This window comes from Peromyscus eremicus, chromosome 19 (genome assembly GCF_949786415.1).
Source record: "Peromyscus eremicus chromosome 19, PerEre_H2_v1, whole genome shotgun sequence".
Lineage (NCBI taxonomy): Eukaryota > Metazoa > Chordata > Mammalia > Rodentia > Cricetidae > Peromyscus > Peromyscus eremicus.
The window spans coordinates 43,199,876-43,271,964 of record NC_081435.1 but is presented as its reverse complement, the minus strand read 5'-3'; the positions used below and the strand labels follow the sequence as shown (position 1 = coordinate 43,271,964).

Below are 72,089 nucleotides of genomic sequence, written 5' to 3'. Positions count from 1 at the left end.
ATTACCAGACCCAGTCAATAACACCTCTCCTCAAGTATAATTGCAAATCCAGTACAGCCATGACCAGAACTAAATTGCTTCAGAGCAATCAATAGGAATTTTCTGATTGTGTTCCCGGGTGTATGCATCAAATATAAAGAGGAAAAGTGTCCGTTCAAGCAAAAGGTCAATTTTATAAATAAAAAATACTATTTAAAAGTCATGTTATGGTTTATGGGCTTTCCAGATAGAAGGGACTTCTACACATACAGGTTAGTTGTCTGTGGGAAAGAAATGCGTAGTAGTGAATTTGTCAGCAGACAGCTAACAACCCAGGAAAAGCAAGACTATGCTGTGTGAACCTTACCTGTGGCTGAGGATAGGTTGGACAGTTCTGCAACGATATAGTTGCTGTTTTGAAACATAGCTTTGAACTTACAACCAAAACCATGCTTCTCTTTGGTAAGGGTTGGTCATTAAAGGCACCTTAGCGAATGAGCCCAATAAGGTGGCATTTCCATTAGAAAATAAGATCAGCGTTATTAATCTCCTATCAGAGCTGTGTGATCATATGGAGTCATTGTTCCCTCTGTGCATATCAGTGCTCCTTATAGCAGGGCTCAGAATTTCCATGGAAAAGCTTAGAGCCACAGAGCTAAGCAGAAAACAAAACCTGTTGTCTGGTGAGAATGAACTTGGGCAAATTCTTCAGCCAGGTAAGAGCATCTTCAGCTACACGGAAATTAGAATGGGGTTCCCAGCAGGTTGGTGATGACAATGTCAACATGAAGCTGTGGAAAGGGGCAGAGAGTAGCCAGTGGAAAAAGAGAAGAAAGATGTAGAGAAGGAGATGGGAAACTCAAGTGATTCTAGCATTCAGAAGAGATTTAAAGAACCAGTGGTTTAGAATGTATATGCTAATTACCGTAGCGTTGAAGGAAAATGTCCCCCATAGGCTCATATATTTGAATGCTTGATCCCTAGTTGGTGGAACTATTTGGGAAGGTTTAGGAGATGCAGCCTTGTTGGAGCTTTGTCACTGAGGGTAGGCTTTGAAAGGTTTGAAAAGCCGATGTCAAGTCGAATCTCCCCCCTAACCCCTGCCTCCAAATTGCAAATTAAAATGCCAGAAAAGTGGCTAACCTCATTCATCCAACACTTTTCTTCTCTTTTTCTATGTTTAATATACTTCTAGGATGAAAAATATGAGTTGATTGCATGAGCTCATGATATATTCATGTTCTTCATTACTAGGGTAAAGTTTTTAATGTCTCAACATCACCTTTCACCACACAACTGTATTTATCATGTGTCTCAGGCACCTGTAAGCCCCCAGAAACTCTTCATGGCATCCTAGACAACTCCACTGTCACCCCCTTCACTAGCTCTTGCTAAATTGGGGTGTTCTTCTTTATCCCCATGCACTGACATCATACTGGTTCCTCTGGTCCCAGGGCAATGTCAGAAGCCTCCCTTGAGTCCTCTCCTCACCAGTGATCCTGCAGCACTCAGATTATTGGATTCTTTTTCATGGCTTTGGTGTTGCTTTTGCCCCTGCACACCCTGATCAAGGTAACACACCCAGGTAAGAGCAGAGTTGTATCCACTTGTATATTGCAAGCTGGAACACTGTATATATGCCATTAACATTAACTCAACGCATTGGCTGAATAAATCTTGACTGTTTCGTACATTAGACACCATATTCCTCAAGGTTGAAACTCTCCACTCACAAATTACAGTATTTAGTTCAGTGCTTTCTGTTTCATGGTGGACTTTTTCACTGTGTATTGTATCTTATTTACTTTTCTATTGCTGTGTCAAGGCACCATGACTAAGGCAAATTACAAAGGAAGCATTCTCCTTGGGGGCTCCTGGTTCCGGGGTTAGAATTGATGACCATAGTGGCAGGGAGCATGGCAGAAGGCAAACAGACATAGCAATGGCAGGGTTGTAGGGAGTCCACCTCTTGGGACAACAACCACCATGAGGAGAGAGAAAGAAAGAGAGAGAGAGAGAGAGAGAGAGAGAGAGAGAGAGAGAGAGAGAGAGAGAGAGAGATAACTGGGATTGGTTGGGCTTTTGAGATTTCAAACTCTCCCCACACACACACACACACACACACACACATCTCCTCCAACAAGGTCACAACTCCTAATCCTTTTCAAATATTTCCCTCAATTGGGAGCCAACCATTCAAACATATGAGTCTGTGGGGTCCAGTCTCATTGAAACCACCACATATTCAATTAAAAATTGATTAGTCAAGAATTAGAAACAACCAACAATAAAAATATGTACTACAAAAAATTCATGTAAGAGTCATTTAAAATGTTGACCGTGTAATAAAGTTTTATACACACCCAATTCAGAATTAGCTAAGCCTATGGCTGCCCTTACCCTTCAGTGGGGGTTGTTACACATAGATTATGTATGTTATATATATATATGTATATATATATATGTGTGTGTGTGTGTGTGTGTGTGTGTGTGTAGTTTTAAGTTTTTAAGATGGAGAGAACTATTTTAGCACAAAAGCACTATTTTCTATCACCCTTTCAAAGGTTTTTGATATGTCATATATAATAAAACAAAATAAACCAAAACTGCGTTAAAAATGCTCATTAATCTGCATGAAAAATGGTTTCTTTCAAGGTAAAATATATTAGATTTGAGGTCCTTTCACAGAACCAAAACTTTCTCAAAGATGGGGAGAAGGTGGATTAGAGGCCTTAGCTATTCCTGAAAGCCAAAAGGGACCTGTGTCTTGTGAAGCAGGCCTTTCATAAATCACCCTGAGGGATGCTTTCTGACCACTCCATTCCCACCAGCAGACAGCCCTCTACCGAAGGCATTTAACAGAGTTCTACAGTAGGCATTTTTGCATGAAGGTATAAATGAAAATTTTGCAGTCAAAACAACCCAAAGGGCTGTTAAAGAGCTGATAATTTCATCAAACTGGAAAGGAATGTGACTCTGCTAGAAGTCTAATGCCATAAACATTTTCAATTACCTTGCTTAACCCTTATAAAGAAATGAACAGCGTGCGAAGGAAGAAACACTCCAGCAAGCAGAAGCTCCCGGACCCCCGGACCTCTCCCGACCTGCACACCGCCTGGTGGCCCATGAAAGAGGGCTGTGTGGACTGCTGCCCACATCAGTTTTAAATTCTTCAAGCAATTGTTTCCTGTAGATTAATTTGTAATTCTAAATTTCCAGGCACGTGAAATGTGAGCTTGGCCTTCCTTCGGGCCGTTCACAGGACTACAGCCTTCCTGCATGTAATCTGAGGCCCAGGCAGAGTGCTAACACGTCAAAATGGAAGGATGAAGCCTGGGCGAGGTAGGAAAGCTGGAGGCAGGACCGGCACAAGGCAGAGCAGGGTGAGGGGATTAGTGGGACAGTCCGACTCCTCCGGAGGGGGAAGAAAGAGCACAGAGAGTTGTCATGGCTTGGTGGGTAAAGGTGCTTGCCACCACGCCTGGCAATCCCCCAAATCCACATCGGTGGAAGGAGACGCTAAGCTGTCTTCTGACTTGCTCTTTGCGCACATGCACATGCGCATAAATAAATAAATACGTTTAAAAGGAAAGCAGAGAGAGAGCCGATGAGCTATGGAAGTGGGGTGGGAGCACATGGGTGCTTTCTTTCGCTACCTCACTGTCCCCTCAAAAACATTTCTCATATACTTTCACAATCAGCAGGAGTTTGGTTTGGGTTTGGGATTTTTATTGTTGTTGTTTTGTTTGAGACAGGGTCTCACTACGTAATCCTGACTGGCTTCGAACTCACAGAGATCCACCTACTGCCATCTCCCGAGGGCTGCAATTATGCTACCACGCCCGTCACAGTCAACAATTTGAAATAACGGTCTTAGCTTTGTGTCTTTGAAAAATAATAAAGAAGTTCATAAATCAATGCATATGAGCCAAAGCCTTTGCAGTGCTGAGGGACACCAGTCCATAACACCCCGAGATGGAGTGAATTGTAGTCACTGGTGGGGTAACAAACCAATTAGTCTTCTCTCTCCATTCTAGCCTTTAGACGTGTCTGCAGATTGCTTTGAGGCCAAATTACCTGTCAGACTGTAGAACAGTTTAGGTCCATGGGCGGAAATGTATCCCTCAGTCCCAAAGTGGAAGTAATTACTCCGGAGCCGTGAGATTCAGTCAGTCAACATTTGTTGAGCAGACATTTCTCATAGAAAACTATATGAAACTGTGTGCTTCCTTAAACAAAATATTCCTCCAGAGTCCACAATTTAATGCTGTCATGTTTTAACCTTTCTTGGAGACATAGATCCCTTGGGAAATCTGATTTTTTTTTTAAAGATTATATATTTCCTTCCCAGATGAACCTAACTTGCAAACTGTACATTATTGACTATACTTCCTTGTGTCAAAGCCCAAAAACCAAATTTTTCAAAATTGTTTTTATGTTGCTCTCTTTCATTTTGCATGTAAATAATCATGGCAACTCACTAAATTTAATTTAAAGAAGTCCAAAATGTACAAAGCCACTTCAATTTAAGTGATGTTGCCAAGTAAAACTCAGTGAGTGATTCCCTGACATTGGTCTTTAAGCAGACCTTGAATATGTGAAGTGGTCTCTGCTAAGGTAAGAATGCCCTTGCCATTTTCAGCCATTGATTTCAGCTCTTTGTTTGGCTGGCAAGATGTCTCAAAAGCAACTCACCATGAGTAGGTGCCATGAGGCAGCCACAGGGTTTCCATAGCGCCCTTTGTCAGGCAAAGGGACGGTGCAGCAAAGAATCCCTGTGTGCTGTATGTAGTATTACATTTCCCATCCGTTTAGTCAATACAGCCATTTTCTCCCAAGCCCTGAGTCACCAGTATGTCAGTGTGGCATGACTATTGTCACAGAAGGCCAAACCAAAGACACAGGAGATCAGACATGGTGGCTGGATCATTTTTACACTGAATCTCCTACTGCACCCACACAGGGAGCTGTGTTTCCCAAGGACTGGAGAAGTTACTTCTTCACCATAAGACTGACACCTAATACACAGACAAACCAGTTGTGCACACTGTGCTGAGACAGCTGGATTTTCTTCTAATTCAAGTTTTGCTTGATAAGACACTGACCGTAGTACCTGGGCTGCGTAGGCATTGAACTGAGACTTGCCAAACAATATTTTTCAAGTCCAGGACTTTTCTACTGGAACTATTCTTTTTTCATTTTTCATTCTTTCTCTCTCTCTTCCCTTTTCTGAAAGACAGACTCTCACTATACAGCCATGGCTAGGCCTTGAACTTGAAGCAATCCTTTTGCCCCCAGCTTCTAAACATTGGGATTACAGGCATGAACTACCATGCCCAGACAGGCCATAACTGTTAATACGCTTTTTTAATTTAAAATTTTAAGCAGTTTATTGGGCATTGAAATACCAAAAAGGTGAAAAGGAATGTCATACTTTGAAAGAGAAATGATCAACATTTTGGATATTCTGTGAACACAAATTGTAATTGACTGAGAAGTTGAGATAGGTAAAGCTTTGCAGGGCCATTAAAATGTCTTTATAGTTCTCAGGGCTCACAGGTCCTGTGAAATTTCCATTCAGCCTGGAAAATACAAATTGATCCCATATGCACATGGATTTACCAGAATCCTCCCTTCCCCCTCCATACCTCGTACACATGTCTTTTAAAATCATTAAAGCCCTCTCAGCTCAAAGTACTGCTTTCATTTCTTTTTGTCATACAGGGAAACTAGACAGAATGGAGGTAACATTATCCCCCAGCAAATGAACTGTGTTTCCTTCAAGATGTAGGTAGTTCCTGCATCTGACATGCAAGACCTTATAGTGACAGCTTTGAACAGACTTGCTTATGCTTGCATGTGCCAAGCTGGAAGAGCTACCTATGCCTGATCAGACCTGGCCAGGCTCGAGAAAATTTTTTAGAAATATTTCAATTATGTCAGGAAAAATTTGTCTGGAAACATGTACATATGATCATGAATTCCTTACTGGGAGTGGGGATCACAGAAAAAAAAATAGATTTATTGTCAGACCACTATTTAATTGGATGTCATGTTTGTCTTCTTCCATCTAGAAGTAGGGATCAATGTTTTTAGCTTCTGTGATTATGTAAAAATTTCCAAAAAGGAATGATCACAATAGATTACGGTGATCCAAGATTGAATATGGTTGGGAAGATCCAGGCCACTCTTGATTGACACAGAGTGGCGTCATAACCAAGTGCCTGTGTTGATGAGAATTCTGGTGTGGTAATGTAGGAGAGAAAGGAAGAAGAGGAGCCAACAGTGCAGGAAGCCCATGGAAGGAAGACTCACAACCACCAATGTCCACACACACTGCACAGGCAAGGACCTGGTCCCCGGGGAGCTACTCAACGCACAGCTCAGCTCACTCGTTAGCATATAAACAGCCAACCCAGGTTTAGGCATCATCTGCTCCCAACATCTTCAGCTGTGTCTCCTCTGCTGTCAGGTCTCTGGCATGACATTTTTTTTTTTCCACTTAAACATTTTGATGCTTCATTTTTTTTCTTAGGTATGTCTTATTTTCTGGGTTATTCTACTATGTTAATCTTCTCAAGATATGTCACCTTGGAAAGCCTAGGCCTGATGTGGTTAATTCTCGTTCACCAAAAAGACCCCTATTGGGCTGAATAGGATCAAAGTACATTGCACACATGTAAGAGCATGTTCTAATACAACCCATTATTCTGTGCAATTAATATGCAACATTAATAAGGAAGCCCTGTTGAGTGAGCAGTGTCCCTGTGCCAAGCATGCATGCTGCAATCAATTCCTCTCAGGAAAGGTGCTGGTCTCCTGACAAAAACAGAGAACCCAAACAACATCAAGCCAATCAGACTGTGGGTCCAGAGGTACCTGCTGCTCAACTGGACAGGCCTGGCCTTTAAAAGCTTCATCTCGCCAGAGTTCCCCCAGTATCATAAACACGATGTTCTTACTTTCATCTAAAAATATTGTTAAAAACATTTCCTTTTAATTAAGAAAGCATAGCAGATAACTTTTCACATGCCTTCAAAATTTAACAGGGTGAAATGCTGTTGGGCTTCTGGTAGAATGAGGAGACATCTTCCCATTCTCTCTATTTCATTTGTAACTGTCTACCGTGTTGGTGATTTGCATACAGCAGCCTCCTGGCACAAATTAAATGGAACACGGTCCCTCTGCAGCTAATAAACTCACTGTAACAAGTCCCTCAACTTTGCCTGGTCAGAGGGCTCAGCAGGATTGCCATATGTGGAACTGGAGGCAAGATAAAAATAACATTATTTTGTGCTCTCAAACCATACAACTCTGTATTGTCTCACTGGAAATGAAGTTTGCTTAATGGCTAGTGATTATCTCCTATCTGGCTTGCTATAATATCAGTATTGTTTTGTGGGTTTGGTTGGGTCTCTAATCACTAGTGTTATCTGTAGTATGGAAGAAAAGCTACAATTAAACAGACTTTGAACAGAGGAGGAAGGAACAGAGGGGTTCTTTTGGCTTCGGTTCACATAGCCTATCATTCCAAAACATTTCTGGATTTTTATTGGTGTCATCCACCAGTGTCGGCACAGCTGAGGTGACCACGCTAATTAACTGTCTTGGCCAACCAGCTGAGAGAGCTTGTGTAAATGCCATGGGAATATGCGCTGTTAAAAAGAAATTCGATCCCAGGGAGGGTGGGTTTCCATCCAAATATAGAATCAAAACACAGAACAGATGTCCTTAAGTGTCAGGTGACAGCATCATCAGTTACAAGGTGTTGGAGAGTCAGCAGTATCAAAAACTGGGCCGGAATGACAAGAGGAAAAAGAAAATTAACCCTGTGTAAAGAGTTTAAGGGCCTCTATTTACAACCAAGTATTTGAGACTACCCATCTTAACATCTTGTGAGGGATGTTAAGCATCAGCAAAGGCCCATTGTTAGGTATGTGTGAGGAAAGGGCCCACTGAAGCTGAGGATCAATAGCCAGAGGATTGCTTTAGCATATGTAAACTCTCACTTTGCAAATTGACAAGCAGTTGGTATTAGGCAAACTGGCCAATGAAAGTCAATGCCCCAACAGGCTGCGCTGAAATGGCGTGTGGGTGGGAAAGGTTTTGTTTTGATATAGGAACGAGAAACTATGAGGACCTGCAAGTGATGTTAAGGGATAGGATACAAAGCTTTAATAAAAGTTTCCGTGGGTTGTGTACCCCAACCATCACCAGTTTTAAAAATAAAGCAAGATATAAAATAAAAACCAAGTCTCTTGCTTGGGGTTGTACTCAAGACAATGCTTTAGACTTAGACAGACTTGGACAATTGAGTGGCAGGCTCGTAGGGCTTTGCCAGGAACTGTGAAGACCGAGATTTTTGTGTTGTCTGGAAGCTGAGACATTGGCCTAGCAGAACACATGAGACTCCTGGGGGTAGAGACAAAGGCCTTTCTTACTCAATCTAACAAGCAGCTTGAGCTCTTCATTCACATCTGTCCTGTTTGCCCCTCAAGGCCCTGTGGTTAACGCCAAGTTGCTCAGACAGTGAACATCACAGTTAGCATCACAGTTGAGGAAACCTACATGCTGTGAAGCCCCCTCTTTTGGAAGAAGATGTAATCCCTGGAGAAGACATTATCTCTGGGCCAGTTATACTGGCCAGTCAGCAAACCAGCTCTCTGCTCCTTGAGATAATCTTCCAAGGCTGTCTTTTGTAAAAAATACCCTTGAAAGATATTCAACACCTGTACTTACAAGATGTGTATAATCTTTTTGTTGCTGTTACTGTTTGTTTTTGGAGATAGGGTTTCTCTGTGTAGCTACAGAGCCTGTCATGGAACTCACTCTGTAGACCAGGCTGGCCTTGAACTCACAGAGATCCGCCTGCCTCTGCCTCCCCAGTGCTGAGATTAAAGGCGTGCGCCGCCGTCGCCACCACCACCAGGCTGATGTGTAGAATGTCAGGAGCTGCAGTGGTTTGAATGAAAATGTTCCCCATATGCTCACATGTTCAACTACTTGGTCCTCAGTCGGTTGCTCTCTTTGGGTAGGTTTAAAAGGTACAGCTTTGCTGGAGGAAGTATGTCACTTGGGCGAGGGCTTAGTAGTTTCAGAGCCCTGAACCCTTCCTGCGTGTGGTTCACTGTTCAAGATGAGAGCCGTCAGCATCCCATCCCAGCTCGCTGCTTGTTGCTGTGGTCCCCCACCATGTCAGACTCTTATCCTGCTGGAACTCTAAGCCCCAATAAAGCCTTCCTTCTGAGATTGCCTTGCTCATGGTGCTTTATCACAGTAATAGAAAAGTAAGAGAAGAAGCCCACAGAAGTGTCTCTTCAGAGTGTTACATATTAACGTAGACTGGGGACGGCCAGGAGGCAGCCAGTGGGTCTACTGTGTCTGTGTAAGTACCACTGCATACCTGAGGTAGATAGATCTAGGCCTTGGGAAGCACGTCCGCTCGGAAGTCACCTGTAGACATCAGGAATGCCATTCATTGGGGATGAAGATATACAAAGACAGTCAGGTTGTAACTGACACTACAGAAAATGTCTTTAAGTTGAGGCAAATGAAGAGACAGCTCACAAGTTCAACCTTTTTCCTTGTTTGTTATCTTGGCTTATCTTCCCATTCCTGAGATTTCCCAGTGAGACAGCGCTCGCCCACGTGGTCAGGCCTTTGAGACCGGAAGGTGTGTAGGCTCCCAAATAGCTCGTGATGGCTACCAGCTTTGCTAAACTGATTAGGATTGCAGCTGAAAAACAACAGCTTGGAGCTTCTGGTCCTCATCTAAATGATTTATGAAGTAAAAGTGTGTCCAGAGTCTCTAAACAAACCAGAACTCCTAAGCAACCACTCTGTTTGATTGATTTTTCAAAAGTAACCCTATTCCTTTTGCATGAGTGTTCCAATGTATCAGAGTATGGCCAAGAGTCCGGAGACTCAGCTCTGACATTCTCCCCAGCTGTGTGAGCAAGAACACACCAACAGACCTAGCCCAGGTCTCCATTTATTCATCTATAAAACGGGTACAAAAATACTACTACCTTGTTGAGTTGTCCTATAGATTCAATGAGGAAATATTTACATCACTGTGAACAGCACCTGCCTTTGTGAGTAACAGCTGTTATTATTGGGTCATCTTGTCATTCTTGGGAAACCGTAAAACATGTTGTGAGCGCCTGCCTCTCCTTAACTCGCTGCCTTCCCTGAGACCCATTGTCACACTTGCCAGTAAATCAAGAGACAATTCATCTCAGCATCTCAGAAACGCGTAGAGCTGTGTGATACTGGATTTAACTCCACTTTTTAGTTAGGAGACCCTGCCTTTATTCACTTGGATAATAGAGTTCAGAGGAAGGTGCCAATGGGCCTTGATGAGTTGCCAGACAAACAGGTCCACACAGATTAGTCACATGGGAATCACTCATGTAGAGTGCAGTGTGGAAGTCTTGTTAAAAAGCTAACAGAATTCCTATGATTCTCCCTATGCTGTGTGGTGGATAGTATTATGATGCTGCTTTAAATCAAAGCTCTCATATACAGCCGAGTTCTGAAAAGCTGAAAGTTTTGTAGGCTAGCATCAGAGTGATTAGCACTCAAGCCTATAATGTCACTGTCTTTACCCCTAATCTCTTTTATCAACAAAGCAGTTAAAACAAGCCCCTGGAAGATGAAGAAACTGGATGCTGAAAAGGAATGAAGCTGTCCAGCTCCCTTCCCATTCTGTTAATTATCTAGCCTCTGCAGCTGAGTCATTAACTGGCCAGGCAGATATTTACTGAGATTCTGCCATGAGCAAATTACTATCCTCGCCCCTCATGATCCACAGCAATTAAGGCCAGGTGACCATGACCCGGGAGCGTGGTGTGCAAAAGGAGAGTGTACAGCTTCTGCATTCCTCCAAGTACAGTGCAAGTGGTCTTGAATACTGTAAAGTGGGATTCCTTTGTTTTCCTACAGAAGGCAACTCACCTGCTTAAATATTTAGAGTGTCAGAGTAAAGAACAGCATAGTTGTGTTTCAGCCATGACAACCAGAAAACAGGTTCCTTGAGTAGTTCATGGTGAACATTTTAAACAGTATCCAGCAGAAAGTGAACACCAGGTTTTATCTATTGTTTTCACCTAACCGTCTCCTCCCCTAGATGCTCAGAGATACAGCAGATTACGTGTTAGGTAAATGAACGTGTGGTGAATGTTGTCTGGGAAGTGAGAGACAGAATTTCTAGATCAATTGATTTCATTTAGTTCTTGAATTTAAGAAGCAGATTGCAAGATTGAAAAGTAAAACAGCAAAGCTGCATATACATTGATTGATTATTAATTAATTAATTGTGATGTCCGGCCTTGAACCCATGGCCTTGCGTATGCACCACAAGCTCCCTGTCACTGAGCTACATAGTTAACTATGATTATTGGTTAAGGAAGAGGAATCCAACATAATGCAAGATGAGAAAGTTTGAAGGGCAGAGGGACTACTTCAGTCAATTCTGGTTTATCTGTACAATGGGTTAATAAGTAGGGGTGTGGGCTAGCACCATAACTCAGCTAGGAAGGCAACCTGCTGCTAGGCCTGGTGGCCTGAGTTGGATTCCCAGGCGCGCGCGCGCGCGCACACACACACACACACACACACTAAAAAAAATCAATAAATACCTCTCTGTAGTCAAACTTTCTTTGGACTGCCAGCTCCTGAATAATGGCACGGAGACATTTTATTTATTTATTTGCTTGTTTGTTTATTGTTGGTTTTTCGAGACAGGGTTTCTCTGTATAGCTTTGTTCCTTTCCTGGAACTCACTCTGTAGCCCAGGCTGACCTCAAACTCACAAAGATCCGCCTGCCTGTCTCCTGAGTGCTGGGATTAAAGGCATGCACCACCATCACCCAGCCAGAGACATTTTATTAATTATGAAAGCTTGCCCTTAGCTTAGGTTTGTTCCCAACTAGCTCTTAAAACTTAAATTAACTCATTCATATTAATCTACCATATAGCTCATTACCTCTCCTCCATACTGTATGTCCAATTACTTCACATCTCTCTGGTGAATCCCCACCTCCCAGATTCTTCCCAGAGTTCCTATCTATGACCAGAAATAGAGTTCCTATCTCTGCTCAGAAATCCCTCCTATCCTCTCCTGCCTAGCTATTGGCCAATCCGCTCTTTATTAAACCAATCAGAAGGTGCCTTTCACACAGTGTGATCAAATATCCCCAACACATGTCTTTTGAAAGGAAGTAGAAGCAATGTATTAAATGGCATATTTATGAATGAAACATCAAGGCTGCATACTGTTGAAAGTAGGTTCTCCCATAGTTTTCCATTCCTCCCCATTATTTGAGTAATTCAGAAGTTCATCATCTATTTTTAAGATAGGTAATAAAATACATTACAGAATCCGGAAGTATGAAGCTCTTATGAGGGCAAAGAGAATTATGAGCTTCCAAGTCAGCATTTACGTGATACCCCAGAGCTTAAGCCTCATGACCTATACTAGGCTGGGAGTTGAGTAAGTTCACTCATGAGCCAGTCTTGGCTTACCTCCTGTTTCCATAGATAATGTGCATTGGAACACAGCCGACCACAGCTCTCTTTACATGTCTGTGGATACTTTTGTACTGTGATGGTAGACTCTGATAACTATGAAAGAGACAATGTGGCCCACACGGCTTGTGATATTTACTACCAAAGCCATCTTTTAAGCCAGGGCTAGCCATGAGCTCACTGTATAGCTGAAATTATTGGCCTTGAACTTGTGATTCTCCTGCCTCTACCTCCAAAATGTGCCATCATACCTAGCTCAATATTAGCATCTTTAAGAAAAAGTTTATTGATTCCTGTTCTAGGTTTTTTTTTTTTTTTAAAAATCTCAACACAGGTGATATGAAGGAGAAGGGGAGCCATGGGGAGGGAGATTTAAATAGAGAGAGGGATGGGAAGGAAAGGCAGAGGAGAAAGTTGGAGGAAAATGTACTAACACTAAAGATGTTTGAAAAGCCACACAGAAATGTACTATTTTATAATCTCCATCTACCTATCTATTATCTATCTATCTATCTATCTATCTATCTATCTATCTATCTATCTATCTTCACTTAATACATGCATTTTCATATAAAAGTGTTACTCTACACAGTAAGTAATACCCCTCTCAAAAGCCATAAGATGCCAAATAAAACAATCAATGCCAGGCATGGAACACCACCCCTGGAGTCTGTACCAGAGATCCCCTAAAGCAGCAGAACTTTCTGGTAAGACTCTATTGCTAAAGATACCACACACTTTCTTCACGGGCTATGGAGAAATCAAGTTGATACTGATCAGGAAGCTTCCTTCCTGCTGGCTAACTTTCGTAGTACCAGAAGGAGTGATATAGGCTGTGGAAGGAAAAAGTAATCAACAGTTTTACCCAGCTGTGACCTCCATGAGGCACACTAATGACTAGCTTGGCAAGTCATGCCCCTGGGTGCAACAGTGGCCCAAATGCTTTATGGGTAACCAACCTCTTTTTTAAGAAACAGGATTTAAGGCTTGTTCCACAAGAAGAACCACATACCTGATACTGTAAATCTCATCAAGCATCCATTTTGGGTAAGCTCTTAGGCCCCAGGATTGAACCTAATATTATTATTTTGCTAAAGGGACATCATATCCAACTGATCTCTAAATTCGTATCTCTATACCCGTAGCTCAGTGCTACTCTCAGTCCTAATCACACAGTGTATGGCAGTTAATTCAGAATATCACAACTGACCAAAGTAGAGATTAAGTGCCTATGGAGTGCTCAGTCACATGTGACACCTGCATCACACCCCATTCACCCCAATGTTCAGGGACCATGGAGGAAGAGGGGCAGGAAGACTGTAAAAGCGTATGTTGTGGGGGACCAGAATGAAATAGTGTCTTCTGGACATGTCATGCAGGATCGCTGCACCCAAGAACTCACAGTAACTGTGGCTGCTGGCAGAACACCTGCACGAGATCAAGGCAGCCCACATTCGAGCATGGTGGCAGGAGGGGCTCATGGGTCCCCGCCCCTAGCTGACGACTTCTCATGGAGAGAGAATCAATTATCTTTACGGTGCGGCCCCTAATAGGTTGACCACAGTGTTTCAGTATGTAGCATCACAGCGATGAGTGTATGGGGAGCATAAACTAGAGCAGGTGAGTAATTAAAAACAACGAAAAGCTGGGAAGGGGTTAGAAGGAGAGGGTGGGCCTGAGAGAAGTTATACGGAGGAGTGCGAGGTGAATACACTCAAAATACATTGCATGCATATATAAAACTTTCAAAGAATTAATAAAAGTATTACCAAACAATTACATTTTCTCAACTAATTATGATTAATAAAAATGTAGGTGAAAAAACAAGGACTTTAAATAAAGAAGTGACATCAAATGTCTTTGTTGGCGGGACAACACCTACAGTACTGGGGAAATAAATGAACGTTAGTTATAGTCATTTAGACTGACTTTAGGCTATGCCTTGTATGAGTTCCTCAATAATCCATGAACCATATTATAAATAAGTACAGCTATGATTAGGATGATTATTTTTCATTATAAAGAAAGTAAAGGCAACCACATAGCTCTAAACTAACATCTCCCCTATTATAATATGATCTCTAGGAGGGAAAAGTCTGTTTTGATCAACATGGCGTTTCCAGGACTAAGTATAGTGTCTGCCATATTATTCTAAGAAATTTAACAAAGCAGTGATTTGTAGAATAAATGAGAAAAGGGAACTGGTGACTGAAGGAACCAGTGCGAAGGGGTGGGACAAGTATCTAGGGCTAAGAGGCAGCCTCTCAAAGCCATCTTGCAGCTGCCCAGCCAGGACTGCAGGCTATAATGTATAACATCTGGAGCACTAGAATACAGAGGTACCAACCCAGTTATCTAGAGATGCTCTCTTGGCCCAAGGCAATCGGACTTTTCCGTATCTACCTGAAGAAACATATTGCTTCGTTTGTCTGCCGATTAGTTCCTGCTTTTAGCATGACCTATTTTCTTCCAATTACTTACACCTGCCTAATCTCCTACTTCTTAACTCCAAGCAGTTTGGGGGAGTGCTTCCCGTTACTGAAGGACCTCACTCCCTCAGCAGGTTTCCTCTCCATCATCCTTCTGATGGGCAGGCTTGATTGTTGTCAAACATCACTGCTGTGGTACGAATTCTATCTAGTTCTTCAACTGATCTCTCAGCTGCACCAGCCCTTCAAGGCTGACAGGATGAATTGCTTACTTTCCAGGCTCTAATGTTTATCTCCCTTTAGATCCCACCATCTGCTGTGATTTGGCAACTCAGGTAAGCGTGATTTTTTTTTTTTTTGTTCTCTTCTCCTACTTCATACTTTCAGCCTCCTGCAGGAATTACCATGTCTCTGTCCTTCCTCTCTTCAGACAGCAGCCCCTTGGAAGTGTTGAGGTTTACATTGAAGTTGATGGATGTGCCTGGTGCTTTTTCCCTTCCATGCTGTCTATCATTCTATGCAATACACTGATCCAATCTGTCCACCGAGGCCTGTGAATTGAGACAAAAAAAAAAAACTGTAAAATCAGAATCAGCTGTGTCCTTTCTCAAGCCAATTATTATCTATCATGACATAACGGTATTTCATTAGTGTCTAAGCAGAAAGTGGAGGCACAGTGGTAGTGGTCAGACTTCTTTGGTTGATTCTGAAAATGACACAGAACTTGAAACCTTGATTGGAGTAGCAGAAACGTGTTTTTTGTTTGTTTGTTGTTGTTTTTTCCAAATTTGGAAAAAGCAACACATAGCATCCTGGGTCTCTTTTTGGCAAAGTTCGCTGAAGGAGCTTCTCACTAAAGTCTCTTCAGGTTGGTCATACTTTGTAACTCTTTGGATCCTCTGGCCATGTGATTGGCATAAAGCATTTCTATTCTTTGAGCATGGCCTTGAGAGCATTTGAGTCTTTCAAACTGATATGAAGTAACTGAGTACCACATGCATCAGTTGACTTTATAGGAAGAGCTTTGCAAGGCATGTAGCTTCTCTCTGTGTTAACTAGTTAGCCCTGACTGGGGAGCCATAGGAGCCAGAGGTAACATACAGCAGAATCAGGGAGTGTTTCAATAAACCTTTATTTGAAAAAGAAGCATGGAGACAGATTTGGCCCACATGTTCATCTCCTCCTCTGTGTTTTAAGCATCACATATGTGTTTTAGGTATCACATCTGACTCTGGAGCACCTATAGTGTATCCATTCATGAATGAACAATCAAGCCATACTAAATTATCACATCAACGGGTAAAAGCTACTTCCATTCTATTAAATGCATTTGTATTTGTGAACAAAAAAATTAAGATGTCATTTTATTAGCTGTAATTAAACAATTTTAAAGGGGCTTCGGCATACTTTTTAAACATGAGACTTATCTATGACCTCTATGAACTTTAATGAAATACTGTATATCCATTACTGAATCCTCACACATTGTTTACACAATGACTAACAGACTCTAATGAGACCAGGGCCTGTGTTATTCCCCAGTTCTAACACGGGTCCTTAGGGGGCTTCATTATCTGTTTCAAGCCACCATGGAGTCATTTAACATACTGTAACAGAAGACAATGTCACTTAGTACCCTCCCAGCAACCATGTCCCCAGAGAATGTCACGACACTGGGGACAAGTCTGGTATCTGTTTAATGTTCTTCATTTATTGCAGAGACCAACAACGTGAAAATATAGACAGGACGATGTCTCATGTAGACATCACCTGGTAACCTACTTTTTGTCAGACAGGACAGACACATGTACTTCTCAGAAAATCTCATCTTTCTGGGCCAGGGAGATGGCTCAGTGGTTAGTACACACACTACCCAACCTGAAATCTGAATTTGATTCCCAGAACCCACATGATGGAAGAAGAGAAGTGACCCTCGGAAGTTGTTCTCTGATCAAACACACATATGTTGGCATACAAGTATACACACACACAAACACATACATGTGGGGGGAGGGGAAATAAATAAATAAAATTTTAAAAATTAGAAATAGTAGCTTATTTTTCAGGTCAGACTTGAAGACCGTAAGTAGCTGGTCCAGGTTATGGAACAGCAGTGTCTTGGCCTCTAAACGTCATGCGTAATCACTACCTAATGGTCTCCTTGTGTTGTTTCCTCTCAGGTACACACTAAAAGAGAAGACATTTTGCTCAGCACTTGGTGTAAGTTGACAATCAGTAAATACTTTCTAAACCTCTTCCACTCAACATCTTCTCTCTTTCCAGGATTTCTGTCTGCCCTAAGCTTCAGTTCTGTTGCTGGAATAAAATATTCTGACCAAATAGCCTTGGGGGACGAAAGGCGTCATTTGACTCACAATGTCAGGTTACAGTCCATCATTTCAGGGAAGTCAAGGCAGGGACTTATGGTATCACAACCATAGTCAGAACCGAGAGAGGAAAAGCAGGCATCCTTGCCTGCTTGTTTGCTGTGGCTTATGCTCCACTAGCTTTCTGCACTCTTACACAGTTCAGGATCCCCTGCCTAGGGAATGATGCTACCCACAGTGGGCTGGGCCTTCCTCCATCAATTAACAGCCAAGGCACCCACAGACATGCCTGCAGGCCAACCTGGTCTAGATAATTTCTCCTTATGACTCTTCCCAGGTTGTGTCAATTGATAGCTAAAAGTAACCAGCCCTTTTCTTAGTTCAAAGGCATCACCATTCGCTCAAATATGCGAAGTAAAAGCCAGAGAACCATTTATTTTTGTATCTCTCATCCTTTGGCTCCACATCCACACATTCAAGGTAATGGTTAATTTTATATGCTGACTCCAATGGGCCACAGTGTCTAGATTCTGAGGAGGGTGCTTTTGGACAGTTATGTTCAAATTGGTAGACTTGGAGTAAAGCAGATGTGATCCATGACACTCTGTCTCATTCATCAGTAAACAAAGGCAGACTTGCCCCAGGGCAAGAAAGAATTCTGCCACCAGCCAACCTTCATATTTAAATGACAACATAGATTGTTCCCTGGGACACATCTGCAGCCTTCCTCCCTGTCCTGCAGATTTTGAATTTGCCCAGCTCCATAAGTGAATGAGCCATTTCCTTAGAATAAATGAACACACACACACACACACACACACACACACACACACACACACACCTTACTGAGTCTTTTCCTCTGGAGAACCCTGACTAATATAGTCATTAAGTTCTATAAAATTTTTCTCTGAAATATTCTCCATCATTCTCAATGCCCTAAATTGGCTCAGGTCCAATCTTTTGCATAGCCCATATAATTAGTCTCTCTGCTTTATGTTTCTCTAATTTCCAATCTGGAATTAGGTCAGTGGCTCCCAAATGCTCACACAATCAAATTCAGACTCCTTGACATGACATTCAAGACCCTGCACTAGATGAGGCTGGATTTCCTGCCCAGTCCTCATTCCACCTGATCACACCAGTCAGCGTGCGGTGAACGTGTCTGACTCACAGCCCCGAGTCTTGCTCTTCCAGTTGAGAATGGCCTGTAAATCTGAGCAAGTCAGTTAGTATCTGATCAAAGAGAAGATTTTTGACTTCAGCTTCTTAGTTGGCATTTGTCTGCTTTCATTGGTAACTTTGTGCCATCATCTAAAACCAGAAAAATGAGTTCAACCATCCCTAAGAATCATTTTCTGATCTCCATGGAGTTTGAAAGCCATGTATACCTATAGGTTGTGTGGACACAATGGAAGGCCAGCAAGTCAATGGCCAAACATCTACAGTCAAAATATACCAAGCCCCTACTCTTGTAATCACCCTGTTAGGAAAGGAGACACTCAGAAGAGATACCTGTACATCCCCTTCAGCTATCAGATTGTTGAAACAGCGGACCCCAATAATTAACGTTACCCCAGGAGCCTCATGATAGAGGAAGGGAAAAGCTGAAGCTTTGGTTTCAGCCAGAGAAGGAACTTGTTTCCTTGAAAGTCTTCATACAGGTGTGACAATTTATTCAACCACTTTGAGGAGAGATTGGAGCTGCTGAGACAGTGATGGATCAATAATGGGCAGGACCACTCCTTGACCATGACCATAGATAGATAGACAGATGTGTGTATAGATGTGTATGGTGTATGTTTATAAGTACATGCATAGATGATAGATAGATAGATAGATAGATAGATAGATAGATATACAGATAGATGTGTATGTTTATAAGTATATGCATAGATTGATAGATAAATAGTAGATAGATAGATAGATATTAATTCCTCTATTTAAACCTAAATCTCATGATGTCATGTCCCAAAGACACTTGGACCCACAGGTCCACTGGACCTCTTTGCTCACCTTTCCAAGTCTCCCCTAATCAGTCACACTGATTAATTTCTTTCTCTACTTTTCATTATCACTTATCTCTTTAACTGGCATATCAAGGGTTAATGGTAAGCCTACATTGTTAGAGCTACCATGTCCTCAACTCAAGTAACGTTCTGACTGCATTTGGATTTCCTGATGATAGTTTACTGACATATTCTAGTTATAGCTTCACTACATAGCTTCAACTTTCATCTAAGAAATAATATTAGACAGAGGTTCATAAAATTTCCAGGACCATTTGAAAAACCTTTTGTTTCATGTTGTATCGAGTCTCATCAAACTGATTTCTGATGGCCTGTCATGTGTGTGTCTCTTGTTCATTGGAATGTAAGATTAGAATTGCCTTCAAATTCCCTTTGGTGAATTGTTAAGAATTCTGAAATGTTATCAAAAGGTCACTGAAATACATGTTCCAGAAGCCTCCAAAAGGTAACAGATAGCATGGACAGTTCTACATCTGCAAAACAGCCAAGTCAAGAATCAGGTACGATACCACAGATTTTTATTCATTCAGCCAAGAATGGCTTCCTGCCCACTATGATAAGTCCGGAGATAGAAAAGTAAATAATATACCTGTTATCCTTGAGATTTAAGAAAGAAGCCAGACAGATTAACAGACTGTGGACTGTAGGGCAACACTTGCAGATCCAGAAGAATGTCTATGTTCAACTTTAGGGGGAAAAGGCACTAGCCAAAAGAGAAAGGAGAGCGATTGTGGAGGTTAGCCCAAGGCTTCCTTTGGAAGAGAACTTGGCTTGCTTTAAAGAAGTGATTCTCCACGTGTGGTCCCCATGCCAGCATCACTGGCATCGCAGGACAACTTGATAGACATGTAGTCCTGACTCGGATCCCCACCTCCCAAGGAAGACAGTATGTGTTTCTTCATCTGGTGAGAAACAGACACATTGTCCTACACTATAGGAGTATAAGTTGAGGAAGAAGAAAATAATGAATACTGTGGGCAGAGTGAGGGTGATAAAGGATCCAAGAAACTTGCATAAGAAGTTAGACATAGTGACACACGTTGAGTAATCTCAGCACGTGGAGCCTGAGGCTGGATGACCAAGCGGTAAAGGACAGCCTGGGCTACTGAGCAAGCTTTCTTCAAAACAGTAAAACAAAATCTTATACACAACATAATACAATTTTGTATTCTTTTTAAAAAAGTTTAATAGCGTGTGTGTGTGTGTGTGTGTGTGTGTGTGTGTGTGTGTTTGTACATGTGTGTGGTATGTGTGTAGTGTGGATGGGGGGATGTGGGATATGTTTAGGGGGTGAGTGTGTGTGTGTTGGGGGGCGGGGATCATATATACCGGGTACCTGTGTGGAGGTCACAGGACAACTTTCAGGAGGCCATTCTTTCCTTTTACCTTATTGGTCTCCGGGATCAAACCAAGGCCATCAGGCTTGGCAGCAAGCATTTTACCCACTAAACTATCTAGCAAGTGCAAAACTTTATTTTCTATGATCCTGAAGGAAAACATTAGTGTGGTCTCACTGAAGAACTATGATTGTTAGATTTGTGGTTTTCAAAAAATGAACTCTGTTAGTTTAGGAGATTAATTCCAAATATGCAAAGGTGGAGGTAACAGGAAACTATTGCTAAGTCCAAGCCAGGAGTGTTGGGGGTCTGCTAAATATCACATGAATGGAGTGGAAACGATAACTTGAAAGCCTTCGAAGAGATGGAGTTGTCATATGACTTTTGACTGACTAGATACGAGAAGGCAGGAAGAGAATCATGCTCTTAATGCACTGCTGCATTTCTTCACAAACTGGCTGTTCTGATCATTTTTCAATAAAGAAAAAAGTAAACTGCAATTTTGTGATAAGAGCAGGGATGCTGTCGTGAGACACAAGGTTAGCTGAGTGGCTTGAGAAGTCTGCCATCTATAACAGAAATCAGATAGAATACATTAATACAACACTAACTGAGGAAATCGTTACTTTCAAACTGATTTGAGTGTATAACATGCATGTATGAATATATCTTGTTATCCATTAATAAAAACAACTCATATTTTCAATATCTGTTTAAAGTAAGTTTGGTTATTTTAAAGGGGAATATATGAGTGACTCTAGGTTTTGTTTTGTTTAATCTTGACTTCTTAAGTACTTAATTAAAAAAGATAGTGTGTAAACTGTACAAATTTTAACTCACATTCAAAATTCTAGACAAGCATTTGGTTTTTTACATTTTCAGTCTCAGTTGATGGATATGTTGGGAGAAATATTACAATAAATCACAATTTGCCTCTCAAAGTTGCTAAAAATTTCACTCATCTGGGAATTGGGCCGCAGGAAGCTTACTGGCATAATTACTTGGTCCTTCTTTAAATATTTCTTGTGTCATCTCTGATTTTGAAGAGCTCTGAAAAGGTTTCCAGGGAGTTTACCAAAATTCCCAACTACAGTCAAAATGGGAGAACATTTCTTAGCCTGTGTTGAATACACTTAGCTCTGATGCAGAAGAAAATGTTCCTCTTTCATGTTTTCATCCTCCCCATGTGTCTGGTTCAACAAGCTAGATGGGGAAGAGGGAGTCAGCCACCCCAGCCACCTTAAATAGGTCCTTAGGGAAGCCCTTGTTGGCAGGTTGATTGAAATACCCGTGTCCTTCCTTGCCTTATCCAAGGGTCTGATTTCCTCTCTTCTCTTTCTGACTCCAGTAGTAAGCCACCGGGAGAAGGGGACAAAATCGAAGTCCCTAAAAGCTGAATCCCTGCTCTCAAAGCCCACACAATTTTAAGAGACCCAAAACTTCTTTGTCTCCCCAGAGGAGCTCTGGCCTAGGGGCTGCTTCCATTTTAAATCTGATGACTATCCTGCAGCCACATAGAAAAGGGACCTGTGCCCCGACTGCTACTGGGGCAGTCATTTCAGACTGCTAGGTAGAATTAGCATTAGCCTCCCCTCTATCTGCATAGCCTTGGGCAAGTTCCCCAGCCTCAGTTTTAATAAGAAACAAATTAGTTCAGAGCTGTGGGAAGGAGTGGAGCCAAAGCATTCCTAGCACTCCCTGTGTGTCCTCACTGGGTCACTCTTCTTAGGCTAGTCATTTTTGTCACACCCGATTTTGGGAGACATTGTGTTCAGATCGAAAACTTGCAGCTTGAATTCAAGAATGGATTCTAAAGGGCTTACAGAGACGTAATGAACTATAGTAACCTGTTATTTCAGCGTAGCCCTCGTTTATCATCTCTCCACAGGAATCCTGATTTGCTTAAATACTGTACTCCATGTCAACATGTGCATTATGTTTGCTACGATTCAACTCATTTCAAGAGTGTACTTAAAAATACACGATATTGCAGGATGGCAAATTGATAAGCAGGTATCCACTGAAAACACTAAAACCTGTCTAGTGTTCGGTATTCGTTAAATTTCCAGGTCTCTGGATAGGGTCTTTGAGTGTCTGTCATGAAATCCATAACTTGTCGTCTGTTTTCATACTCTGGGAGGAAAAGCATTCAAATTACTATGGACTGGAGAATGTGGCATTGACCCTGCTGAGGTTGGGGTCTGAAGGGTCCTGCCTGTGAACACAAATGGCCCAAGTTATTTAAAGCTTTGTTCATATTGTGTAGGCTTGTCCAAACCCCTGCCATGAGCCGTGGGCTGAGCAACCCTACCGCTCTGTGGAACCTGGGTTACTGTAGGATATCTGTGTCTCAGAGTCAAATATGAAGCTTTCCTTCTTTATTGTTCTCCTGCTGTGTTTGAAACTGTGCCTTCCTAAAATTGCTTGGATCATAATGATGATGTTGCCTTGAGCTGGACCTGTGGAGCAGGTCAGGAGGTCTCTGGGGTCTGTGGGGGAATCGAATTATTACACTGCCAGAGAGATTCCTGCAAAGCCAGTTCTCTCTCTTCTGTTTCCAGCTAACCCGGTTCCCCGTCAACAGCTGTAGGCTATCTATTTCCATCTCTTCCTTCTATGAGGTGTCTGTTTCTCCTGGAGGAGAAACCATTTTAATATGGCTGTTTAAAACGAAGCCTCGAACATATAACCCTATGGAATAGTGAGTTCTATTTGCTCCCTCCTGCATTTAAAGGGTGAATACCATTAAATCAAAGGCTTGAAAAGCTGTGTATTAAGCCACTTGCTTCTACTATAGGAGATATTCCTGTCTTATTTATTCTCTTGAATTTTAGGCTTCAGATATGATTTTATGGGAGGAATTCTTAAATAGAGCTTTGTTACCACTTAAAGATAGATGTGTTTTTCTGCTCTCATATGATCCATTTAAACTCACCATCAAAGTGAACCATGGACTCATTTTGTGAAGAAAATACATCCCATAGACCATAATTCCCCAAGACCTTTATTTATTTGATTTCTGTTCCCTGAGATCATGGCCCCATGACATGCAATTCTCAGTTCTGTGTGCCTCCCAGGAAACAGCATTCATAAAAATCATTTCACAGCCGACTTCAATGCCAAACCAACAATAAAATATTCCAGCACATTCTCACGAGGAAGGCAACCATGGACAGCCACTGTTCCATTCTTTGTACATTGAAAAGACACCTCTCAGTAAAAGCCATCAAAGCTGTCTCCAGAACAGACCACACAGTGACCTCCTTTTCATAGATATGTCCTTGGATGTCAGACTCCAAAATAAGCTAATTGAAGCCTCACCAATTCCAGCTCTTACAAATCTGAAGACATTATCAACATTCACATCTTAGCAATTCTTTTTATAATAATGAAGTAATTTTGAGTATAAAAAAAAAAATAGGAGGGAATTCATATGGAAGGACTACAAGAGGATCTCCAAAGCAATGGGAGTTCAGCATTCTCTCTTCCAAAGTCAGTCACGAAACTTCTCCTCCTGTTGGTGCCCGGCCTTTACAGACATTCTGTGCCTTACACCCTCCTTCTCCCACAAGCCTCCCTCCCAGTCCTGGAAGATCTGAGTGTATTCTATTTAATTGTCTACCCAATGCCATCATGTTGCACATTTATTAAAACAAGACAGGAAGGCTGTTCTGATGAGGGGTGGCTCTGTTACAACATGAAGTAGGTATTTGCAGACAGATCTCTTCTCTACATACTCCTGTGCTTTCTGATGTAAAGTGCAAGCAAACAACTGCCCCCCTCCATGGAGGGATGGTGGTGGGGGTGTCTTTCTGTCCTCACAATGCTGAGTGCCTCCTGATCATGATTTTTATGTCCTGCAAGACAGGCAAATGGCTGGATATTTAAGAGCACATGCATCCGAATGTTTGAACACATAGCCTGAGTTTACTAGATAACTTTCATCAAATCAATAGGTTATTCAACTTCTTATTTATTGTTTTTTTTTCAACACACACATGCACACACACACATACACACACACACACACACACACACACACACACACACACACACACATTGAATGTTTAGTCATGCTGGAAGGGATTGTTAGGAAAGCTAACCTGACAGATTCAGGCAAATAAGGGCTTTAGAAAAATGTGTGACTTGAGCTTGCACAAGGCAGTTTTGGCCCGGGGTGTGTGTGTGTGTGTGTGTGTGTGTGTGTGTGTGTGTGTGTGTACTGTGTTGTCATCCCCACGGTTACACAAATATTTGATGGCAAGTTTAGACATAGAACAAAGCAATCTAGGCAGTGATTTTCTTGTTTGGACACTGAACATTTCTGGAACCTTACAAACCCATATCTTGTTTGAAACAGAAAAATTAATTTATCATCATTTCTCTTAGTGTTTCTTTTACTTTTTTATAAAACTAATCCGGTTTCCATCCCTGGTCACTCTTCTATGACTCAGATCATAGAGTACTAATATTGCAAATCTAGACTGTATTGCAGAAGTTTGATTTTTATCTATTCCTGTACAGAATCTGGTGATTGAGTTTTAGGGCCTTTCATCTTCCTAAGTATATTTGCAAAAGAATGAGTCAATTTAACATACTTTCATTCAGCCATTTAATAACACTCATTGCGGGCCCTGGGAAGGTGCCAGCTAAGAAGGCTGGAAACTGACTCCTATGCTCTCAATGCTCTTGATAGGAGGAGAGAACTAACAAGGTGTCCTGTGACCTCTGCACACATGCCATGACACATACACACACACACACATACATACATACATACATACATACATACATTAAAAAAGCCCGACTCACAGAAGTCCTGTGACTTCTGCACACATGCCATGACACACACACACACATACATACATACATACATACATACATACATACATTAAAAGAAGCCCGACTCTCACAAGCTGCCCTATGACCTCTACACGCATGCCGTAGCACAAACACAAATAAATGAATAATTAAATGTAAAACAAAACTAGGAAGTGCACCCACGGGCTCCTACTTTCTTTTGCTTCTGTTTTTCTCCTGAATTATTTGACTCTGAGTTCATGAGTGCCACGCCGCTCCTCTTCAGTGTCTCAGCATCACCAAAGCAAGACTCTTCCCGGTGTAACCGCGACACTTGAAGGTGTCCTCTCATATGCAGACCACATTTTAGTTTGCCTCTAGACCCCAGATAACTTCACAGTTGTTTGGCTTTTCAGTGGGATGTAATCAAGGTTTGCCATCCTTACATGTTTGCTGTGTCTTTCCTGTAGAGGACAGAGGTCGCCAACTCTAGACCACCAGACAGTGATGTGCTGTTTCCTCTTTCTCAAGCTGAGAAGATTTTTCTAATTGTTAAAGAGTTGCAAAGCCAAACTACAACTAAACAACAACAACAAAAAGACCTAAAGAATATCATGCAACAAAGACCTTCTGCTAGCTACAGAGTGTGAAATAATTGCAGCTGTCCTTGACAGAAATGTTTGCTGACATCAGCTCTGAAACGCCACCCTCAGCTCCCTTTATTTTTTGAGAAAATCCAGCTCATGTATTCTTTATGGCTAGACTCGGGTTAAAACAATGTTTTCTATTAATATAAATCAATTCCTATCATGAGTATATCTTCTAAAGTATTCTTTCTTTAGTAACTCTAAATTTTCACATTGTGTAGGAATAATGAAATAATATTACATTATTACATACTATTACATTATGCAAACTCCACACACAAAATGTGTTCATATTCCATTCCATCATGCACTATGAGAGGACTTCCCAGTCTGGCTAATAATCTCAATATGTCAATATACACATGTGCATACCATTATCACCATTGCAGTCCTCTCTACAGGTTTACCACCAACCTACAAGAATGCTTGTGCGGAAGATTTTTGCAAAGTAAATACAAAATGCAAATAAAATACCCAAGAGATGGAAAGGAATCATAACAACATCAACTACAATCTTGAAAAATGCAATGCTTAATTATAGGTTGGACTAGAGAACAGCACACAAAATAATGAATTTTTCACATACATTTTCTTAATTTGTAGCATCAAACTCATCATTCACTGTATTTTATTTTAAATCTATGCCAGAATCTGTGTTTCTGTGAATACTTTAATGGGCATGAAAAAAAAAAAAGAATAGAGTCAGTTGAGATCATGTTTTATACACAGTTGTGTGTGTGTGTTTGTGTGTTGACAACGACAATAAATCACCAATATAATAAAACATGGGAATCAAATTAAAAAAACCTGCCAACACAAATTAGGTAGATATAAGTAGAGTATGAAGAATTGGAGAACAATAATAATTTCAAATTCATTGGAAATTTATGAATCTTATGTTTCCTTATAATATTTAGGTGATGTGTCTTAGGCAATGTGTTCTTCATTGTATAAATATATATAAAAAGACCTATAAAAGGGTAAATGATACCCTAATGGGAATACAGGCTATAGGAAAAGCAGGTTGTTGGTTTACCTTAAGTGAATATGATGTGAGCACTCATTACCTGCCCCTGATGCTCCTAAGGATGAGAGGTATAAATCTAATATAACACACTGCAGCCCTGAGGTGTTCAGACGGTGTGGTTAAAGGCATGATTCCCCCCAAAAGATGATGCAATGACCTCACTCTGTACAGGAGATACGATCTACAGGCCTGTGGAAGTGCAGGAATTAAAAAAAATAGTCCCAAATGAAAAAAGACACACTTTTGTCAGGGCTGACATCACTGGGAGTTTAAGCAGGAGATGTTGCCCATCAGATAACAAGGAACACAGGTGCTTGATCACTGGAGAGCCTTTCAAGGCAAAGGCTGTGGCATGCACAAAAGCAATAAGGCAGAGGAATATCAGACATCTTCTATAAGCAGCTGAAAGTTAAATGTGGTCAGGACCCAATTTCCCATGTGTAGAGAGGGAAGAGCGCAGGGTGTGTTAAGTCTGACTGGGAGGATAAGTCTGCCTATCTGTTTGCCAGGTGTGCACAAAACTCCTGAAAAGAAGCTATGTCTGGCTGTGAACAAATAATCCTGGCTTCCGTGTTTGCAGAGACTGATGGACTGATGGGAATTTCAAGACTGTGGCAAGATTGGAATTTTGTAGGTTCAGAAGCTAATTACTTTATCCTGAGCTAGTTTTAGCCTTTGGAACAACCATGCCTTCCCCCACTCAGTATCTGAACTAACATCTCGTGGTAATGACTAAAATCCACTTAGACACTATCAACTTAGCAGAACACTAGCCTCCACCAACCCAAGAACGTCATCAGATAACATCTTAGGCCTAGAAAAAGGTTTCCCCCACCTCAATGTACCTTCCTGTTTGGTGTACCCACCAATGTGTTTTAAAGTTGCTTTGATTCGTGACCTGTTTTTTAATCTGTAAACTATTTAAAAAAAACAAAAACAAAAACAAAACAGAACCACGAAACTGCTTCCACATTGAAACATGGATGTCGGGGTAACCTAACCTGTTTCCAGGCCATGATTACTCATAAGGGCTCCAGAATAAACTGTCTCTTATTCCCTTTAAGATGGGATCTGTGGTTTCCCATCTGACACTGGGGAAGAAAAATCAAGTTAGAGACCTTAAAAATTGGTTAGTATTTCCCTGAGTTAACAAAGAGCTTCTGGAAATCAGAGGGATTTGCAGTCCACTGGCTACTGTCTATTGCCTCGAGTGTGTGATTTTACAAGCAGTCACTTGCCGTATTCAGAAAATGTGATATTTTTCACAGCAGAGTCAGAACAGCCACAACAATTTTTTTTTTTTCCAGAGAAAACATTGCTAAGAATCTCTGAACTCCCTAAGGATGGGAATGCACACGGCCATCTCTTGGTGTTCAGCTGAAAGGATTTAATGAACTTTTGTGGTGGTGGCCAGGGACCAGGACTGGTTCAGACTCACCCACAGGCACCAGGAAACCAATTCAGCATTTGGGAGTCCAGCGGGTGCAGAAGCTGCTCTTGGGGTGGCTGCTGAATGCAAAACTCCTCGGGTAAATCCCTTTCTGATTCTCTGTGGGATGATGGAGGAGGCTCTTCTGCTCCCAACTGGTGTTGCTCCGGGCCCTCCCTCAATCTTCCATCCTCAGTTGCTCTCCTATAATGAACCTGGCCAACTGGCTGTCTCTCGAGCGTCCGTCTGCAGCTGCTTTCTGCCGCCGTTGGTTTTATCTTCATTCTCTCCCTCGTCATTTTGATGTGTTTATGTTCTGTCTTACAGCTGGACCATTAAGTCTCCTCACATCTTACTTCGGCCATTTTAACACATGGTGAACATTCAGAAAAGTCTCTCCGGTTTTCAACTTTTAATATATGGTTCTGAAATCCCTTAGGCAAACCTGAGGGGGGAAAAGGAGTCTAGGGAATTCAGAAAATTCTATCATAATCAAGGAGCTTCATTAGCTAGATTTGAGTTTCCTGCAAGCACATGGATTTTTTTTTTGTTTGGTTTTGTGTGTGTGTGTGTGTGTGTGTGTGTGTGTGTGTATGTGTGTGTGTATGTGTGTGTGTGTGTGTGTTATCGGATAGGAGACTATAAAATAAAATTGTGTTGGAAAATAGCCAGAGAAAAGTCGAGCAGTGAAGAGTTAGAAGAGGCTCCCTTTCTGAGCCATTGATGTCTATGAAGCTAAGAATCTAATTATTTGCTTTTGAGCCTGTTGGACTGCAACTTCCAAAACAATTTTCCTGGAAAACATATTTTATTACCAAGAAATTTTCATTGATTTTTTTTAAATGTTGTAGAAGTATTAAACGTGCCTTATAAACACTGTTAGCATATTTTAAATAAAATGTCACCTTGCCAAGCCACAAACTCCCTTCAGCCTTCTAGCACAGATCAGCACAGCTTGAGTTCTGGGAAGCCCCACCAAGATTGTGGTCACAGATTTCCATCACGGCTAACAGCAGGCCAGCTTGGAAATGAAGCAAATATCAGTTCACTCGGAGAGAAAACATGGCAGCTGAGAAAGAAAGAATTTGGCCCACATCCTGGACTTGGGTTTCATGCTGAGCTGCACAGCCCAGCATTCATGTGCCTGGGAGGGTAGGAGGTTACAGGAAGTATGGGATAAACGTTCCATGATGGGAGAAAACCCTCTCAAATCTAAAGGACATTGATGTTTCCTTAAGACCAATGCCTTCTGTTATACATTGAAGGAGTATGATGACTTTGTTTGTTTATAAGCATATGTGTGTGGGTTTGGCAGAAAGTAAATGATACAAAGTAAAGCATAGACTATACACAAATGCAAAAACAAGGACTGCTTTACTCTAATACCTTGCGCGTCTACTTAGAGACATTAAGTTGTTGCTTTGGCAGCAGGAAAAGTGGAGGGAAGATCTCCCCCAGAATTATCTTCCCCCATAACCAGATGTCTCCCAGCGGGGGTTCTCGCCATCTCTTAGGCGTAGATCTTGTGGGAAGAGGTTTGCATAAGATGGTCCTTAGCTTCCATGCCTAGCATGAGAATGATAGTAAGAAGATTCGTGAGGTGGGGCTCTCAGAATAAGGAGGAAGAGACTGAGAGAATGAAAGTGGCCTCAGTTGTTTGCTCTCAAGGTTTCTGTGTTCCGGCCACAGGAAGAAGCAGCAAGTCCAGGGAGAGGTGAATCAGAGAGAGAGCCCAGTACCAAAAGCACACAAGGAGAACTATCCAAAAAAATCTGTAAAGACAATAAAAGGGCAAGTAAACCTTTCCATGAACATCTTTCGTAAACATTTTCTCCCACAATATCCTGTTTATTTCCTTCACGGAATTTATCAGAAGTGGCAATTAGATTACCCGCTCTCTGGTTTACTTCATTATTTCCTGTTTCTCCATGAAAGCGTCGTCGACAAGAGTGACTGTCTTTCGCGAGGTCCCTTGAGTGTCTCGGTAATGGAATAAATGAGTATGTGTGCACAGCAGTGACTTTGATGCCAATAAGCTGGGGACATGTGGCTGGGGGAGGTTTGTAGCACTTAGGAGGATATGACAACTTAAAGGATCAGTTTGAGCCTGCTTGTGCAGGCCAAGGAGTTCTGAGATTGTCCTGAAAATTAGCCTTAGATGATCCACAGCAGAGAGTCATCACATCAGCCCTTCAAAGCCACAGGCCACTTCTGTCACTGGGCTGTCCCATCAGAGACTAGCCATGCTATTAACTCAGGAACTCAAACAGTGAGGTCTGTGTTGTAGAAGACATTTCCATTTAGAAAAGCCCTTTTCTTCTAGAAATATTGCTTTACAGCAATGGTTCCAATGACTGTTGGTGAAGGAGCATGTTCCACCCTGGTACAGACAGTCCCTGACTTATAATGTTATTATGATGTCATAATGGTGTATGAAAGCAATCAACATTCTATAGAAACCATTGTTTGGACTTGGAATTTTAACATTTTCCGAGAGATATGCAGGACATTACTTACTCTGGTGAGTCAGTGTGGCTGCAGAGAGCCATAGTTCTCCTGAGCCAGCTAGTCAGGAAGGTAAACAACCATGTAATGGAGTGGGTTACCTTATCAAGTCATGGCAACACATTGTCAGTATATTACATGCATTTTCAACTTCTGATGAATCAAGATGTAGCCCCATCATAAACCAGGAAATATGAGTGCTCCTAAACATGGATGAAGAACAAGATCCTAGGTCAGTCAGTCCTACTTCTTATTCTACTTCCTTAGCATGCTTTCTTCATCTTACCTACAAGAGACAGTTTCTGCCCCAACCCAGAAAAGTCAAAGTTCATTCATGGTCTATATCAACACTTTCCTGGAAAAACAAAATGTTTATATATTGCATCAATAATATGACTCAGAATCTATCTATAAAGCAGGTTCTGGCCACATAGAGAACATGGAGGCCAGATAACGCTTAGTAGACACAAAACATGCAGAGATGCAAGCACCCAGATTGGGGTTCTTGATTCAGGATGCTACTTCCTCCTAAGACAGGGTTGTTGAATCCTCCCCTTGAGTCTATGCCGTCCCAATACTTTTACCCCCAATTCCTCTGTTTTGTTTCAATTAGTATATAGTAAATCCTATCACTTATATCCAAGAGAACCTCGAGAAGGATCATTCCACTTCCTTTAAATTGCAAACTAAAACAAGGAAAAGCACCTCTCCTCCAAGTCTTGGACTGGGAGCTAAGAGTTAATTGTCAACTCCGAGACTGCCCTGAGAGTTAAAGTCTTCCTACCCTACACTTGCTCTTTCTATTTCCAGTCTAACTCAGCACAAAGGGCCAAAGCTCCAAAGAAGAGCAAGAGGAGTCAGGAGATAAATGACTGAAGACACAACCCTTCCACATCTGTATTTATTCATTTAGCTAACTGGCTCGAGGCAGCAGCAGAATTATGCTCTACTCATGGTAACCCTTCACCCATTGAGTTCCAGCGTTTTCTTCTGAGGAGGTAAGTCCCCACTGATAGCCCAAACACATGCTGTGTGTTTCTTCCACAGGGAAGATTCTGCAAATGAAATGAACAATCCAGGCTTTGTCCTTTCCTTCCCTGGTTTACATTTTTTCCCTTCTACTCCTAAGCACTTGCTGTTTCCCCTTTCACATGAATACAACAGTATATTCCACATTGTCCACTAAATTCAGGAAGAATTATATTGCAGTAAGATATGCTATTTTAAAATGCAAGGAATAATGAATGTGTGAACAGGCAACACTTTGAAACATTACAGCTGACTTCATAGGTCAAAAGACGATAGTAGAAACCTTGTAAATATATCAGAACATGAACTTTGAATAGCTACTGTCTGGCAAGCAGCTCTACCCTCCACCCGCTTGCTTCTCATCCAGCCTATCTCTACTCGCTGACAAAGCCCCTTGTTCAAGTATTGTACATGGAGGACCAGGATAATTATGATTAGCCTAAGCCAGTTGAGATGAGTGCTTGCCTTGGGAAATATTTACCTAGTCTAAGGATGATCCTGTGGCCCAACTTTATCCCAGATAAGACATGAGGGGAAGATTGCTCAGACCTTGAAAGAAGGATAAAAGTCAAGAGGCATGTATTGGGATGGGCGTGTGCCTCTGTCCCCTCTGTTCCTGCTCAGGTGCACATGGAGTTTGACATCTGGGAATGTGACTCACTCCAGCCCAGAAAGGCCTTTTGCATTTCGTGACATATAATACAAATGACCTCAAGGATGGAGGGGGAAAAATTTTGGACAAAGCCTAAGTCCTCTGGAACTCTTAGTAAGCAATTGTCAATGGCTGATGCCACTTTTAATGAGACTGCTAATTTCCTGCAGCTGAACATATCCTTGCTGATAAGAGATGAAATATAGATAACTTTCTACCTATTAGTCCTATTGTAACATTGTTACTTAAAGTGATAAGTAATAGTTAGTGCACATATAAACATGGGATATCTATGCTATTTTCAGTACAGTACCATAACTCTTGGTCCATAACTTCTGTTATAAGTCAACTCCATACAAATACAGAAGAGTAACTTGTAGGTAGAACAAAGTAAGAATTCAGTTTCACAAATGCTGAAGTATACTTGATCTAGATTCACTTTATGCACCATTTTTCTCATGTACAGCTTTAGCATTTACAGATATGATTAAAAACAGATTAACTGAACAGAATGTGTAATGGCCCTCAGCTGAGTATAGAAAATTAAAACAGATTTGAAAACTCCTCTGCAACACTCAGGATTTAAACCCACTGAATGTGTCAGCAATTTTGGACTCTCACAGTAAGAGATAAAAGACGCAAAGATAAAGGGATGCACAAAATGAGAAAGTCTTTGGGGATATTAAGGCAATTACGAGCAATATGGAAGTAATCAGAACTTGGTCGACAGACCAAATAAGACCTTATGAAATTAATATATGAGCCAACATTTGCAAAATGTTGCATGCCTTTAGATTACATGTGTCTACAAAAGAAATCAAGGGTTTCATTCAGTCCACAGACATGAAACATTAGCAATGGATGAAATGCGAAAGGCCTCCCTAGGCTGCCGCACAGACCAGCATGGTGAAATTTAAAGCCTTATGCAGACAAGAGCCAAATTTTAGGGGTTGAAGCAGTGCCTTTTAATCATTTCGTCGTGAGAGATGGAATAATGAAGGAGTCGAGAGCATGCAAACGGCAAAGAGGAACAGTCACGTTTATTGTAAGCAAGTCTGCTTCAAACATTTGATATTGAGAAAGTTGACTCGGGTTTTTATTTCGGCAAATGTTCGTTACTGAACCAATAGATGTTAAAGGGCATAACAAATGGGTCCAGTGTCCTATCCTGAACATATGGAACTGCCTGGATGTGGGCACCGTCTATTGATTAATAAGATCAAGACACCCACATTAGAGCATACTATGTTCCCCTGGAGGCTTCCTAAGAGAGGAATAAGAGCCATGGACTTAGATAACCGTGGCCTGAAGCTATCAGCCGGCACAAATCTCATAGACATGAGGATGCAGCCGACAGATGCGACCCAAAACACACCAGACAGCAAAATCACAGCGTCACAGCGAGGCAGATGAGAAGCTAGTCTGTGTCTGGCTTACACGTGATGGGTTGGAAGCTGACAAGTTACAGTCTCGATCTCGGGGCTGCAGCTGTCACCTCGCTTATCTACTTGGGTGTTTCTCTCCAGCTCCTGTGTTGGCCGTATCCTAAAAAGAGTAACTTAATCATATCAAAGACATTTGAACTTGAATAATGCCACAAAGGCAAGGCAGGGCTGGTATTTCTGTTGCTAATTTGTTTCACTGCCTCTTCCATTTGCCGCTTTTCCACATCCAGGAAAAGCTGGGTGAGTGCAGCAGACCTTGCCATTAAAGGGCAGCCTACCTGCTTCCTCTCTGCTATATCCACAATCATATCACAAGGGCACCTTTTTTCCTGGGCTGAAACTTTGCCAGATGCAGGCTGTGATGCTGGCAATTAGAAGTTCCTGCTTCAGGAGGCTTTTCCTTACAGTCCCCCTAACTGTGACAATCCCATTTGAAACCTGGTATTCGTACATCGCAAGAGGAACCACCAGATGGAGGAGCCACCAAGTAGCCGTGTTTAGAATCCGCTGGTGAGCTGTCAGACAAAATATCTGGAACTCTTGGGTCATGTGAGCAAATCACCTTTTCTTTTAGTGCTCACGATGGAAGGAAAACAATCACTAAGTTATGCAATGTGTCATGTCCAGGACATTTTCCACTATTGCTACGTGTTGGTCCAGAAACACATGAGCAACAAAGGCCTTCTTGGCTTTAAAGGATGCTGTTGGGAGGCAAGAGAGACAGATGCCTGTTGTTGTCTTTCCAGAGTGTGAGTAGTAGAGATGAGTGTAGGAGGCAAGCAAGATGCAGACTGCAAATAAAAGGTCCTCTTATGCAGTCATGGCAATGTAAAGAAAGGATGGGTTAAGCTTATGATAAAATGGTACCCAGGCTGACCTCTCAGGTTAAAGATGAAGTCCTCAGCATCTCCCCTAGATGGTAGCTATTAGATATTTCAGTGACAAAAGAAGTTGTCACTTAACCCTGGGTAAATGAATGCTGAGGACCAAAAACTATCACGTCTCCTAATGCTCGCCACTGTGAAGGGCACCATCTTCCTTTTTCCACATGTAGCCCTTACAGTTTAAGGTACACAGGATGGGGACAAGAAGTGGGATGGATGCTCACTTGTTTTAGAAAACACATGCATGAAATTTTAAGAAAAAGTAGAAATGGAGACCCATAGAGCAATGCAAAGGACTAGAAGTCATTGTGGGCATGTTGCTTTTGAAAAACACGGAAATATAACGTGATGTCTTTAGGGGTGGTTAATATTTTTTCATAAAAATATCCATATCTAGTCTATATCTATATCCATATAGTCTGTATCCATATCTAGTATAAAACCTGAATTCCAGAGAATGTGTTGCTGGAATCATAGCATACTGTTCAAAAGACTGGGTGGAACTGAGCTCCTGGGTCAGACCTAGAGCCAGAGTTCTGGAAAGAGCTGGCTAGAGTACAGACAGACAGACACACCTGAAATACAGCCAATATTGAGCAAATACATAGCCTTTCCTACATGCTGCTACTGATGCCTGATGTGACCCGTATGACTCATTCAGTCCTCTCCATGATCTTGTAAGCAAGTGTGACTATCACCTTACCTGTATGGATTCTGCACGTGGCCACACAACATATAGTGGTTATCTAATGTTGCGTGACAAATCTCCAAAACATTATGGTTTAAAACCAGCAACTCATTTCTAAATTTCAGTTTGACTAAGTAATTTCAAGTCACAGTCTCTCACCAGACATCCCATATTATTTAAAATCACAGTCATTTGAAGGTCTGACTTGGGCCTAAAGAGACTTCTTAGAAGATGCCTGGCTTATCTTCATAGCTAGCACTTCGTTGGTGGTGATTACCAGGATGCTTAAGTTCTATACGTGTGGGACTCTTCACAGGGATCACACTTGTGCCCGTGCCATCCCACTGGCTTCCCTAAAAGGAAAGGCTTCAGAACAGAAAAGCGGAAGTCATAATTCCCTGACCCAGCCTCAGGTGTCACACAGTCCCTTCTGTCATATTCGGCTGGTCACACAAACTTGCTCTCACTATGGGAGGGGACCACATAGAGGCACAAGTGCAAATATCTCTGAGTATAGTTCCAAGATGTCCACACGGGACTGATTCCAGGGTCCCCACCCTGCTCAGATAACCAAGTTCATAGACACTCAAGTCCCATGTACAAAACATGGCATGGTGTCTGCACACACCCTACATATTTTTTTCCGTGTTCTTTAAGTCACCCCAACATTATTTTATAGCCCCTAATTCAATGTAAATGCTTTATAGAGAGTTGTTCTGTACTGTATTGTTAGGGGAAAATGACAAGTACAGGTATTTCTTTTCCTAAAGCTTTTTCCATCCACAGTTGGTTGAATCCAAGAATGGAACATAGAGAAACAACTGCGTCATTTAGTGACAAGGGATAGGTGCCTTTCCAGACGTTGCCTAATGCTACATCATCAACAGTGATGCAGACAAAGTGTAATCCAGGTCCCTGCTTGTCATCTGCACCCTACAGAGTCACCTTTCAGCTGGAAACTGAGTTTCGTCACCAAGTATGACGACAAGGAGCCAGAGGAACTCAACCTTGGGAACACAGCTAACTCACTTTACAGCTTGTTCCTTGAACTCTTCAAAATCCAAATTAGAGTCAAAATCCTGTCTGATTCCTCTACCTAAAGTTGCTTTAGTTGCAGAAACATCAACCAAGTAGAAGAATCCCAGCTTTGAGTTCTGAGCGGCAAACAGCTGTGGACTGATGGGGATCCTGGATGGAGCTGCTACAGTAAATGGACTAGGTACCAGATGGATGGAGAAGCAGGGACCAGCCCTCATATGTCAATCAGCTCTTGACCACTCTCACAAACACCTGAAGGATGCAAGTATTGGGAGCAAAGCTTTGTTTTAAAGTCTTACTTTTTAATTAATTTTTTGCTGCCCTATGACACTGTCATACCTATATATTATTAAACTTAGATTATATCTGTCTTTCACTGTGCAATTCCCTTGCAATCCTTCCTCCTCTGACTGGTCCCTTTCCTCTCCTAAATAGTTAAGTATATAAGCAAATCTAGATTGGTGTTTGAAAGAAAAGGATGTTGTATTTTGGTTTTCCTACACCCTTTACATCTCTTCTTCCTCACCGCCTTCATATCCTTTTGTACCCCCCTTCTATATTCATGCCATATGTATTATATTTAGTAGGTGATATTACCTTGTGATAGTATATCTAGCATCTATCTGTATATGAGAAAAAGATGGCATTTTTCTTTTGTAGTTTGGTTCATTTTGCTTCTTGTAACGATTTGTATTTATATGCATTGCCTCAAAATGACATGATTTAATTCTTTATGCCTAAATGAAATTCCACTGTATTCATTGACTACATTTTCATTATCAATTCTGATGGGCATCTAGGCTGGATCCATGTCTTCTTGTCCTTTTCCATGGTATAAACATGCTCACAGTGTCTGCTTTCACACCACGAAAGTTGCATCACTGGGTGTGGGGTTAAGAAATGCACAGAAGTATGTTGTGTCTCATTCCTGTCAGGCGACATGGAGACATACATCACCCTAGGAGTGAAGTTGATAATAACAGCTAATATAATGATTAGGAAGTACTATGTTCTGCGTATAGATTCTATGTAAGTTGAATATAATGAAACTATTTTGTTGTTATTTTTGTTTGCTTTTGTGTTTTTTGTTGGTTGGTTTGTTTTTAAGACAGGTTTTCTCTGTGTAACATTCCTGGCTGTCCTGGGCCAGGCTAGCCTCAATCTCATTGGGATCCACTGGCCTGTGCCTCCTAAGTGCTGGGATTAAAGGCTTGAGCCACCACTGCCCAGTGAGTATAATTTAACTGTCAGCTCTGTAATTTCTGAAGATTGATTTTATGTTTATGTTCATGTATCTATTTCTCCCTCTGTGTGAGTGTGTATGTGCATGTGAGTGCAGGTGTCTCTGAAGGCCAAAAGAGGGAGCTGAATCCCCTCAAGCTGGAGTTACAGATGACTGTGATGAGGATTCTCTGAAAGAGCAGCAAAAACTCTTAATTACTGAGCCACCTCTCCAGCACTCATTTTATTTTTTAATGATGCTTGTAGATTTTCAAATTCCCAAGGATTTAATGACTGACTCCCACAAGCTGGCACTGCAACTTTATCACAGCATGGGATAATGTACCTTCAGCTTCAAGGACAGTCCCTCCTCGCTTGGGCCATTGGTCCTTCTATTCCTGTGGTTTCCACTTGTGAACGAAATAGTGATTCAATTTAGGACAGTGAAACCCAACTCCAAGTCAGCTGATGAACTTGGGGAGGAAGATAAGCTCCCTCTGAGAAGGCAGCACATGATTTGGCTTAAGGACATGAGTCCCTAGCACTGTCACAGCATGGGAGGCAAAACCATGGGGACAAAAAGGACGTGTTCCTGGGGCCAAAAGGGACAGGAGCATAGGGAAACTGTGAGAGATCCCAAGATGTTACAGGAACATGTCTAAGGGGTTCCTCTAGATGCTTTAATTATGTGAGAGTATATTCTCTTCCTTTAAAATGCCATTTCGAGTTGGGTTTTGTTATTGAAAGAGTTCCCAGAGATATGTGATGGACTTCGTTTCATTAATAAAATTCTCTGACAGATATCAGAGGGCAGCAGGTTGTGATTCTGTATGAAAATAAATGAGTCTTTAAGTAAACTCTAATTTTGTTGTTCTTGAATTCTCAAGGAGAAATCACAGTTAAAAGTATTTTCTAGAATTTTATTTTTTCCCTACATTATGTGTTATTACAGAATCTTAACTTTTTTATATTACAATAATTACAGATTCAGAGGCCACTGTAAGAGAGAAAACAGAAATCCCATAAAATGTTTTGTTTATGTTTGGCTTTTCGAGGTAAGAGTGGCTGCAGCCCAGGCTGATCTCGCACCTTGGCCTCCTGAGTGCTGTGGTCCCTCATGTGTTCCATCATGTCATAAACCCTGTGGAACACTTACCGGTTTCCATCACTGACAACACCGTGCATGATGATAGTGCAAAAATACAGCTAAAGTGTGACTGTTAGCAAGCCAACATAAAAAACAGTCCTAGTTGCTCACTCACAGTTCAACCACAGGAGCCGACACTGTCCGGTGCCTTCAGACAACGTGCAGCTTGTGAGATGACCCGCAGTGGCCTTTCCTGGACTGTCTCACCTAAGACATAGAAGCTCTAGGCTTGAGCCAAAGTTTTTTTTTTTCTTTTGTTCCCCATCATTTCTAGTCCTTTCACAATTTCTCCTGCCCAGAATATTCTTTCATCTTCTAGCCATTCTGTAGGAAGCATTTCCTGTCATCCTGGCCAGACTAGACAGCCCTAATGGTCACCTGCAGCTCGGCACTCCTACCCTCATGGATCTAGCCACACTCTTTTCATCTTTTAGTCCTCAGGCTTTCTTTCTAAAAGAGGCCCTTTGTTCCTTTCCCAGTGTCAGATTGACAACATCTAGGCCAGCACCTGACACCCTATGGACAATTGTCCCTAGATGTTTCCTGCAAGAATGAGTAAATGAATGAATGAAGACATGCATATATATTATATATGGTTATATATATTATAACTTATAAATTACATGCCAAGGGTAAAGAGCAGATTCCAAAGTACACAGGTAGGGATCTGACTCTGACACTATGGGACCCAGAAGTCCCCCATCTCCTCAGGACAAAGTATGTGATAAAGAATCCAAAGAGGTTTGCCCATGACACTAGAGAACTGACCTCCAGTGAGTCCCAAGACATCAGTGATGCTCACACAAAAAACTCATCCTTACCATATCCCTGTGTTACTAGAATAGAGATGAGAATGTTGCTAATCATAGCTTAGAAATTTTCCCAACCACATCAAGATATGAGAGGAGCAGAGCAGAGGTGTTATGTCAATACAAATGCAGATACACAGATAGAGGTGTCTGACATTATAAAAGAAGGAGTAAATAGAGAGGGCCTACCACACATGCTCTCCCTGAGTTGTTCACCAGGCCAAGAGGGAAGTGATATTTCCCTCTGTCCCCCATAGGAACAAGGAATTGGCTAAGAAGTTTGTAGAAGTAGGAACCAGAAAAATGTTTGGGTCAAGGAAGATCAAAAGTGAACTTCATAGACCAATAATTAAAAAAATACGTAGCCATAGCAGATCAACTTATTGGATCTGAAGGAATAAGAACAAAGAAATAGTTGCAGCAGGTATCATTTAGTGAAAGACTCATCACTGGTCAAAACTTCCAGAAAAAGTTACAGTGAAGTACTTGACTTTAAATGGGACATCTATATCACACACACACACACACACACACACACACACACACACACACACACACACCCTTCAAGACTCAAGAAACATTGTGGAAGACTGGGCAGAAAGCATGTAACAGCCAAAAGATGCAGAGATATTCAGAAAGAAATAAAAAGGCTTCTGGAGGGGACTATAGCACTCATGAACTCCCTGCAGCTGTGGCTACCTGGGAAAGAACGTCATAAGACTGGGGGAGGGGAAGGGCACTCATGAAGCCCCGTCTAGCTGAGGAGCCATGATCAGTTAAGAGTTGCTGGTAGGGGATAGCATCATTTTCTTCAGTGGTGTAGCCATTGATAAGTTACCATGCCCCAGGAAATAACCTCCCAGCCATGCTCATGCAGGTAGCCATATTTAAACCCAGTGGGTCACACATGAAAGAAGACATGAAAGTGGAGAGCGACTGGTCAGGGGGAGGAGCTTCCATGGGAGACAGAGGAGATGAGAGAGGAGGAGGTTGAAAATGACTAAAGCTAATTATGTGCACGCATGAAACTGTCAAAGAACAAAAATAAGTACAATGTTTAAAAAGATTAGAAATAGTATTTTAAAACACTGCTTTACATGCATTTGTTTAATTATTCTATCAGTATTTTTGCTTATTTATTTTCATTCACAACTAAAAACATTTAAAATGCTAACGCTCATCTTTGTGTTGTATCCTGTGATCTTTCTTTCTTCCTTTCTTTCTTTCTTTCTTTCTTCCTTTCTTTCTTTTTAAAGAGCAAATGAATACATTTATGAGTGGAACATTCTGAGGTTGGATGCCAATGACCAGAACTGTACAACGACTCTTCCCCAAGGAGACATAAGCCCGTGGCAGCTAAAAAGCAGGGAAGGAGAAGGCAATGAGAAGGCAATGATGAACTGATTAATATTTACACAAAGGAATTAGAATTTCTTGATTGCATATATGCTTGTTTGGTGTGTGTGTGTGTGTGTGTGTGTGTGTGTTTGTTGTGTGTGTGTGTGTGTGTGTGTATGTGTGTGTGTGTGTATGTGTGTGTGTGTGTGTGTGTGTGTGTGTATGTGTGTATTACTCAGGGCTGAAAACAGGACTTTGTGCATGCTTGGCAGAGGCTTAACCACTGAGCTGGATCCCTAGCCCCATTTTAACTTTTTGTTTTGAAATAACACATGATTTACCTTATTTATTCTGCAATATTATTAATTTGATTTTGTCAAGAGAGGATAGGGAACAAAAGTCCAACTTAAGGTTACTCAAAAAAAATTTTCTGCCACATATTTCTGCCTCAGTTATATCATGTATGAAAGGTGTCCCTGCCATGATAGTTGTGCTTTGATAGAGCACACAAGGAGTTTACATGTCACTTCTCCATGAAGCTAGCCTTTGTAGCTGCACAAATGTGAAGGATGTATACTTCCAGAGAGAAAAGGAATCGGTGCTCTATTTTCTGCTCCCCATCTGAACAGTTAACTTTTTACCTTAAACAGACATGCCCATATTTGTGTAAATAGAAGCGTCATGTGAAAAGAGTTTAAAGCATTACTTGAGTTGTCCTTCCCTCCGCTCAAAGTTATAAATATTAGAGATGTGCTAATTTTTGTTACAGCATCATGTAAAGAGCGTAACTGCCATGTAACTCCACAGTGGTAATGATTAATTCTATGTAAATCAGAGCATATAATTAGAATGATATTGGAACATCATCAAAGCACATGTGTGTTCATCATGTGACATACATGTCATTGTGTTCTGTAGCTTTTAGGGGATACGTGTGTGACATCATTGTTGAAGGCATAAAGCACCAATATGTTTCACATGGCATGTAATCAAATAGTTCCCAGCACTGAAACTTAGGATGGCTTTAGAGATGGTCCAGCCCAACAATATCATTATACAAATGAGGGGACTGAGGCCCACAGAAGTTAAATGATTCACCCAACCACATTGTCCATGAATGCTGTGCTAAAATGAGACCCCAGGGTAGTAACACTCTGATCATTTTAATTAATTCCATGAATATGCTTTAAAGTTGGTATGTCAGTTAAGATACCTTTAACAGCAAGTAGATGGAAACAGAATTGAAAATGGTTTATGAGAGGGCCAGGCAAATATCATAACAGGCCCCTAATAACTCAGTTGAGAACTAGGCCTTGGCCAAACCCTTCACCTGATGGTTGATAACCAAATAAGGACAAGGCCTGGGGCTTGTCCAGGCCTGCCCCAAAATGGAAAAGCTATAGTCTTAGCCAGCCCTTGCTAGCCTTAGCCAATTAGGAATGTACTAACATAATTGTCACTTGATTAAGCCAATTGTAGGTAAAATGCCCAAATGATCTAACTGCCCTAGGAACTCCCCTTAGCTGTCCTTGAAAGGAGCTTACACATGTCTCTCAGGGTCATTGCCATTATGTGCAGGTGAGAGACCCCACATGCATGCGGTATAATAAACGCTCTTGTTGATTGCATCACGGCGGATGGTCTTTTGAGGACTTCTCATGAACCCTAACAGTTTACAGAATATGGAAAATGTATTACAGGGTATCCATATACAAATAGGAGCCATGAAAGAAATTCTAGGCACACTTAATTCAACGTTTAAATTTTATAATCAATGACATATTTCCTCCTACCTTTTTGTTCCTTCACCCCCAGCCTGTCCTCAGGCTGGCTACCCTTACAGTAAGGAGACACAACAACATTCCTAGACAACCATAACCAGCAGCCAAAGAAGGCTAATTCTCTCTAAATGTCATTTTGTGTGCACGAAGACCTTTTGGCTCACAGTTCCCACTGACCTTCAAAATTGCATCCTGTGCTCAAGAACTAAGATGAATGTGAGGTGCTGAGCTAGCCTGCATCCTTTAGGATGTGACTGTTTAAGCATTAAGGAAATTAAGCATCAAGGAAAAGGAGGAGAAACAAGGAGAAGGCTTATATCTGAGCATGCTTTTGGTTATGAATCAAAGTTGGTCCTAGGAGAGCAGCATGGAAGATTCTCGTGGCTTAATTAAAATTCCTTGTTAAGAAGTGCTTTGTGGTAATCAAGAACCAGTCTGATATATGCCTGCAATACCTCACTTTTCAGTGACCTGTTTTCTGTCTTAGTCACTTTTTTTGCTGCTGGGATCAATACCTGACAAGAAACAAGTTGAGGCAGGAAGGGTTTGTTTGGGCTTACAGTGTGAGGGGATACAGTCCATGATGGGAAAGAAGACATGGGAGCAGGAAGGTGAGGTTACTGGTCACATTGCAGCCACAGAGAGAGATGGCATACTAGTACTCTGCCCCCTTTCAACCTTTTATCCAATCAGGACCCCAATCCATGGAATGATGCTGCCCACGTTCAAGGGGAATCTTCCATTCCCAATCAAAACTTTCTGGGAACACTATCATAGACACATCCATAGTACAAACCCAAGTTATTACAAATAGGATTTATCAGAAATAACTCAAATGCAGGTTGTATTTAGGAATACAAACACACAAGTGTGTATGTGTATGTGTGTGTGTGTGTGTGTTTGTGTGCACGCGCGCATATGTGTATATGTGTGTATGCATATGAGTGTGTATATGTGTGTGTATTAAATAATAAAAAAAAAGAGGCCTTGAATTTTGAAGAGAGCAAGGAGAGATACATGGGAGGGTTTGGAGGGAAGAAAGGCAAAGGGGCAGAATGTAATTATATTATAATCTCAAAAAATAAAACAATGTTTAAAAACTCTTAGAAACAGTTCAAATGAAAAGGCACAATGTGTTCAACTGCTTATAACTTCATCAACAAGGGGTGGTATGGTTTGTTTTCTCTAAACAACAATTTGCTTAGGCACAAACAGCCTCATTCCATGGGAGCCACTGTTGTTCATTCAGATGAGTAAATGGAGAACCATAGAAATCCACCTAAAGTGTGGTCTTTAGACCACTGTTCACACTCCTTGGAACATTTAAAATGCGCAGTTCTAGGCTTTGTCTCGGCTCCACTTACTCAGAATCTCTGGGAATGGGGTCCAGTCACCATAAATATCAGGAAGATGAGGAAGAGGAAGCCATTTAACCACACGCAGTGATCTGGTTCCTCTGGCATGGACATGAAATGAGACATTTGGTACTGGGATTTGAAAGGTATGGAAGATCAGAATCTGCATGTAAACAAGGCCCTTGATTTCAGTTGACAAAACAAGTTCTCTGTAAACTTTTATATTCAAATGATCTAGTGCAGAATTAGATGCGGGCAATGAATCCTGAGATAGCTGAGAGCCACTTGAATGGATATGTTTGTAATGATCAGAGGCACACACAGCGCCACATACTTGAAATTGTATTGCTTTGTGTTACAAGGAGCTTATTCTTCCCATAATGGCATCTCAATAGAGTGTGGGTGGGCTGGATAGCTCCCAGGGCATTAAAACGGCAAAGACATAAAATCATTGTTTTATTTTCTGTAGCTCCTCTGGATAGCTTGAGGGAAATTATGTGCCTACTCTACAATTGATGCTAACTGCAAATTCCTCAGAAATGAGTCGAGGAACGGTATGACATCATAAAATAAGAAGGGACAAGGTTTACATCCATTTCATGCCGTCAGGAACCTGCGATCCTGTTTTTGTCTTTAACGTTTTGCAGATGTCTCCTCTGTGAGTTACGTGGTTACTTTTGATCGAGGTTTTATGCCCCTTCCTTCTTTTCCATCCTTTCCATTTTCTTACTAAAACTACAAGGAAACCTCTTTTCAATAGTTAAGGCCATATGGAACAATGGCACATTAAGAGTTTAGATATGAGCACCAGGAAACCATTTAGGATTTCACTCCCTCATGTAGTCATCCGCTTATAGAAATACCAATATGATGTCTATTCAGGGGGATCAGCCACAGACTGGTCTCAGCTTCTCCATATTTACTATTAGGGACCCTGAGTCGATTGTACAATATGTCTTAACCTCCGTGTAACCCAGGATTGGATGCTAGACAGCACACTGTGTAGGTGTGTTACTAGTGTGGGCTAGGCAGGTACGTTCCTAAGATCTGCAGCTCTTGCAAAATTCTCAGAATACTTCTAACAAAAATGTTAAGTGTTAGAGCAAACTCTGTATATTATTCACAATTGTCCGAGAACTAGAATAAGCTGAAGTTGATTTTATAAGTATGTGTGTGTGTGTGTGTGTGTGTGTGTGTGTGTGTGTGTGTGTGTGAATGTTTTTCCTGCATGTATGTCTGTGTACCACGAACATGACTGGTGCCCTTGGAGGCCAGAAAAACATATCAAATTCCCTGAAATGGAAGTTACAGATGGCTGTAAATCATCGTGTGGGTGCTGGGAAAGAAACCCGGTGCTCCAGAAGATCAGCCAGTGCTCTTAACCACTGAGCCATCTCAGTAGCCCCAACAACTGAAGTTAAATAAATATGTTGAACAACCAAATTAGCTTATCTGAAATGACTTGTTTTTGAGAAGACATACTAGATTCATCCTTTTATATGCCTTAATTAAATAAAAGCAGAGTCACAGATGTTCTTTGCAGTTATAAGTATAGATGCATTTCTTTATGCCAAATGTTTTCTAAACATGGTATATTAATTGCTTCTAGAAATTGTAGCAGTTGTAACATATTTCATTTCGTGAAGACCCAAACTGGAAAAGATTACCAAAATAACACTAATTGAAAGTGTATTTGTGGGGCTGGAGAGACGACAGCTCAGAGATTAAGAGAGTTTATTGCTTTCTCAGGGGACCTCAATTTGGTCCCCAGGACCCACAATAGTTGGCTTTCAACCACCTATACCTCCAACACCAAAGGGAATCCAATGCCTTTGTAGTCTCTGGGCATCTGCGTTCGAAGTTTTACACACACACACACACACACACTTAAAATAAAATAAATCTTTTAAGTGCATTTGTATCTTTAACACTGGCTGGCACTGGGTGAACTTTTGCAGCTCGGATCTACGTGGCTGTTGGGTTAGAGTACTCTGAGACTGTAGGCTCTACCTCATTTCTGGCGTATTTCCCTGCCCAACATGGCAAACTTAGCTTGTCTATCCCCTGGGAAGAAAAAAGGATGAGGAGGTCCGATGGCTCCATGGCTACAGCTGAAATGCCAGCTCTTAAGAGTTGACCTTAGAACTTTTACAGTCACTCAGGAATCTGAGTTTGTAGATTTAGGGGCAGGATATGTTAGAGACAAAACCGGGGTGTTTACTTTTCACAATGACTAGAGGGTTATTGTAAATGCTTAACAATGGTCACCATGAGTTCTCAAGAAACGCGCCTCAGGGAGAGATGAGGTCAGCATCATTACAAGACAATGGTGGACACTAATAACCTCTATTCAGAGTAGAAACTATGCCAGGCATGGCGTCACACACTGATCCCAACACTCCGGTAATGGAAGCAGGGGGTCCAAGAGTCTGAATCCAGTCTGTGCTATATACCGCATTCCAGACTAGCCTGAAAAGTGAGACCTTGTCTTAAACAAAACAAAACCAACAAAAATTACTATGACCTTGCCTTTTGGACTTAAGCTATTTAAATACATTCCTTAATCTTCACTTTTTTTTTTTTTTTCTGCTTTTTGAGACAAGGTTTCTCTGTGTAACAGTCTTGGCTGTCCTGGAACTCGAAGACCAGGCTGACCTCAAACTCAAGATCTAACGATCATCAAATGTAGCTTGGGAAACACAATCTAGTTTCATGTTTAAAAGCACAGGGAGGTATGTGTACTCCAGTAAAAAGCTACCTTTGAGATTCCAGATGGTTCCCCCCAGGGTTCTCTGATAAAATTCCACAGAAGCTATGCACATTGTGTCCCATGGGTAGGCAACTGACCTCCGTCCCCAAACTTCCTGCCTTCCATTTACTCATACATTTCAAATCTCCTATCTATAAATAGATGCATTCATTCTCAAGTTTCTACCAGCCAACTATAACATCTGCCTAGTTCCAGGGATGCTTCATGATCATGTTATGTCTGTATGACAGCCATGATTTTATCTTTTTCTTAAGAAGCCCGTCTTTTCATAGAATTTACTCAGCTACAAGCATTCTAAGTGATGCTGAAAAAATGCTCAGAGTTCCTTTCTGAATTCCAAAGGTAAACGAACTGCTTGACGGAGAGGCATGGGCATATGTTTAACCTTGCTGGCTTAACGACTTTTCCTATTTCATGGTCTCTCATGGTTGGGTGAAATCCATCAGAATATCTTCCACGTATTACCTGCAGAATTCAGAGAAGTCACACATTGGATTTCCCACTTCAAACACTTCACACATTCTTTCTTATTTGATGCACATTCCACACTTCATGTCATTGTATATTGATTACACTTCGTGTCAGGAATTCAATCTCAGATTCCATCAGCCTGTTCCCCTTACTATGAATAGGATTTCCTTACTCTCTGAGGTTTTCTCCTAATGAGACTCACTACAGTCCTGGTAAGCTAGTTTGGGTTATCCTTCTCATGCTGAATTCTTCTCCATAGCTGCCTCTACACAGGACTTAGCACACAGGACTTAGCACACACACAGTCATCACTCAAGACTTACGACCAGACTGATAAATGTTAACTTCATGCTATGTCTGAAATGTGTCTCTTCCAAGGTGCCGTTCTAGAAACAGCCTAGTATCTCACTAAACACCAAACTCTCCACCACCTTGAACTTCCAGCCTGCAGAACTAGAGAAAAATATCCTTCTATTTTCTATAAATTGCCGAGTCTATGACATGACATGATAGCGGAACAGAAGACTAAAATACACTGCTTGCTCCCAGTCTATTTTTATGCAACCTCAGTTATTACATATGAGCGGCTGGGATCATTTCAAGAATGCAGCAGCTGAGGTCTCGAGTTTACAAATAAATTCGAGGACTCTTATTTAGTGTAGGAAACAAAAACTAAAACATGTAAAACGAATCAAAATATTGTTCGTGGTGAATCTTATTTGCCACAACTACTTTAAATTGAGTATGTAAGAATTATTAAATCTGTGAAATGCTTATATTTTGATATAAAGAAATATAGACCTGTGGGGCCACCCTCCAACAATAGTTTAAGAGGAGAAAGGAGATAAGCAAGACTCTGATGGTTCACTTTTCCAAGAGTCACGCCTTCTAGAGTCCAAGTTCCAAGGCAGCATGCCCGTGAGACCTAGCTAGACACCTGGCAGCTCGCACCTCCCTGGCAGGATACCAGTGAGTGAACCGGAGTGCCTCGGTCATTCTTATGCTTCTGTTTATAGAAAGTGTATGTAAGTCAGAGGACCATAGGTGTGGTTCTCAACCTGTCGCGACCCCTTTATGATAGCGTACCAGATATCCTGCATATCAAATATTTACATTACGATTCGTAACAGTTGCAAAATTGTGGTTACGAAGTAGCGATGAAATAATTTTATGGTTGGAGGGGGCGGTCACCAGAACATGAGGAACTGTATTAAAGGGTGGGAGCAGTAGGATGGTAAACAGGAAAAAAAAAATCTACCGTATCGACAGAAAAGTCAGACTATTCTGGATCTTTCTTCACTCACATCGTGATTTTCAACATGGTTGCCTTTTGCAGACACAGGACCTGTAGAAAACATGCGGCTAGTCTTTAGTTAGTTGCTCAGCACAGATGAGAAAGCTGATAAATTAAACAGATCTTTCCTCTGATCCGGAGAAGTAGTAAATGTTAGCAAATGGAACAGATACATCCAAAGCATTATTCAGCCTGTCTCAGCCACGTGTGGGAGAGAGGATGGTGTACAAATTCAAGTTCACGAGGAGGAACCTGCCACAAGTGCGGTCCCTGAGCAGAGATCAGTGGCCTCCCAAAAAGCCAGTTCACACAGTCTTCAGCCGCAATCACCAGTTTCAGTGGGTCAGAGTCTTCCAGAACAGCTGGGGCCATTTCCGAAGTAGGATGGATCCCATCCCCCTCTGTATTACTGATGGCTAAAATTGTCTCAGCTTCACAGACCTGCACAAAACAAGGCAGCAGAGCAACTTTGGGGGCCTGACTTGAGAGCTAGGTCCTTATAAAGCTGGAAGAGGGCAAGCGTCCTAAGACAATTCTCCGTCCAAACAGCAGTGGACCGTCTGTTCTCTTTGTTCTAATGTGCAAATCTGTGTAAATACAAAGTGGGAGGTCCCACCTCTGCATCCTGCCTCTCACTAAAACACACCACTATTTTTTTTTCAACTGAAAACGGAAGTTTAACACTCATTTGTAAGCTCCTTGGCTGTGCTTAAGTTAGATGGGGGCTGGCAAGTTGGCTCAGCAGGTGAGGGTCCTTGCCACAAGGCCTGGTGACCTGAGTTTGATACTCAGGATGGACATGACAGAAGGAGAGAGCTGACTGTTGGCAGGAGAGTAAAGTCCTCCAGAGAGGACAAGCTGGAAATAAGAGCAACCCTGACCAAAGGAGGAGAAGGTAAGGACATCAGCACAGAAAACCAGTCCCAAACCAGGTTTGAAAAGAGTAGAAAAAGGATTCCAATCTGCCAGAGCTAGCAAGGATGTCTTCAGATACACAAAGTAGAAAGAGAAGGTGCATGATGTCCCCCCAAACATCTATCTCAATAGGGAAAGAAACCCCATCCGGCACCATTAGACCTAGCAAGCCAGGTGGCTCTCTGAGAGATTTAATGACAGAAAATAAGAAATATAAATGAGAAAAGTCAGCACCCAGAGGGGTGGGCACCTGACACTCACATTCAGGGAAGCAACATAACAATTAAACAAGCTGTGCAATGTGCATGACTAGCTGCCTTCTCACTGGCCCAGGGGGAGACCCAGGAAACTCGCCAAGACTTGAAATTTTGTTTCTATGAGCTTGACTTGGGCAAGATCGGTGGTGTCAAATGCTGAGGAATGAATACCTGAAGATGAGTACAGAAACCTGAAGAGAATCCATTCCCAGTTAAGATTCCAAACAGGGGTCACGCAGAGGGGCATTGAGGTCTCAGTCCTGTGTGCTGGTTTGCAGAGGAATCTTGCAATCGCTGTCTCTCCAGCGGCTTTCCCATCTGTGTGCTGTGTTAGCTATACTGCTGGGCTCACATCTGAGGTAACCCAACGTTTGCAACACCACTTTCAAAATGTGTTGACAACTCTTAAGAAAAGTCCCAGTTGCTCACGTACAGATTGGAGCTCTGTCTGCAAGGTACTTTTCTTCACAAAGGCCATAATCAAAACTTGGCAAATCCCAGCACTCCACAAATACTGCCATTCTAGGAAGAATCCCCAAAGCATGCTTTCAAGCCGTATGCAATGTCAAAGACTCAACTGCAATGAAAGGGTTTGGGACATTTCGTTGACTAGAGTCCAACAAAGTACACATACCCATGTCCAGGCATGTAGGAAAGTGAGGAACTCATCAAACAATCCATTCTTGAAGTGATGACTCTTCAAAATGAACTTTCCTGTTAAAAATGTCAAAAATATACAGAATCAAAATCCTAAGACCATAAATCCCGACAGCCCCAGATCCAACAAGTATTCAAGACTGTTATACTTATTTTGTTTATTCTTTTTTTTTCCTCCTTTGCTGAAGCTGGTGACATGTTTTTGACACTGAATCCAAAGTCAACATCTGTCAATATTTAGAACTGGTTCATGTTCCTATGAATGGTCCTTTCAAGAACCCACTTGGGTGTTTTGATTGGTTCACGTACCTGGAGTCCCTGGCAGCAGGAGTTGAGTGTCTGCCTTGGGAAAGGCTCAGGGTACTTGAAATTCTTCTGCCTTCAGCTCTTAAAAGTGTCAGAACAATCCAGGAAAAGTCAAACAGACGTTCTTCTAGATTCCTTTTATCTTCGCGTAGACACAGCTTGCCTGTGGCAGGCACACAGAGTGAGTGCAGTCTAGCCAAGTGTGTAGATAATAATATACCAGCATATTGGTACTTAATTTTTTTCTGCTTAACAGCATTTGCCCTCTGCCACTTTCTTCCGAGGCAATATTGTGTCGTTTTAATAATGTTAAATTAGAACAGTAAAAGTTATTGCTCATTATTTTTTATTTTGTTTACATATCATTAGAACCATGCCCTGTGCCCAAAGAAAAAAGAAAGGCGGGTTAAAAAAAAAAAAATCAGTTAGAAACCACAGATGTCACCACAGTGTGAAACACGATATTCCTCTGCTCCTTCTGAAGGTCAGGACCTCCAGCAGCACACGCAGTCACTGTCTCCGGAGGCTTCCTCCATCCTCCTTAGTACCTACTGGTACCGCTGAAGAGGGGGGCTGTCATCAGCTCTAGTCTGCCTTCCTTAGTCATGGCTTTAGCTCAGCTTTCAAACTTGCCCTGAGTCAGAGCTTAACATGGAGTTTGAACCTGGGGACCATTAATGTGCCTTCGCACGTGGGCCAGGATCAAGTGGATTTATGTATTTTCCCCCCTCTTCGTAATAACAATGTCATTAACACTCGAGTCTTACTTGTGCCGATCACAGAATTTATGCAATGTCTCTTCTTTAGAGAGGAAACTTCTAAGAGCAGAAAATTAGAGACCTTAGAAAATAAATTACAGAGGGAAAGAGGGCAAGAGGTTGTTGGGGGAGGGAGAGGGGGGCCAGGCTTTGAGAACTTGTAAGCAACTCTGTCTCCATCTATTTCCCTATGTCTGTTGACCATAAGAGCCCTTTGAAATTTGGTATAAGGACATTAAATAACCACAATTGAGACAAACACTCTATAAGGCACTATTATGGGCTGCCTCTAATGTGGTAATAGATGTCATTTTTAAAATGCGTCCACACAGTCAGGATGAAAGACGGTGACTCCTGGCGCATTGGTCGCAGACCATTGAATATTACAACTCTTTCTCCTCCCGACGCCTCCCGTCCCTGTGGTGTTGGCATCGGATTCCTGCAGGATCAAAGAAAGCTCCCATTCAGAAAACTTCTGTTTAGGATGGAAGCAGCAATAAATCTACATCACTAAAGATGTGCTTACCTCCAGTGTGGGGAAGAAAAAAAAAAAAAGAACTTTCAAACACATTTGCCTGAAATCTGAATTTAAGTTCACGTGTGCTCAACTTCTACAGTCAACGGTCTCTTTTGGTCAAATGAGGATCTTATTACCCCCCCAGTTATAAAAGGCAAATGTTTTCATGTGAAGACAGGGCCGGAATCAGTGCACAGCACACTGAAAGTGCTTACTAAATGTCAATTTCAGCTGTTCAAGAGTATTAAACATTCACTTTAGCTTTTCATTTCATTGTAAGTTGTCTCTTATCTATTTAGAGATATTGCCTCCACTTCCTGGTCCCGAAACATATCGGACTTTTTTTGTTTGTTTGTTTATTTGGTTGGCTGTTTTAGTGTGTGTGTGTGTGTGTGTTTGGTTGTTTGTTTAGTTAGTTGGGTTTTTTGTTTGGTTGGTTAGATGTCTGTTTGGTTGTTTCTTTGTCTTGGTTTAGTTTGATTTGGTTTGTGTTGTATGCTTTTCTTTTCTTTTCTTTTCTTTTCTTTTCTTTTCTTTTCTTTTCTTTTCTTTTCTTTTGAGACAAGGTCTTGCTATACAGCTCAGATAGGCCTTGAACTTCTGGCTCTGCAGATTCAGCCTCCTGAGCACAGGGGTAACAGGCATATACCATCATGCCTAACAAGGTAAAGTTTCTAAATATGTTCTATGTGGGGAGTGTGGAGGAGATGAAGCCTCAGCAAGGTACTATCCATAACCTTTCACCTTGTACAACAACCGTGAAGAATACTGGAACACTGTTTTCCATGCACACTATCAGAGACAACTCAAGTCCCTCTTTAAACTAAGTCCCTTTTTAAAAAAATCATTTCATCTTTGTAAATTGCCTTATCAAAGTTTGAGTTTCCACAGACTCTGAAAGATGTTTAGTCTCTGCCTTCTCAGGATTAGCTGACACTTGAAAGTGATCGATCCACTGGCAATGGAGTTTTCCTAACACATGCTTTATGTCAGCTGCCATTACAATAGCCTTTGAGTCCATCCCTCAGTCACGTCCGTGTTTTTGCTTTGGCTGCATTTGAAGACAGGTTTTCATATGAAGCACAGCTGACTGTCCACCCATAAACGAAGACTTAGAAGGCTGCCTCTAGTGAAGGCAGATTAACAATCCTCGGGGAAAGACTGAGCATTACTCACACCCTGATTTATGTCTTGCTACTTCCTTGAGCCCTCCAGCTCTTCTTCCCCATTCCTAAGCACTCTCTTGAAGTTAAGTCATCTGCATCATCACCTCTCAGAGATCCGGCCATGCATTTTCAGATGCTGTGATAAAAACGCAGGCCAGGCGATGCTCTCATGCGCATGGCATCAAATAAACGAGGGTGTCTGTAATACCACTAAGTCTAGCATCCTTGCACTGAGAAGTTCCCAGGCACTGTGAGAAGGGAGTGTTGAGCCAGCCAAAGTAAGCTTGAGGTTGCCAAGGAGAAAGCACAGTGGAAGAAAAGGGAGGACAGACAGATATGTGCAGCATAGAAAAAGATGCATGCAACTCAATTGATTCTTTACTTCCTGCTCACTGTATCATAAAACTGTAACTCATTCTTGTTGACTTCAACTCTTACATTGTATCCTTAACTGTTTAGGGGGCTTAAATGTTAACACAGGGGTTGGAGAGATGCTCGGTAGTTAAGAGCACTGGCAACATTCCCAGAGGACCTGAGCTCCATTCCCAGCACCTACATGGTAACTTATGACATATATAACTCCAGTTCCAAGGGATCTGATGCCCTCTTCTGGCCTCTCTGGGTACTGCATGCATGTGGTACACATACATGCAGGCAAAATGCTCGAACACATAAAACAAAGCTAAACAAATGTAAAAATAATGTTAATACAGCCTTTACACGTCAAAAAATAATGAAAGGTAAGCTAGTATACTCACAGAATCTACAACTCTGCTTCCTGCAACCCCACTGTGCAGTTTGGACAGCCATCTACCTGGTTGTTTAGTATTTCATAGAAAGCATTTAACATTTTCAATACAGAAGTTCTAAATATTTCTTAGTGTATTGATTGCTAAAAGGTTTATGATTTTTCATTTCACCATTTGAAATTCTTTTTGCTCACTCCATTTTCAAGTTGCACGTTAGTGTATAATTTCCTAGATCTTTAGGTGGTACCTAGTAGTCATGCCTTAGTTGAATCGTTGAATTATGAAGGTCTTTCAGCTGGTTATTTTGACATTCCTAAGTAATAATATTGTCTTGTGATAGTTGTACTTTTCCTTATGTTTCATGTCTTATTAGTGTAGGTCAAAATTTCTAAAATACTAACAAGCAATACCGATGAAATTAGCAGCCATTCTTTACAATAGCTGAAACTGATTTTCTAATTAATAAGTTGACAGCAGTCAGAACTAAATTTTGAGGCCAGATGGAAAGTCTACCCTCTATTGCTAAATTTACACTCAAAAATAATCACCACATAAAGCAAGGTGTCCCTGAAATATCTTACTGGCTGTGCCTACTGGCTGCTTTGAAAGGAAAATGGCCCTTGCCATCTCCCAAGGGAAGACTCTCCCTGTTCCTGAGGAAGAAAGGAGTTCTCGCCGGGCGGTGGTGGCGCATGCCTTTAATCCCAGCACTTGGGAGGCAGAGCCAGGTGGATCTCTGTGAGTTCAAGGGCAGCCTGGGCTACCAAGTGAGTTCCAGGAAAAGGCGCAAAGCTACACAAAGAAACCCTGTCTCGAAAAAAAAAAAAAAGAAAGAAAGGAGTTCTCAGTCTTTTTAAAGGAAGTGTGGTTGGACTTCAACTAAAGGACTGAGAGGAACTTCACAGTCCACAGTTCCATAGTCCACAGTCCACAGTTCCACAGTCTCACAGCCCCACACTCCACAATCCACAGTCCCACAGTCCCACAGTCCACAGTCCCACAGTCCCACAGTCCCAGAGTTCCACAGCTCCACAGCCCCACAGTCCCATAACTCCACAGTCTACAGTCCCAAGTCCCACAATCCACAGTCCCACAGTCTCACAGCTCCACAGTCCCACAGTCCCACAGTCCCACAGTCCCATAGTTCTACAGTCGACAGTCCCACAGCTCCACAGTCCCATAGATCCACAGACTGAAGTCCCACCATGCCTTATTTCATTTCCAAGCTCCAGGACTTTTTGTGCTGAATCACCAGGCGTGGTACCCTGTTCAAGCAGAGCCCTAGCTAGCCTTCTTTTAATTTTTTTCTTTTTATTTTATGAGAATAAGTATTTTGTTTGCATGTATGTCTGTGCACCAAGTTGGTTCAGTACCCTAAGAGGCCAGAAGAGAGTATAGGATCTCTTGGGGCTAGAGTTACAGACAGTTGTATGCTTGCATGTGGGTGATGAGAATCGAACTCTGGTCCTCTGGAAGGGCAGCTGGCACTCTTAACATCTTTCCAGCCCAATAGTCTATTCATCTGATGAAGGAGAGTACCAGGGCCTGGAAATGCAGATGGTACATTCAGGGTGATGCCTGTCTAGATGCTGCATTTAGCCTCTATAGCTAAAGAAACGTCCACTTTGCTTACTATAGATGACATTTCAGGGGAAATGTCTGCTTTTAGCATGAGAAACACTGAAGAATTTCTTCGAAAACAGTATGGGACTATCTGGAATGCCCTCCAGCTCCCAGACCCTGCCAACCCTTGTGTCTCTCTCTCCTTATTATGCACCATCTCCTAACATGCCACAAAGCTGACCAGGTGTCAGTGATCTCTCTCCTATCTAGAATGTGGTTGCTGCCAGAGTAAGGAAATCGTTTTTTCTCATTTTTGTTCACTAATTGATCCTTAGGATCTAGAAGAGTGATTGACATTGTCATTCCATAATGACTTTTTTTTAAAAAATGAGTAAAAAAACAGTTGATATTTTAGTAAAAACAAAAGACAAATACAAAAACAAATATTTTCAGATGTAGAAGCAAAAATGAATAGCAGTTTTCAAATCATTTATTTTTCCAACATTAAAAGGCAGATGTTCGTCTTTTCAGACACCCTTATGCTATTTTGTAAGGTATGGTAGGTTTTTGATCAAATATACAAAACTAGGAAAGTTATGTTTAGAAGGATGTAGGTAAGAAGACAGAGCTATCAAAAGTATCCACCGAGTATGATGACTGACCAAAGCATCCACCATGTATGAGGCAGAGAATGACAGAGAGTTACAATGTCAGAAATAGATTGAATGCTTCGTAAATATTCGCTGAATAAGAAAACAAATACACTAATAAATTGCATTCTAACGACACAGAAACTTCAAATGAGAGAGTGTCCATGAAAAACCTGGAAAGTCGGTGTCCGCCCCAAGAAATGACCCTCTTAAAGGCAGTTCAGGAGTAGAGGTTGGGGAAGGACAGTAGTCAATGGAGTCATATTTACAAATCCAATGACCCTGTATAGGTGTTAATTATCTACTGATCCTGAATCCCTGAGTATGCCAGATTTCCATCATTTCAACGAAAATAACTACGATACCTGACTTATCAACAGAAAGATTTCATTTGACTCGGTTTTTGACATTCCCATGTGGGTTCTTTGAAAGCCAAACTTTCTCAGCTCTTGGTGAATGGGGGGGGGGGGACCTAGATCTGTGGGCCATCAATGGTCACCAAGCCATTCTAAGACAATGGCTTCTAGATGTATTGTCTTGTATTCAAGAACACAGGGAATATTAAATACAAGGGATTTTTTTTCATTGAACACTATAAAATTTGTATTTATGACAAGGAATTCAAATCTTTTCATCTTTTCCACCTTGTAAAATCTTTATAAAAATGGTTTAATTCCCTCCAATACCTGGCCCAAACTTTGTTGACACAACCCTTGCTATATTCTTAGATTAAAATGGTTGACAACAGAAAGGTAAACTCTGGATATCTTCATCTTTCGGGTTAAAAACCAGTAAAATGTTGAAACAAGGTCCAATTTCCTCATGCTTGTGACATGGCTCCAGTTTTTTAAAAAAAAAAATGTTTTAATGAGAATGATACACTTAAAAGTAGAAGTCTGAGGTTCTTTCAAAGTGTATATTTAAAAGTCCCTAAAATGTGTCAAGGTTATTCTTTTTCTACAAAATAGCAGCAGCAATTAGGGTAAAATGTGCTACAAAAACCATTAGGACAGCATTTCTGAAAAGCAGCTTTCCTCATCTCCACTGATGCCCTAAAAAAGAGCGTCGCTCAAAAAGACAATATAGCACAGGACAAAGGTTTTTTGTTTTTTTTTTTTTTTTTTTTTTTGGTTTTTCGAGACAGGGTTTCTCTGTGTAGCTTTGCGCCTTTCCTGGAACTCACTTGGTAGCCCAGGCTGGCCTCGAACTCACAGAGATCCGCCTGGCTCTGCCTCCCGAGTGCTGGGATTAAAGGCGTGCGCCACCACCGCCCGGCAGGACAAAGGTTTTTAAATCTCCAGGAGATCCAAGTTTTTCACCATAGCATTCCCCTGCCATATCATACATGGGATGATGAGAAAAGGGGGGATGTGTGCTTCTAGCCCTGGCCTCTCATGAGGAATTAGGGGATCATACTTATCTAAGGGCCTGTGGAGGGAGTGCCCATCACTTCCCAAAAGCTTACAGTGCTTCACAAGATCACCATTCTGGACCCAGGCCTTTAACGCAGTGATGTTTGGAGAGCCTTTACGATCCAATTCACAGCAATCATAGCGATGTGAAAGATGAAGACAAGCCAAGAGTTTAACAACCATCAAACACACCGGCCATTTTCCCGCCTCGATTTCCTCCCATCTTGCAACTAGACAGTCTTGAATTTTAATGTGGAGCGTGTGAATTAGACAAAAGAAACAAGTTTTCAGAGCTGCTGCAATGTCTTGTTGATATGCAAGAACCCGGGATCCTGCAGACAAAGAACCCGATCCCTCTTCTCTATGACCATCGACTCCCCATGCATTAGGGAGCCGAATGAAAGCCACTTTGCAACAGTGAATCAGCATCCCTGACATTAACTGCCTGCCTAATTATAGCTTCCAATTAGTCTCTTCTGATAAGGAAATAGTTTCTTCTTCGATGATGTGATCTTCAACAGCCCACATACTGGTGTCCAGAAGCAGATTTCCGCACCAGGCTGCATGCACGCCATGTTTTCTTAAACTGAATCCAAAATTCAGAAGGGAATTTTCGATCTGGTTCACTTAGTTTTGCTTCAGTCCCACTTTGCAAGTTACCGTGAGTCAGTGCTTGTCGGGCAAGGAAGATGACTCTTGCATGGCGTGTCTGCTTTTACCAAGACTACCCAGCAAATGCTTTTGCTATTTCACAAGTCTACATATTTCATCAGATGGAGTCTTTGCTCATCCGACATCTATAGACAACACAATTTTTACAGCTCTTTTAGCAAGCAATTTCAAGAGCATTTTGAGAGGATCTTTGTCAATGGGATGAGGTACCATTGTCTCACAGAAATGACTAACCATGAAAGGTTCACAACGCATGGGACTCCAGCATCGGCACATCAGTGGATGGGGCCAGGTTAGTGCTTTCACAGATCTAAGAGTTTCTTAGGCAAGCCCAAGTTTAAAGATCAAATGTTCGAGGCAGATCAAATGTTTGAGGCAGGTGGATCTCTGTGAGTTCGAGGCCAGCCTGGTCTACCAAGCAAGTTGTAGGACAGCTGGGGCTGTAACACAGAGAAACCCTGTCTTGAAATATATATATAGTATTAAACACTATAAATATAATTTGTATTAAAACCATGAGAATTTCAAACATGCATACTATGCAGTTGGAACATATCCACTCACCCATTTCCCCCATATCCTCCCAAATCTACCTTCCCCCACCCATATCCCAACTTCCATGTCCTGTTCTAAACAGTAACTGGCTGTGTTGACTCTGTGCTGTGCTGCCCATACACACACACAAGTGTGGGACCATCCACTGGAGTGTGGTCAACCTAGCAGGAGCCACACCCTTAAAGAAAACCACCAGTTCCCCAGCAACCATCAATTGTCAACAGTGCTTCGGCTAAGCATCCCCCGACATCCAGGCTGGCTTGATCTTGTGCGGGTCTTACACAGGCAGCCATAACCGCTGGGGACTTCATGAGTGCAGCTGCCCTGCCATGTCCAGAGGACACTGTTTCACCCAGTACTTCCTTTACCTCTGGCTCTTTAATCTCCCACCTTCACTTCAGAGATGATTCCTGAGTCTGGAGAGAGGGCCGGGCCACCTCCAATTTTTCGCCATGCAGTTCATTTCAGAAACAGATGTTTAATTCTAAGAAAAAGAGACAAAGCAGTAAAGGATTTTTAGGTAAGGAAGTAGCAGCACTGCCCCCAATTCTATCACTAACTTGCCAGGAAAACAAGCAGGTAACTTATTAGGAAGTTACCAAGTTTAGCTCATTCCTAGAATCAGTGAACCGTGTCAACTTCGTTTCACAAATTCGCATTCACTCACCCGTGTGCAGAACCCCAAAATCTGATGGTGTTGAGGAGACAAAGGTGAATTCCTCGGCATTCCTAAAGAAAGACACCATACAAACCCCTCCAGTACAGAAAGAGGGGCTGCTGATGGGAAAAGGGTGAACAGGAGATGATGGCTCCAGTCCCTGCGGTCCAAAGGATTCCTGTCTGGCCTGGAACCTGGACTTGATCGTACCAAGTCATCCTCTCTCCTTCTGTGTTTACACTTCCCCCTCCAAGTCCTAGTGGTCTTGATTTGAAACTTCTCAAAAAACATGGATTGGTTTTCTCTTCCCCATAGCTTAGGTCCTTCCTAGTCTTTGCAACCTTCTAGTTTCTGTGGTGACCCCTCAGACATACTGAGCCTGTGAGCTCCCTGATATGCTTTAAACTTTCTGTCCCAAATCTGTTGCTACGTTTTGGTTCCTGTCTACAGTAATGCACCTGGCATCTGGGCACCTCCTGAGATGGTTCTCTCTTCCATCATAGCTCAGTGTTTCTCCCCTAAATGACTCATGGGAGGTGCAAGAAACCCTCCCGCTTCACTCACAGCCTGCCCATGAAAGCCAGGAGCCCTCCTATGATTCTCCCAGTCCCCGAAAAGATTCAGCCTTCTTCACTCATCCACACTCGGGGCATTATTCGAGATCCCCTCTGCAGACCTTCCCTCTCTATTCAGTGTTTTCTCTTCCTCTGGGCTTTCACCTCCTGCATCAAATGTTCGTCACAGTCTTCTTTTTGATTGTGCTGAGCACACAGATCTGTCGCCTTTTACTTTTGTATTCTCCCTTCCTGCTGTGTCCATGTCCCTTCCTGGTCACACACTCTGTCCCTAATTCATCCACAGTTAGTGCAGGGAATGGAGGAGAAACTCAGGGAAAGTTCAATGCTTGAGTGGAATGAGGTGCTGACATCTACTGTTTCCCCTCTTGCCAGGCTGGCAAGTGTTCCTACTTCTCAATTCTCAATTCTCTCTCTCTCTCTCTCTCTCTCTCTCTCTCTCTCTCTCTCTCTCTCTTCTTCAGGGATGCCGAGAAATGTACTGCAGTCCGGGATAACTCGGAACCGTCTCTCCAAGTGAGACCTGGCCATACACCAATGGACCTCAATGGCTGGCCTCGAACTTGCGGAGACCTATAAGCCTCTGTCTCCTGAGTACTGGCATTCAGGGTATGTGTCACCACACTGGACAAAATAATAAAAATAAACTTCTAAGCGGGGGATATGATTTAGGATCTTCTCGTATCGCACCAAACGTAAACACCTTTGTACGAAACTAGCTGGAACTATACACAGGCCCACTAGAGATCATAAGGCGTGGCTTGATTAGCAAGATTGGAATTCCTCCTATGTTTATTGTTGCAATTACTTTTACGACTGAGCTCTGTTTGTAATTTTTAAATGTGATTGCTTCACACATATGGCCATGAAAGATAATTGGACATGTAAGGACTAGGATTTAGGCTTTAATTTCTTAAAATAAGATGATTTTCCCCCCAGGAAAAATAAAGTTTTAATAAAACATCTTTAATCCATGTTCAGTGAACTATCATTGCAGGGTTTCAGTTCTCTTTATGAAAATGCCTTGCTCACCCAGTAAGTCCTGCGGTGGCCTCGTGAAAACTATGCCTACCTAGGAAAGTCCATTGTCACAGGTTCAGTTAACTTAGAGGCTCAGAGCGACCTCACCGGCCCTTGTTAAAGGAGTAGCCTGTCTCCTTTGTGACTGACACGGACAGAGAATCTGGGGTAGCCCCAACTCCATAGGGCAGGAGAGTCTGGTGCTTGTACCTAAACTTGTGTGAGAAAATAGAAAGAAGAAAAACTGAGGGTGCAGAAGGGCAGTAGGGAAAGAATGAGGAGGAGAAGAGAGCCAAGGCAAGGCGTCTTGCTGTGACAGGAGAGCGGGAGCTGGGCCTCATGGGACTTCCCTTCCCTAGGGTGCGCTTTCACCCCGGGTCATCTGTAGTCCTTACTGTAGACATTCACAGGAGAGCAACGCACAGTGCAGTTACAAAGCCTCTGAAAGGCTGTGCTGTTACACAGTTTACATCCACAAGCCCGAGGCTGCCCTAAAATTAAATTTCCTCACTTTGGAAGAGAAAAACAGCCCGATGACTATGAGACAGAGTTGTATGAGAACATCTCAAACATCACGTGACTGCCAAACGCTTTTCAAAAACATTTGGATTTCTTCACTGCCAGGCTGGGAGGAGATCGCAGAAATTTTTCCGCGTCATGACTAAGCCCTGATGGTGTGATACAATATTAAAAGAAGCCTTAAAAAAAGTTTACTGGAAACTGGTGACTGAAGAGGCAAAGGTAATCAAAGAAAGGGATATTAATCCTCGGCGTTACTCTAAGTTCCTGATGTGAGTGTCACTCAGCAGTGTTGAATGAGCAGATTTTAGACACACTGGCTGAGAATGTGAAGGGATGCAAGAGTGGTTATCAATCTGTCAGATCCCTGAAGACTGACTAGCACCATGCTCTAGAACAGGGAAACAAGAGAAGCACACTGGTGTTACCGCCCCCTGCGAGATACACAGTTCACATTAGCAGCAAATGCACTTGGCCTGGGAAGCCAAGGACTGAGAATTCGCTCTCCATGATTTCCAGTCACCAAGGGTTACAAGTTCCTATCCCAAAGCAAAGGTTATAATGGCAGTCATAGAATTAGCTGGGGAGATTTGCTTAAAATGTACTGGATTTTGCATGTGTCAGAAGCCATGCAGATGTAGAGGAAATCAAAAGGTTTGCTTTTCCTGGGGTACTTCACATGCACAGAAAGTAAACTTGCAAGCAGTCTACAGAGTGAGATCCAGGAAAGGCGCAAAGCTACACAGAGAAACCCTGTCTCGAAAAACAAAACAAAAAAGCGTGATTCAAGAGTTGCCATAAAACTGACGTCTGGCCCACATGTCAGTAAGTTGCTGCCTGAGACTCTGGGGAATCGTACTGTACTGGAAACCACCTACTTAGGCAAATTACACCTTGGAAGCTGAACCCTCTGCAGTCTCAAGGTTGACATCTCGACAATGGGGGTGGGACTTGAAACACACACACCCTCCCCAAAATGCGTGGACATCTGAGGATTTTCTAAATCCTGTGCTGACACTATGACTGATCATCACCCTTTCTTCCTTTCCAAGCAATAAACCAACTAAGGCTGGAATGTTGACAGTCAGAGAGAAAGTAGGGTTAGACAGGTTGAGGAGAACAGTGTTTTTGGTTTAGATATGAATACTTCCTTACATCAGGCAATCAGTGTCAACAGCATACCATGTAAAATATTTGAAATGTCCCTCTATCTTTTTTATAGATGGTGTTTCACTGTGTAGCCTACAATCCGCCTGCATTGGCTTCTAGAGTGCTCAGACTCCGGGTACCAAGCATTATAATCTTCTTTGAACATGAAGATCATGTAAAGAAGCATCATTTATTATCAAATGATTAACAGGTATTAAAAGATAATGTGTAAAGAAAATGAAAACCGCACTGTGTATTATGGTCTCTACCTGCGGCACCCCTCACATTTTACATTGCATGAACGGTCGCTGACAGTGACAGCAAAGGTATATCCCAGAGAGTATTGTCATTCAAGAACGAACTAGAACTCCACTGTCAAACAGTCATAACTCTGTGAGGCTAGTTTTGCTTTTCGTTTGTTTATTTCATTTTAACTTTAGGACTGAATCTATAGCATTTAAAATTTAGCCCCTAACTTCATCATACCTACTCCACTAAATTTTTTTTTCCTACATTATTTTGTGGTTTTCCTTCTCTTTATCTACTAATAGGCTGATAAGGCAAAAATGACTCAATTTTCTTTCTATTTTCACCCATAAGGATGCTAATAATGTAGCTTCTTGAATGTTGTGTGAGTAGAAGCTCACATCTGTTTGCAGAGGAGGGATTCTCTTGAGGTGTCCTTAGGCTCACTAGACTAGACTCTGGCTATAACAAGTCCAGCACAGGCACAAAGAGCTTTATCAGCAGTACGTGGAAGACCGAAGTTAAGAGAACTTAACAAAGTGATTCAATCCATCTTCCATCAGGAACAGGGAGACACTCTTGTTTAGTTTCCTGCTACATTTAGGTTGATTTAGCAAAGCATCAGAATCTATTATTATCCTATCTTAACTCTCAAGACACCAAGTGGCACGGTGGCTCTCCATTGCCACATTGATGAGACAGAGGAGATACTTCAGAGGTTAGTAGAGCTTACTTGAGCCATGATGATGTGCCTCGCCACAAACCCAGAAACAGTGGAGATAGCCAGTTGTGGACTGTAACCTTTGAAACTGTGAGCCAAAAATGTATCTGTCCAACTTCTAAATTACTTCTTTCAAATGACTGAAAAATTACTTGACCTGAGACTGTTATACCAAGTATTTGGCAAATAATTTACAGATCCAAGCACATCATTTTAGCTTTTTCCCCCCATTTTCAAGTGTAATTTGTCTTTTTATTATGGACAGTACTCTCATTGACTTCCATTGCTAATTGTATTTGCTGCTGTGTCTGAAATATACAATAGTATTTGGATGTGATCTCAAAGAACAAGAATAAAGGCTGGTAGCCGGGTGGAGGTGGCGCATGTCTTTAATCCCAGCACTCAGGAGGCAGAGGCAGGTGGATCTCTGTGAGTTCAAGGTGAGCCTGGTCTACAAAGTGAGATCCAGGACAGGCTCCAAAACTACACAGAGAAACCCTGTCTCGAAAAACCAAAATAAAATAAAATAAAATAAAGGCTGAAGAAATGGCTCACTGGTTGAGAGTACTTGATGATTTCTCAGATACCAAGGCTGCAGGTGCACCCATAATGCCTGCAACTCCAACTCCAGAAGATTGATACTCCCTTCTGACCTCCACAGTCATCCCAACATGTGTGAGCACGCATGTATACAGTCACACATACACACTACTCATAAATAAAAACAAAATAAATCTAAAACAAAAAAAGAATAAGAATAAACACACAGCTACACTAATTAAGCACAGCATTCATTTTCAAAGTATGTAGTAAAAACAAATGCATGCACGCAAACACACACCACTGCACACAAAGAGTTCACAGACAGGTTTAAGAAATAGAAACATTGTCTCAATTTAAACCATACCTAGCAGTGTTTCAAATCACTGAAAATTACATTTATTACCTTTTAGACAGCCTGGCAATTCCAGCTACTTACATTTCTTAGAAGCTTGATATTTCTCTTAGCATGTTGGTAGTAACTTTAAGTTGCATATGTGAAATATGTCACAGAAAAAGGTGTCTGTAGTATTTCTTCAAAGCTGTCAGTGATATTTCGGTACCATTGAGTAATTCCCTGAGAACTGTGACTGGAACCACATAAATGAACTGTGGTTTGGGAGAGCATGGGAATCTTCATCCCTAGAATCCTCACGTGGTGAAATGTTCTTGAGATACAATATACCCAAATACCTGGCTATACTGATGCTTACAGCTCTATGCAAATGCAACAAGGCTACAGGATGCCCAGATTCCTGGGTAAACAGGCTTTCTGGGTGTTTCAGAATGGTAGCAACTGAATTTGTAAACCAAATAAATCAGAAAGTTCTTCCCAGTATGAGTGAGTGTGCATTGTTCACTCCACTGAAGGTCTGAACGGAATGAAAAGGAAGGTCGCATTTACTTCCTGCCAAACTATTAAAAATGGCATGTCTACTGTCTCACGTTCCTAACATGAATGGTTTATAGATCTTCAGATAGCGACTGGATGCTACACCACAGAATTCCTGCATCTCAGGCCTTCAAACAGCACTACCAGCTCCCCTGGCTCTCCAGTTGATAGACAGCAGACTGCAAGACTTCTCAGCCTCCACAACCTGTGAGCCAATTCCTTTTCCTGAGTATGTTGTATATATATATATAAACTCTAACTAAATTAATTACTTGGGTGTATCTGTCTGATTCTATTTGTCTGAAGAATCCTGAGTAAAATAAGAGAAACCTGGGCAGGTGGTGGTGGCACACACCTTTAATCCCAGCATTTAGGAGGCAGAGGCAGGTGGATCTTTATGAGTTCGAGGCTACCCTGTGAAGAATGGGTCAGAAGTCAAGATACAGACACTGCAGAGAAGCCTGGGTACATCCCATAATGATGGGAATGGTGAAGGCTAGACAGATGCAGTGCATACTTAGGAGGAAAAGTGGACAAATGTACATAAAGACTTGAAGAGTGTTGGAAAGGGCCATTCTGGTGTGAAGCGTGACTTTGTAGACCCTGTATGGCAAAACGGTTGTTAGGGTTTGTGGCTGAAATGGATAAACAAATATAAGAGTACTAGACCAGTGTGAAGAGAGTCACAGCAAACCAAGGGGAGCGTAGCCCTGACCAGGACTCCAGATTCTATTCCAAAAGACCCTATGAATATGTATTTGTGCCTTTTGCAAGGGGTGAATTTACAGTCGTTGTCAACCTTACAGCATTATTTGAAAGTCTTTATGAGTTCATTACCATACATTATGGATTCAGGACAAGCATGACCTAACCAATAGCATGGCAAGATTGTGATTCGGTTATACCATAACTCCATTCATTCTCATTGGCACATTCTCCTTCTCCTCTCCAGTTTCCTGGAAATCTGCTGGATCACTTCTTCTCCATCACAATATGGAAAAGAGGGGAAGGGAGCTGATGTGGTGATATTTTATCTGTGTTCCCCAATAAAGTTTATCTGAGGATCAGAGGAAAAAGCCAGCCACTATATTAAACATAGAAGTCAGGCAGTGGTAGCACATGCCTTTAATCCTATCACTCTGGAGGCAGAGATCCATCTGGATCTCTGTGAGTTCAAGGCCACACTGGGAACAGAGCCAGGCATGGTGGCACACACCTTAAATTCCAACACTAGTTAACCATAAAGGTCTGGAGGTCTCTACAGACAGACAGGAAGTGACAGAGCTGGACTGATAGAGGAAGTGATGTAGCTGGGCGGAGAGGAAATGAGATGGCAGAACAGAAAGGCATATAGGCATGGGTATACAGGAAGTAGATCTCTTTTGCAGAGGGTCTCCAAATGGGTAAGAATGTAACTGGCTTCCTTCTGCCTTTCTGATCTCTCAGTTTTTCACCCCAATATCTGGCTCCAGGTTTTTTTATTTAATAAGGTCTTTTAAGATTCGTGTTACAATCTGACTCCATTGTTTCAGTCCCAGTCACACCCTCTTGCTAATGGTATGATTGTGACAAGTAGACTGAATTCTCTCACGTGTTTTTGTATATACTGGGTTGCTCTCCAGTTTGGGAAAGTTACTCAAAAGGTCTAGTGTAGTAGCTAGACTGGAAGAAGTTGGAGAAAACCTACATAGAGATAATTTTCCTACTCCATCCTTTGAGAAGAATGAAAAGTCAACATCATTCTAATTCAAGTCTACTGTGTGTGGATTTCTCATGCAAACAGAGGCCTGTCCACCTCTGTGTCTCTTACTGATTGGTCTGTCACTGCTACAGATTACAGAGTGCACACACACACACACACACACACACACACACATACACAATGACTACTTCTGAGGCCAAGAATACTCATCCTTATATTTCCTTTATTTCTCATTACTTTTCTAAAAAGAAACTTTTTTTTTGTTTGTATTTTTTCTTTTGTATACAGTCTATCAGGCTGGTGAGCTGGGTCAGAAGTAAACACCTCTTGCAGTTTTCCCAGAGGACCCAATTTGGTTCTTGAACCAACTTTGCATGGCTCCTAACTGCCTGTAACTCCAATTCCAAGAGATAGGACAGTCTCTTCTGGCCCCTATGTGTATCTAAACACGTGGCATATACATCTGCATAAATAAAAATAAATATTTAAAAAGAAAAGCTACAACTTTTGGTTTGGTTTGCTTTTTATATAGCCAATCTGGTCTTGATTTTATGATCTTCCTCCTGAGTGGTAGGATTACAGTTGTGGAATGCTGCCCTCCAGGTTCCAGGTTGTGACATGGTCAATGTTCTCGTGAACTCTCAGCAGCTGTGGTCACCACAGGAGACTTTTATGAGAACAGGCCTATTAATTTTCCATCATGGGGTGGGGCAACAAGGCCTGCTCCTCTGTTAAAATAAATAAGGAGTTACTGGGATCTGGGAGAGAGACTTTCTAGTCACCCACAAGTTGTCCCCTTTAAGGCCATTGGTTGATGCACACGGATGGAATGTTCATTTCTGTGCATTGGTGCTCCATCTGCATTGAGCTGAAGGTTTGTTCTCCCCAGCTAAAGTGCACAGGATAACAATCACACCATCACTTCCGACTGAGGAACTGTCAGCAGACATGGCAAATAGCATAGGCAGGGGATGCCAGAAGGGTTTCTCTCCACCGCCACGTGCCTAACTTCAGAGGTGGGCCCCTGCTCTACTCTGGTCCCTTCTGGAAGAGGGTAGACCCAACAGCCATGTCTCAACTGTCTGTGCTCCAAAATGCTTTTGACTGAAGCATTTCAGTAGCTGCTTAAGCGAGCACAGTGTTAGTTTCAGCTGCCAATTTTAGAATTAAATGGCTTACATTACTACAAAATTTTAGCAGAGCATGTTTTCCAAAATAAATGTCATTAAATCTACACTCCCACCAACTGATTAGAGATGTGAACTCAGAAAATATGGCAAGAACTGCAGAGCGGCGGAGGGAAGAAAAACACATGTTAGTTTCAGATGGAAAAGTGCCACTTCCTTCCCCCACGCCTGCCCGAGGCATATACAGTGGAGGACTGAACAAAGTGTATTCTGTGTCTCAGGATCAGAGAGTCGACTGTGGTGTCCACTGTTCTCATTTCAGGTGGTATTAGTCATGACGTCGAAATTTCTGTAACACGCTGGGGTGAATGAGACGCCTCTCTCAGTTTTCTGATCTGGAGGGTTTGGGCAAGGTGGGGCAGGCACGGGGCACCCCCGGAAGTCCAGCCACCAGAACTGAAAGAGCTGAAGTCTTAACTTCTGGAGGTATGGATGCCCCCTCTCTTTACAGGGGTTATCTTTCCAGCGCTGAGAATTAATGAGCCAAGACGTGATCATTTCGGGGCTCTGTCGCAGCACTGGCTGAAGGAGTTTGTCATTGTGATGACATCCCTTAGAAAATCATCTCAATTTACACTATGAGCTTTCAAAAAAGGGGAAGGGGACCTTTATTCTTTATCCCTACTCATCACCTCCATCTGGGATAGAGGTAATGTCTGATTCACATATGGCACGTAGACCATAATTTAATTAAATGTGAACACAGCCTTTTCATGTACCATATTTAAGTTTTGAAATGTAGCCCAGTTTTCCTTCTATTTAAAATACATGGAGCAACATGTATAAAAAAACCACATAGTTAATGACAGATGTGATGGGACTTTTGTACCCTCTTCCTGGGTGATACAGCCCAGTACCACCATTGAAGACGGGCTATTTTGGGGAGATACTCTCTTGGCAGTCCATAGAATTGCGTATTTGTGTCCTAACCAACCTATTCATTTTTAATAAAATTGCCACGATGGCTTTGATATGTGTTCTTCCGATGCGATACTAACATCTGAATTGCTTTAATTTAAACCATTTGAGGGTTTCCAAATGCCAAACCACAGGTTAACCAGAGACGATTTATTTAAACTCGCATGCTCTCTTAGAAGCTTCTGGGTAAAGTAGAGAATGGATGCAAGTCTGAATAAGAGATAGGTCTGTAGGCATGGCCTACAGAGAATATCTGAGATTTATTTAGCTAATTATTAGTGTCCTGATAACTAGATAGGAAATTTTAACTAACATCAGTCCTGATTCCATGAAAACAAAAGAGTAATTGCAAAATGCTTCCCCATCAAATTGTCCAACGGGAGTGGGAGTGAAACCAGGCAACAGGAATCCCAAAAATTGCTGTAATTTTCTTAGTAGAAATACTCTAAAAGATCCTATTTATGCTCTACAAAGTACATCTTGGAAGCGTGTAGAACAAGATACACATAGGGTCCTACACAACCCGATGAGTTGTTTTATTTTTATGAAGTCTGAAAATTTCAAATGAACTTGTTCACTGCATTTCTCCAGTTACAAACTTTCCTCAAGCACATTTATGAAATGATTTCTCACAGCCCGCTGCCCGATTCCTACCCAGTATATTCAGAACCCAGACTGTTCGTGAGTTTCCTTCAGTCATATAATTAGGTCAAAGACTGAAAACACTGTCTGCTTTCCGAGGGGAAGCTCCACGCTGGCTGGCCTAACACAGCAGCATGTGCTACATAACGTCGAAGACCCAGGAAGCTTTGATTGTGTTGTCCTCAACATCCTTCAGCTTCCATCTTCCAGAGATCATAAGAGGAAAAGGACAAAGAAAATTCAAAACACGTTGTGCTGAGCGCTTTTTTCCATTAATGTTTAAACTCATGCATGTGGTGAGGGAAATAAAATCCTTGTGTTTCTGATTCATTTACACTTAACTCACCCCAATGTTCTTTAAAAAAAAAAAATAGAAGAAGAAAGGAACTGCCTACGAGTCTTCAGAACTTTTTTTTTCCTTTTACATGTTTGGTTCCAGCTTGTTGACTCATAGCCCAAAGGTTCAAGGTTGGTTCATAGCTCTGAACTCATGTGCTAAGAATAAGCCCGAAACTTCACAAAACAAACGTACTTTACTGTGACCCTCTCTAAAAATAACTCCAGTTCTGCTTCGGGGGTGACAGTGTGTCATCTGTTCCTCAGTCCAGAGTTGGAGCTGCAGCAGGAGTGAATGAAACAAAGGGAAAACAAACAAGCAAGCATGAACTTCCAGAGCAGGGAGGGAGAGAAGAGGGAGCAACGGCTTGGCTTGGGATGGGGTGTGGACTGAGGTACAGAGATCGTTTATCTATGGCCCTTCCTCATGGTTCTGCTATTAGCTAGGGTACAGCTGAGTGAACATGCCACCCTTCCACTCTGTGCCACAAACCTCACATTTATAAAAACAAAACAAAACAATAACCGGAAGAATGAGGTCAAAATTTTCAGTGTTGGCCAAAATGATCATTATGTGCTTTTCTGTCTCGGACATCTTATTAGCAGTGGTTCTCAAACTTCCTAATGCTGCGACCCCTTAATATAGTTCCTCTGGCTGAGGTGACCCCCAACCATGAGATTATTTCATTGCAACTTCATAACTGTAGTTTTGCTACTGTTATAAATTATAATGTAGGACCGGCATGGTGGTGCATGCCTTTAGTTCCAGCACTTGGGAGGTGGAGGCAGGCAGATCTCTCTGAGTTCCAGACAGCCAGGGCTATATACAAAAACCCTGCCTAGAGAACAAAAACAAATAAAATAAATCATAATGTAAATATCTGATGTAGAGGTTGATTACCACTGCTTTATAGACTGATGTCTGGACAGTAAAGCAAGAAATCTTAGATAACGTGAGTCACCCCAACCTGACTGACCTTCTCTCTCCAGTTTTTTCTCCATACTCTACCAAGAATATTTCCTAATTGCCTAGTTCTTTCAGTGTCTTTAGCTCCACAGTCGTATATATCCTCTTGTTTGGTGTTCCTACTGACTTGTTTCCACGCCAGGACCTCCTTGATCTGTGGCTCCGCATCAGGAGTCTATCATCGGTGCTTGGACTTGAACTGCTCCTTTGCTCTTAGTATGAGTTTTGGCCCCAGAAAATTGTCCACAGTTTTTTTGGTGTCTCAAGCACTTTCATGTTTCCCAGTCACAAAAGGCTTCTTGATCAAACAGCCCTAGAAGTCTGAGGGCATCCATCCTGGGGATTTGTCGTAGTCTGGTGTGCAAGCAGACACGCAGACACTAAGCTCACCTACTTTCAGTCAAGCATTCTGGACAAAAAAAAACTTACATCTCATGAGAAAGAATAAAATATTTCCTTCCAACATGAAACCACAGGAGATCTCTTATAGTACGGATGAAGTGGGTTTTTCGTTTTTGTTTTGATTTGGTTTATTTTATCCTTTTTCTCTTTTTCTGTGGGAAATTGCCTGGTGGCGTCTTTGCACTGTTTGGTGAAGACGATCTGTGCAGCGGGTAGGGGTGCAGGGTGGGAGTGGAGAGGTCTGGGCTTTTGTGCTGCTTTGGAAGTGCCTTCCTTTAAGAAACCTGTATTCCCAGTCCTCCAGCTGATGTCTTCCCATTGTTGATACTCCATTTGTGCCTGTGATGATTTTAAGGTCTTTTGGTCATTTCTCATGTTTATCGTTTTCAGAATTTTGTGACCATGTGTGTGAGAAGCAGTTTACTGAGAAAAAAAAAAAAAAAAGCCACTTGGTATTCGTTAGTTGTGTCTTGAGAATCAG

The 72,089-nt window shown here is 41.9% G+C and overlaps 1 long non-coding RNA gene across 2 annotated transcripts; it reads left to right on the top strand.

The window, feature by feature from the left end:
- Positions 1-31,037: 31,037 nt before the first annotated feature.
- LOC131895807 (uncharacterized) lies at positions 31,038-67,616 on the top strand. 2 transcript variants are annotated; one of them, XR_009375278.1, is made up of 5 exons: positions 31,038-31,267; positions 31,846-32,033; positions 63,129-63,266; positions 65,532-65,661; positions 67,445-67,616. It is a non-coding gene; the product is annotated as an uncharacterized LOC131895807 (long non-coding RNA). The 2 variants fall into 2 exon arrangements; XR_009375279.1 differs by lacking the exons at positions 63,129-63,266; positions 65,532-65,661; positions 67,445-67,616 and adding an exon at positions 36,520-37,155.
- Positions 67,617-72,089: the final 4,473 nt, after the last annotated feature.